Here is a 72,089-nt window from a genome sequence, read left to right on the forward strand (position 1 = left end):
ATATCTGAACGTTTGTGACAAAAAAGACAACATCTGTTCGTCCGTATGTACGTAATTTAGGGTAAAAGCTGTATTTCTGTACTTTCCATACGGAAAAAGTTCGTGTTTTTCATTAACTTCAAATAATTGTAGAATGTTCCAAGCACAAGCTATTTTAATGAATATCTTTTATAAAATAAATCTAAACATGGTCTAAACAGATACGTAATTTATAGCTTTTTACCGCCAAAGGTTTCGTCGGGGGACCGTCTAAAAGTGTACCATTTTTGGTGAAAATATGCATATTTCTTCATATACTAAATAGAGGGGTGGGCCTTGTCAGAGAAGCTATATCTTCATAACTTGATGTCTGATTTTAATAAATGCAAAGAGCAAGCCAGTACCTCGAGGAAACAGGTCAAGTCAGGTTCGAACCCGGTCGGCTAGGGGTCAAAGTCATAGGTCAAAGTTCGGTAATATTCTCAAAATATGAAGTTTTCGCAGCAGTCAAGGCAGTCCTGAAAACAAAATACAATCTTCACTAAGTCCAACAACACCATTGGAACAATTCTCTCGGCTCCCCCGGCCGGGCCAGCTTAGTCTTGGTCTGCACCCTACTGCATATAACAAGTTTGGTAATTTTCTGATACCTGTCCTGAGCTCTGATGGCATCATATTGACTTGTAAGTAGCTTAGACATCTACCAACATATCTATATATGGTATAGGTAGGTACCCAGGATGTAGAGACTCGAACTCACCCCAAACCCAACGGCTATCCGAGGTACTCGTACATGGCATCAATCGATAGCCTGGACTTTATCGAAAACCTTTCCGACGTGGTCAAAATAAGCAGATTTTCAAAGTTCGAACACTGCCTGGTGACCTTCTACAACCTGCCCTGACTCTTCGGGCTACACTAGGTACCTGAACGTGGTCTCAATCTTTAGCTAGGACCTATACTTACACGAGCATGTATAATATATGTACTATGTCATTCTTCGGTGCCATATTTGTTAATTTTCATTGCTTCCACTTTTAAAAAAAAAGAATAGTTTTACTGAGTATCAAAATAATTTGAACTGATCTATGTAAAATGACATCAAGATGTAACGGGTGTTAACTGGCGAATCAAACATACTTTGTTTAAAACCTGATGAATTCAGACGAACCTGAATATGATATGAAGGAATCACGATATTGTAAAAGACATAAGTATGAAACATGACGAGTAAGCAGAGACAAAGTAAAAATTCTATCTCCTAAAACAAACGAGAAGATTAAAAACAACTTTCGGTAGAGAGACTAACGGTTTACCATTTGACATATTCTTTTGATAATTAAACTCATTTTTATAAAGGAACCTGATGATTTATTGGTGAATTGTTCTTTTTTCCACTTTTCATATATGGATGAGAAACTGACATGGTTACTCCCACGTTATTTACTTGTCGTGTACGTATTACTCATTTCAAGAATTCACGAGCAAATAATAACTTGTTTTATATAAATTGCTTTCACATTTCAAATGTATAGCTAATGATAGAAGATTGAACCGCCTGTTTATTTCATTTTTTTAAAAAACAGAATGATATGCTAACATTTGTGACAGCTTATAAGCAAACATATTTGTCCTCAAATACTAGCTACAGTGCATCGTTTGACCTATATCATCTGCTTAAAATGTTTTAATGAACGTATCGGCAGATCTTTCGAACTCCCACCTCCTTCCTACCCCAATATCCTGTATCATACCTTGGAGAAGTAAGATTTGGGCTTTCTCTTGGTTGTTTTGCCATAACCAACACTTTTAAACATTTAATGGTAATTATTTAGATTTCATACGCAATTCAAAACGTTTAGACAACCTTGACGTCCGATAAAGAAAATTTACATCTTCGAAAAAATGTTATGACAAAAACGTAAGCAAATCTCGTGTCCCGAGTTTTTTCTGTGCAAAAGTATTGTACTTACATTTTTGCATTTGAAATTCAGTTTCATATCTCCAAAGTTAACCTAAAATATATAACAGGTTATAACAATAATAAAACTAAAATATAAAAACACAAAAATGTTTTAGGATATAAATAATATTTGTTAATTTACATACAGGCAATACCTCAAAACCTATCGGTGTAAAACATTTTTTTTTATTTCATGTAAAATAGATGAATATCCGTATATCAAGTGGAAGATAGCTTCTCTCGTGCGGTGAAAAAGGTCAATGAGACTGTTTGTTTATTTTTTAAAGCAGTAAACAAAACCGTCATAATGAAAGATACCTATTTTCTTGTCATGGTGAAATTTGTCAAAAGAAATCTGCCTAATTAATATAAAACTTCGATTTTAGTCCAGTCATAAACATAGAAATGAAATTGTCTTCCATACCTGCTTTAAACATGCTGAAGAATCGATGAAAGGAAAGTCGGTGCCGCTTGTCAAATTTATGCTCCTATTTAGGTATATAAACGTTTTTGATCCAGATGAATTTGTGAAGAAATAGTCTGCCTTAATTCTAACTGGTTCGATACTTCCCGTTTTACAGGTAAAATTAGCTACCAGGGAACCTATTTTTAAAAGTGAAAACATATAATACATCAGATTTTCATAATGCCCGTTTCGTGACAAACACGTTAAATGGCGTTTTACATACAAAGGCAGCTACTTCGAGCGCTTAATTCATCCTCTACCAGTACAGAATTGAAAGATCGAAATATCTGGCCAGAGCGACAGAGGGACAGAGGGAGAGAGAGAGAGACCTTTTAGACACAGACATGCCCGGCTAACTGATTTTTTTTATTTCAGCGACCAACACCATCCGCAATATTAGTTATCGGTGTATACTAATCATACTTCCCATTCATGGGTTCTCAGACATTGTAAGTATCATAAAAGGTCATTCTTATCTGCACTTATAAAATATATTCAGTATTTTCTACACATACTCTCATTGATTGTACTTAGTGGCACTGCATTCGTTTCATTCCCTTCTTACCTATTTTAGTGTGTAATTCATATGACTATTCTTTGACAACATATTTTTTCCTTTCTTTTTTTTTGTGTTTTTCCTTTTTTCTTTTTTTCTCTTTTATTTATTTTTTCTCTCCTTATGTCTTATCACAAAGTGTAATAGTCTTGCAGTGTTCACATTTTCTATCATGGATTTTTATGTTTTCGTTAGTCTATTTCTGTTATAACTATTTCATGCAGACATAAAAACAATATTATTCTTAAAAAGTTTTTAAATGTAATCCAACGCTTTTCCGTACTTTCCTCACAAAAGAGTTTTTAGGGTTTTGGTGCTAGGATTACATATAATATTTATTCCTAAATCGCTTGTACATAATTTTATCTTCTAATATTGCCTAGATTTCAAAACAGTTTTCATTGTACTTCATACTGTTTATGCAACTAAGGATTAATTTGTTCACTGTGTCTTTCACTTCACTGTCTATGTTACATAAAGATTTTGTTTAGGTACATCTATTCTGAAAAACTATGAAAGCTATAGCTTTGAAACTTTGCACGCTTGTTTATCATCAGTACGTGACTGTGTAGGTCAAGACCAATAACTCTGATATGTATTTATCAGAATTATGGCTCTTTTCGTACTTTAGTTTTTGGGTTAAAATTTTTGATCGGATCCATCTTTTCTCAAAAGCTGTAAGAGCTACGGCTTTGAATCTTTGCACATTTGTTTTTCATCGTGTAGGTCAGGAACCATAACTCTGATATGAATGTTTTCAGAATTATTGCTCTTTTTGTACTTAGAAAATATGAGTTTCTTGGTTAAAATATGTGTTCAGGTCCGCCTTTTCTCAAAAACTATAAAAGTTACAGCTTTGAAACTTTGCACATTTGTTTATCATCATAAGATACAGGCCAAGAACCATAACTCTAACCTGCACTTTGTCAGAATTATGGCCCTTTTGTACTAATTCTGAACTGGTTTTCTTTTTCTTACATACTGTCCAGCACTTGCAGACGAGCGATGGCACCCGTAGGCGGTGCTCTTGTTATATTATTATGATAGACTGGCTATAGCCAAATATGTTATCCTCTTTAAATAAAGTTATAATCATTATCAATATTATTATTAACTTAGCGTAGCTCTTTGAGAAAAGACAGTCTGGGTCTTTAACGTGACTGGTCAGTAGGACCTATACACGCAAAGCCGTTTTTCCTGGGAAGTACCAGTACTGGCAAGAATACAAATAAGAATATTTCAAAAATTTCCAGTGCCTGGACTGGGATTCAAACTCCGTACTTCTGTATTGACAGTCAAGCGTGTACTACTAGACAATCGAGTCACCTTTTATATATGTAATACAGTTTCCGTTTTGGCGTTTGTAATTCCAAGTAAAAGTAAAAGCCATTTATACGGTAATATTCTCAACTTAGTTGTTACATTTGTCACTTAGGTGTCAAAAATTGACATATTCCAATGGAAATTTGCCAAAATGTTAAACGATCATTTCTTTTCGGAAAAAAAACCGTAGCAATGATAGCCGTGATAACCATAATACCAAAAGTCACTTAATAACTGCATCTAACCTATGGTCGTTTGTTTGGCTAGTAGTACCACCCGCAATATAAAACACATTTTGCGACCAAAAAACAAAACAAACAATAACACGGTATAGACTTGGAAAATATTAAGTAAAGTAGTATGTAATGACACTGGCATGAAATATCAACCTACCATGTGGTAAGAAGTAATGGTGAAAGAGAAAAAACTGTGAAAACATGCTACTGTGGAAAAAAGACCAAATGCTGCAAACTTACCAACACTCTGGTCCTCATTTATTGGAACTGAAATTTAAAACGCAAAATGTTTTATGTGCTGATTTACGGCATAAAAAGTAAAGATAACAATGAGACTGGTGAATCGAGGTTTTGAACGTTTAATTTAACTCGGATAAGAAACCGACACGAGCGAAACGCCATGTTTTCGTTCACATTGATTTCTTTCTTACGAATAACTTTATTTCAACGCCTCTTCTCTGTAAACTAGGGCATTTACACGAAAAATACAATTATAAGATATCTGAAATCCAGGACATATAGCTTACTTTTACTGTTAAAACATCTAAATATATAAGGTGTAACAAAAGAGACTGTGCTAGTTGAAGAAAAATTAACGCATCCTCACACTGTTGTCCTTCTGCTAGAAGATTTTTGTTTTGTTTTTAATTGGCTTAACGTTGCACTGACACAAATTTCCAGCTTTGATGCTGGAGGAAGACCCCATGTGCCCCTCCGTGCATTATTTCACCACGAGCGGGCACCTGGGTAGAACCACCCACCTGTACGGCTTCCTCATATGATCATATGAAGAATTCAACGCCCGAATAAGGCTCGAAACCACATCCGTATGGGGCAAGTTATTCAAAATCCTTGACCTTAACCACTCGGCCACGCAGGCCCCTTTACAAGAAGATGTAATACTTACTAGGCCCCTGGCTATAGCATCGACATACTAACACTAACAGTAATATCACTTGTTTCTTCATCCTGTTCAAAAGAATTATGTCACATATTTATTCTTTAATAACGGAAAGCACGATGTTTATTTATATTCTTTGTGAAAAAAATCTATGTTGTCATTTTTATGTGTTTTAGAACATGTAAACGTCAGTTTAATATTCTTTGAGTAATGTAATTTATTTAACTACATAGTTTGGGACCTCATAGGCGAGATACCCCTAGCGAGTGATTTGAATAAATTTCACAATCTGGCTGAATAAACCGTATAAACTAAATACCCTTTTTATTCAATCAGAAATAAATAAAATGGCATACTTTAATGTCACTCACCTGTCTAAAATAACTTTATGAAAATCACATAATCGGACAAAATGTATCACTTAATTTCCTTTTAGATACTTTTTGTAGATGCTCTGTTTAAAACGATGATTTTTGGAGAATTGAAGAATGTCAACTTTTGATAATAGCGAAAAGTTGTGTCGGTGTTATCTGTTAAAGTAGATAAGCTGTCAATCCTTTATGCACATCACAGCCAAAGTCCCATCACTCGCCCAATGTGAAGTGCATTGATAACGCATTATTAATCAGCATTATATCTAAATCAAATTCAAAATATCAAAGTATTTTTGTATGTATCACGTCGTGTTGATAACATGATATGCTGACGCGGATCATTGGTCCACAGGTATCAAGCCTATTTAGAAAATGTCTAAAGGAAATATAAATGATAAAAAATATCTTATATCTCGCTTCAAATTCACGAAAATATCGAATATCTTTGACACATTAATTTAGCTTTATTTATGAAAAAACTAATTCTCAACTAAACTAGAATGCATGACATTCTCCAGGGACATGTTGAAGGTTGTTTTTTTTTTAATTTCAGAACAGCTTTAAGTCGGACTACTTTATCAAAACACCACTGCATCAAGTCACAAGTGCTCCAATTCGAACCTAAAAATATCATAGTAATGCGCACGTGCACAAGTCCTGCGTAGTGTTATATTCGCTTTTACAGGTACATGCCTCCTGATAAACATCACCATATCGTCTTTTATCAAAAAAATCTCATAAATTTGATGTTTTATCAATAAGATAAAGTGCGACCAGTTTTTATGCATGCATGTAGCGGTAACCTTTTATCAAATTTAAAGTAAACAAGAGTATTTTTCAAAATGTAAACTCCCTTTAACTCACTGATTGTTTTAATGATCCGTTTTATAAATATGTTCCTGTTTTAAATTGTGAACTTTTTGGCGCATGGAACTTCGAGACGCTATCAGTTCGTCATTTCCGACTGAATATTTTTCCGTATCCGATGGGAGTTGAACATGCTGTATTTGAGACAGGAAAGTCGTAGGTATATATAATAAATATAAAGATTTATTACATATGCATTAAAGGATTCGGGTGCAAATATATATACTTTTATCTTTTGACTAATGAAATTTACTTGTGATGGACTGATTAAATATCATTAACTTAGTAACATCGATATCAATGTTGTCGTATAATATATTTTACCAGTGAAGCTAAACTTTAATGAAGGAAACTGAAACGACAACGTGACAACATAGTGTGTTATAGAACTTTCAACCTTTACCTCTCTTCCATTGTGAAGAGTTTTTTTTTTTATTATTTAATACGTTGATAAATTCAAAACCAAAGTTGCAAGGTGTATTTGTATTTACAATCAAAGCAAAATTTGATTAGGTGCTGCAACCCACATCGTACGCAAATTTTGAATAGCGCAAATTTTAAGCGGGATGTGTAGATATAGAGGATATTTGTTTGTTTCAGCGTAAGACTGAAATATCTTTCACGAGTAAACACCAATGCAATATTTTCACAAGTAGCAAATGATAAGATATGTTGTTTTTGAGAGAAAGATATTTTGATCTTGCATGTAAAACAAACAAAAAATCTTTTTACTTCATACTTTGTACTATGTTTTGACTAAATTTACCCAATTTTAGAGTTTCTTACCAGTAAAAATATACCTGATATTTTTCATTGTGAAAACATCAAATATATTTCGCTCTAATTTTTCAATAATTCACTGAAAAATATGTAATAAATAAATTTCTTTACAGTTATTGCGTAGAATGCAAACAACTTTAATTTAAGGTATCGTAGAAACTTTAATTATCTATTATTTATTTCATTTCTGCATAATTGATTGAAATTAATTTTTACTCTTTATGGAAAGAATTCTATCATGATAAAACTCTCCTACAATATTACATATATTAGTGTTATTATTATCCTTATTATTACAATTATCAGTAATAGCAGCAATAGTAACAGTAATAACATCATTAGCGGTAGTAGTATTTTAGTATCATTATTATTTTATTTTCAACAAAACTTTTAGCAACTCAACCCATTAGCATTACACACAGTTTTCTATACATGAGTTATAAACTTTTAACATAATTATTTAACTTTATTCATAACAGTGGAAATAAAACCCGCTTTTCTATAGATTTCAACATAATTCAAATAAACGCATTATTTTTCATTAAAGCAACCATGGATCATTATCTTCCTTCTCACCTTATGACGTCATAACTGATGATATCCAATCTTTCGACCAATAGCATTTCCATGCATACTGATAAATGACCAGTGTTCTGCAAATATTGACCATACGTTCCGGATATCAGTCAAGAACCTGTCCCCAATGCTGTTTGTTTAAAGCGTTCTATGCTGCCAACGTCACGAGGCACCGAGGTAACTGTGGTCCTAAAACCAATATAAGCATATTGAAATGCTTTGACATAATATTTACACAGGAATCCAAAAGGAACACAGACCATATATGTAAACAAATGCATTTGTTCCTAAATCCTAAAGGAAAGACATTCGCTGTAAATTAGAGTGAAGATGATTAATGATGATACAAGAAACGAATCAACTTGTCATCAACCCGTTATTTAACATATGAAAACAGTGGCTTGCTTGCTTACTGAACGTGCTGCATTTTTATCTTTGTTTTCCTTCAAATTGTTTGTGAACTTTTAGGACAGTTTTGTTTGAAGATTTGAAGTTGTGGGGCATTCGAACATCTATATAAATGTCGACGGAAAATAAGAGTGTGTTATTAAACAATAGAACAGCAATATGTTCGACGTTGGGAAATAATAGCTCCAGTTATCACGATTTTCATAGTAACGAAGAGACAACAACTTTGGATCCTGCCATTTTACAGGGCATTTGTAAACTCACTTTGTGTACCGTCGACGACAACAGTAAGGATCCATTGTATGTGATTTGTGAACGGTTTTTCGGTGATCTCGTGAAGGAGATTGAGAGAGATCGACTATACTCTCAAACCATTCCAACGGCGAGTAAAGTGTTGCTGTCAATTTTGACATCTCTCATGATATGCTTATCTCTGTGTGGAAATTCACTTGTAGTGATGACATTTGCTTTTAACAAGTACATGCGATCTGTGACAAACGTATTCATATTATCACTGGCTATAAGTGATTTAATGGTGACATTTACATGTATTCCTATGAATATGGGCTTTATTCTAAAGCCGACGCACTGGTTATTTGGTCGTTTTGGTTGTAAATTAATGCCGTGTATAACCCAATTGTCGGTAGCTTGTAGTTCACTGACACTATGTTGTATAGCTTTTGACAGATATTACGCAATAGTTCATCCTTTGAAACTAAAGTTTTTGCAGACGACAAAACGTGCTACCATTTTACAAGTGGTTGTCTGGTGTGTGTCTGCGGCTTCGACAATTCCGTATGCCTTCTTCTATGACACTCTTCAGGTATCAGCCTGCAAAGAAATAGACGAAGAAGACAAAATAGTTTGTGTTCAGCAGCATCACCAAATAACGAAAAAGGTGTTCGATATATGGGTGTCCATGTTTGTCCTGTTTTATGGGCCCTTCCTGTTTATGTCCATATTGTATGGCATTATTTGTTACAAACTGTGGGCTCAAAGACCTGTTGGTGCAATGTCACAGAGAACTTACGATGTGAGACTCAAATTAAAGCGCAAAGCAATTAAAATGCTGATTACCGTAGTCTTCATCTTTATTATATGTTGGAGCCCGCTGTTACTATTTAATGTTATTGCAAATGCAAACCACGTGCCCACAAATGTTAATAGTCTTAACTGGCGTTCATTTCTACAATGTTTAGCTTTAAGCAGCACATGCTGGAACCCACTCGTATATGCATTTATGAATGAAAAGTTCAGAAAAGCTTTCCGAACACTTTTGACCTGCAGAAAAGCTCAGATTCAACCAGTTCTTGAACACAGAATGTCGACAGAAAGTCGCAAGACAACCACGCAGTTGGAAATGCCTGTATTACCCGTAGGAAGCAGACAGACGTCCGAAACGAAGGCCTGAGCACGACCTTCAAAAATGAAAAAGCTATCATCCAGCTGTAATTATGATTGAATATATTCAGTCACAGTATGAATATGCTTTATTGATCGCTTCTGTGTGATTGATTTTGCAAAAACCTGGGTGCGCCGCAATATCATGATGAAAGAAGCGAAATAATCACTTTCATTCGTAACTCAAGAACTCGACAAAGAGTGTCTGCACTTCTATGAATATTCAGGGAATTTTAAGTTAACGCTGACTATGAACAATTGATAAAAACGATAAGTCAAAGATAATCATATGGCTTTTGTTTGCTTATAGAAAACTAAACCCTTGAATAAAACATTTCAACCATATGTACACTTTTATCGCATAAAATAGGACAGAATTCAGACGAACAACGCCTTTGTCGGATTAAGAGCATTAATTTGAACTTGCAGTCGGTTATAGGAAGCTTAAAAAGCGGTGCGTGGAAAACATACATTATTCGTGATAATAACCTTTCATATTTTCTGAATAGATTTTACAAATTTGGAAAAAAATGGAACAAATGAAAAGGATAAATTAGATCATTTCTGTACATCTTTGAAGAGATATTTGATCAGAATTAGTACAGCATTAACCCGAGCAGCGGGTTTCTCATAAGCAGCAAAATGTATACGACAACTGAAAATCTATTTAAAGAACTACAAAGAGCTATTTGTGTAGGGACTATCAAATGTTCAAAGCCGGACTCGAATCAGTACTGTGCCAAGATGTATCCGGATTTGTTTAAGGAATTAACACAAGGAAATGATAAAATGATAGCGGTTTCTCTGGAGTCTAAAGTATTATTGTCAATATTGTACGGGCTTATAACCTTCATGTCACTCGTTGGCAACTCCTTGGTCATTGTTACATTCGCATTCGACAAGAACATGAGATCGGTTACAAATGTCTTCATTTTGTCCTTAGCGGTTGCAGACCTCATGGTTACATTAACTTGCGTGCCAATTAATCTTGGTTCCGCGTTCGACACTTACTGGATATTTGGACCGTTTGCCTGTAAGCTTGTACCGTTCTTCATGACATTCTCCGTGGCATGCAGTTCACTCACATTATGTTCTATAGCGCTTGACAGATACGTTGCAATTGTTCATCCGTATAAGCTGAAATTTTTACAGAACCCTAAACCAGCTGCTATATTTCTTGTCGGGATTTGGGCTTTGTCGTTCATATGCAGCGTACCAAATGCTGTGTTTTATACAGTGAAGAAAGTTGAAAAGAAATGTGAAGACAATTCAACTGAAGAAAACTATGTTTGCGTTTGGCCAGAAAATAAATACAAACTACCATTAGAACTATGGTTAACATTAGTCGTTCTTTTTATAATTCCGCTACTGATAATGTCAACTACTTATGGGCTGATTGGGTACCAGTTATGGATCAGAAAACCTGTTGGCATGCGAAGGAACTCCCTCCGGAATGCTGATATGAAGAAAAGTGTCATAAAAATGCTGGTTATTGTAATGCTTGCGTTTATCATATGCTGGAGCCCAATCATGGTTTTAAACTCTGTGGAGAAAACAATACAATCAGTTAAATCGAAATCAAACCAGAAAACAGTCCTTTATCTCAAATTTTACTTTCAATGTCTCAGCATGGCTAGCTGCTGCATCAATCCCGTAATATATACATTTATGAACAGAAAATTTCGGATGAATTTTATGACGTACCTTTGCTGTAGAAAGAATCGTGTGTCGGATGTGAATATTGTCAGTAAGGTCTCACGAGATGTCATTTTGAAAAATATTAAAGAACGCAATGACAATGCAGTGATTATAGTTCCGCGCACTTAATTTAAGACTATGAATATCATTATCAGAGTGGCATTGGTATATTATTTAGAAGAATCTATATCAAAATGTTATACACAGGTGAGCTATTTGTGGAATCTTTGTAGACTGTACTTCATTGATGATAATTTTACAATTTCGAAGCAGATTTATCAGATATACTAAATAGTACTTGATTTATAAGTTAATGTTTTGGTTTTTTTTAAAGCGAACATAAACAAGGTTTGAAACATATTTTGCTACGAACTTTGCAATACTTTAATGCGTCTGAACTTGAGTTAGATCTGCATGATATTTTTATGGTTTTGAAAAGCACCACTGTTATTTTTACTATGTGTTTTTGAGGTCATGTTAAATGGAAGCACCTTTGAAAATATATAGAAGTGGTATTGTTATCTAAGAAAATATGTTAATGATATGTTAACAGTTCATTTGAATTTGTTCTTGTAATTTGAAAAATTTATTCTTATTGTATACATGTTGGGGTATTTCAGTATATTAGATGCACAAGCTTCAGAGTCACGTTCATTCGCTGTTAAAACACAACATTGAATATATGCGATCCATGATATAGCTTTAACAATGCATTTGTTTTGTTTAAGGCAATCACATTAATGTATACCATCAGGACACTGGCACGGATTTGTTTTGATCCAGGAAAATTGACACAAACATGGATGAAAAAAAAAATGTTTATTTCGAGTCAGAAACTCATAAATCAATTAAGTTTGAAAGGAGCTGACTATTGCCGTTCGCGCGCTTTCGTCAGTTAATGAAATTGATTGAAATTGTTCTTTTAATTTACATGTCATTCAATATCATAGAGAATTTGCAGCAACCAGTACTGTGAATCCTTTACAGTTAGTATTAGATAAAACTAAGACTTTCTGCATGTCAAATATCCTCCATTTACAAAACTACAGTGGTTTTGAACTGTCTAGTCGCTTCCAACTTTTACCCTTGTAGCGGTTAGGTTTATACGTGTACATGTTGTTAATCAAAACCAATTTCACAACACTGTCAAAGGACTATTCATATGTTGCGTATTAAACCGAAATATAATTTGCAATAGTATTGTTTTCATACAGATCATGTTTCAATATCTTAAGAGCATGCGATAATGCAATACCTGTTAAGTGGGTTCGTTGACCTGCATGTATAAAATAGTTGACCGGTAATGAAAAACGGTCAGCTACGTATTTAGTGCATGTTTTTTATTTTCTGTATTTTACGGTTTTTACGGAAAGTCATTTGCGCTTTCAAGTATATTTACGTCCGAAGAATGTCGAATTGAATAAACGTACGGAAAATGACGACTATGATACGAGTCCGCCACCATAAGAGAACATGATAAATCTTTTTCAGGCATGCAGCGCCAGATACTTTCAGTCTTGATAAAATGTATGTGTGATATGATATACAACCAAAACACCTGAATATGAATTTACGAATTTCAAAAACAAATGTATTGAAATTAAGTTCATTTACTGACCCAGTTTTAGACGATTTTAAAGTTATCAAATCGTTTCAGTATAAAGAAGTGGGTAGTCTTTGAATCCAGATGTGCGTTGGACATTCTCTCCAAAAATTGAAATCTAAGACATTTTATCAATTGTAAAGAGATATTTGACTGACATACTCCAAGTACCCGTATAGACGATTTAGATAGAATCCAAACAACATTATGTTATTTATCAGAAACAATGTAAAATTTCACATCTTGGTTACAGGAGAGCAGTTTGAAATGTTGGCCCCGTCCGATGTTTAATATTTTGTGTACCCCTTTTCGAAGAAAATTAAAATTATCATTTAAGATCTTAGTTATTAAAAATGAATTCTAAGAGACATCAATTTATACGTGCATTTAGCTTGAAAAAGCAGATGCGTAGATTTCACTGCATCGCACCATAAGTTTTGCGTCATTGTTTTGGAGGCAGATTTGAACAAAGTGAAACAATTCGACATTAGGTGACTTTTAGCCACTTTTCTCCTCAAGCATTATGAATGACAAACACTTTACTTTACAAGCTTTGCACCATTCAGGTCGATTTACATTAAACCGTGCATACATTGTATTTAGATACACAAAGAAGTGTTTGGCTTTTGTCGGAAATCAGGAAAACATGTCGATTCTTTTAAGATATTAAGAGAGGGTAGGTCTTTAACGCCTATTTATTCCAGATGTGACCATAAAAGTCTAGATGAATACTGTAATTTTCAAGCACACACTACTGCCATATTACAGAGTAAAGCACACGTGCTGATACTTTCAACTTATAAATTACAAATGGAAATCTTTGAGTGTACGGGATGTGCTTAAAATTTACGAAAATCTCTCGCCATCCCCAGCTGTAAGCTCCATAATGTTTTACGATCATGCATTAAACACATTTCACGTATCTTTAAAAAATGAAACTGTTGCAGACACAGAACTGTTTTTCTACCTGTTCTTTTGTAATATAAGTGATTTTATTGATCAGCTGATAAAAGAAGTAGTCGGCATTTATACTGCAGAGTAACACGCATTTTATGTGTAGTGCACATTAGAGTTCTTGTTCTAACGGCGTTGGGCAAATGTATTTGTGTCTAAATTAAGTTCTCTAGTGTCAATTATAATCTTACTTCTTACAGTACATTTCTCTTACTGAGTAAACACCTCGAAGGCAACCACGCAAAAGATTGCATTTCATTTCATTTATTGGCAAATCGGCACTACGAATGCCTTTGACCATTTGTAATAGCTGTTCCAAATATGGTCAAAATACACTGATATGAAATAAAGAATCAATTAGACATACAAATAAAGCGGAACTTATCATCCATAATAAAACAAAGTACCCTAAACTAAGAGGCGGTTAGAACTTTAAGGGTTTGTTTCCGTATTTCAATATCTTCACTTACATATTTAGCATTTTAAATCACTCTTTTCTTATTAATGTAGGGCATAGTATTAATGATTTTTTGTATAGACGACCAGTCTGTTTTTACAAAATATTTCTGTCTATTGCTTGAATACTTGTTAAAAGGCTATGCGATGCAGTTCTAAAACTGATGTATTGTTTTCTCAGTAAATTGTTTTCTAATATATTCAAATATTTTTCATAATAGAATTCTACTTTAAATTTTCTATAATATTCCAATTTTGATACATTTTAAATCGACGCTTTTCCAGTTTTGTACATACTGATCGCGTAACTGTTGTTTAAACATATCATAATAGTTACAATTAGAATCAAAATTCAACAAGACATCACTAAAGCCTTAACTGTCCAACAAAGATTTAATTTCATGAGACCATGCATTAACATATTGACTATTGCATTGTATACATAGGTTATCCAATATTTTAAGGCTCTATCTTTCCTGATAACACACACTAGACAACGACCAAGTTCTCTAAAGACAACCAAGTTCGGGGTTTGATTACGCACACCCGAGAGAAATTTACACAATCTTAAATGTATTTTAACCGTAAATTCCCAGTCTATCAGACGCATACAACAGACTAGGTGCAACCGTCGTATCAAAAAGTGATAATTTCGTTCTAACATCTAGATTAATCCTACTGAACAGAGACAGCCAAATGATATGCCCTTAAGGCTTGGTTGGAGAGAGTCTTTACAGCGTTTTTCATATTACCAGTGTCTGTAAAGTTGACACCATAATTTTTTTATTTTTCACCATTAACATTCCCTTTAAAATGCATGATTTTGTTTTCGTTTTTCAAAAATGCAGACTTTGGTATTTTTAACATTAATTTTGAGGCCCCATTTAATAGAATATTGATAAATATTTACATTCGCCCTATTCTTTTCCATTGGAAATCAGGAAAGGCGCCAAAGTTACGTCACCGCTGCTTAGTATTACAGTATTATGTAGTCAAAGAGAACGTTCCTTAGATGATGTCGCAGTTGTTCCATCTGGTGAACAGAATGCCCGGGAAGCTGATTTTAATGTTAAATGCAACAAAATGTTTGCAATTTATTATATAACATTTTTTACCAATGAAAAGTAAGTATAATGTAAATATAAGAAATGAATTAATTTTTAAGTGTTTCAAAGCTAATGTCAGAATCTGTGTTACACTCTTCTGTTTCACCATTAAGCTACCTATACACAGTGTTCAATAAGTGCAGTGCTAACATTTATTCCAGGTTGTTATCTGTGAGGTTTAATTGCTTGTTTTCATCTTAAATGTGAATATCAGTATTTAAATCACACACTTCTTATCATTTTTTTATTCCTCATAAAATCATGTAATCAGGGTGTATTTACACGAAGCAAACGTGCATTAATATAAAAATTCACTCGAATGCTGATAATGTACGTTTTATTTATGTTTTTATTTACGCACAATGTTCCGCACGACGTGTAAAGAAAGTGTTATATGGAATATGCAGTTTTCGTTTGATTACGTAACGTCCCTGTGAGAGTTCGGTATTTTCCGGCCGTGTGTCTGTTTGAGCTACAGTAAAGGGCCAAAGAATACCTGTAAGATGCTGAGGTTACGTAATCTTGCAGAACTGAAGGTCCAGTACCTTTAAAGCCACGTCAGCATTCATACATAACATGCATAATGGTTTTTTATGTCTTGATGAATTTGTTTTTATATAAACAAAATATATTCTTTTGATAAATAAAACAAATTTTAGCTTGGTTCATTTTTTGACGCCTAGTTACCAGTTAAGGTCTGACGATATGATTTTCAGTTTATGCTAGACATTTTATCTGGTTGGTGTATAAGAAATCACATCAATGAAAACAAAAGTAATAATGTCCATTTTAGAAAAAAGCTATCTGTAATGTGCACACCATTTGACTTTAGGTATGATATAAGTTATCCGTTTAACGAATAAGTATGTCTGCCTTAGTTTAGTTTTGGACGAGGTTATAAATTGCAATGTAACAGCAAAATATGTTGCCCAGTCAGTCAGCTGGTAGGTGTGGTAAACCTGGGTTTTGGCAACAAAATTAATATTTTGCTTTTTGTGAATATTTTTATGATTTTACTGTTTTACACTGTTTTGAGGACAGTGACTATCGAAGCATCTTATTACGCAACTTCAGCGTAAGTTTCAAGTTATTCGGGCTGGTATTGATAATATTTATTGCATATTTTTACAAGCCCGGAACACAGTTGCTGTAAAAACAAATGCATGCCCCTAAATGCATATTTTTATTTTACCATGATATTTCTATTTACAGTATGTTGTAAATATATGTTTTAACATTTTTGTTAAGTTTGAGGACATGACATTTTGTAGTTTTAGAGAAATCTGGAAGAATGTCCGTTTGTTTACATTTTTGCTACTCAATTTCATATGTGATTGGAGCTTGCTAATGAAAACGATTTATTAAAAATATTTAGAGATATTGTTCAGGACTGAAACTTTATTGTTATTGTTTTAGTTATATTGGTTTTTGTAAATTTTTAGATGCCTTGTTCTCTTGTAATCCTTTAAAAATGGCCCTTAGAAGTGAACACCTAATTTTGGCAGCCATATTGGATATTTTTTGGGAGAATTTGTGTGTCAGTTCTTTGACACTTAATTTAGATACTTTTAAATCATTATCTATAATTTGAAATATACTGATATCGTGAAATTTTTTCTCTAGTTTATGTTTATGTAATTTGTTTTATGTTGACATTTGTTCTATTTCTTGCATTTGATGAGATAGGTTTTGCATATTTGCAAAAACTGTCATTGACCAATCAGATTGCAGCATTTTTGGTGCTTCATAATAAATATGTGCTTATCATTTATTTCTTTGCTTTTCTAGTTTACATTTTGGACTTAAGACTTCTTGGATTGGAAATTATATGGAAATTAAAAGTCAATTTTAGGAATTTTTCATTCGTATTGGAGAATAAATTAGAATTTTGGAGTTTAATTTATTTGCTTAAAAATATACTGAACTTTATGTGCATTTTATTTGGAACAGTTATGGAGTTTATCAGTAGACAATAGTTTAGATCTTTGCAGTTGTGAATGTGTGTTTAAGAGTGGAGTTTAGATTTAATAGATTTATAAAACTGTACTAATTTTGTGTCTTCATTTAATTTTACATATGTGTTGATTTTTCTTTTTTATAATTAAAGTGGTGTAAAAACTAATTATTAAATGAACTCTGAAATAACACAGAAAGTGGTTTAAGAAGGAATCCTGGCTTTTCCTTGAAATAATCAAGCCAGTGGTGCCAGTCATCCTGAACATTTTACCCCAAAACCTGGGCAATTAGATACTTGCGAGGAACCACAATTTAGGTCCTTTAGGTTGAACATTTTACTCCAGGGACTGGGGTTTACGACATAGGGTCATGTGCCTTTTAATTGCAAAATTCCACTATACTGATGTAATGCCATTTCAGGTGTACACTAAACTCTATAATTCTGTGGTGTGGCCAGTGACTGGATATAGAGCCTCAAAATGGGATAACAAATCTTTTCAGCATTGAGCCTGTCCATAATCGCGCAATGCGATTTTTCATGCGACAGGTAAAACTACACCTAATACAGAAGAAATAGGAGATTTGGGTTGGATCCACCTTTTAGGCTTCAAATAAAAAAATGTTATATCTCAGTGGATGTTGACTAATTTGATTATTGTAAGCAGTTATCTGGTAGAGGTTGTAAATGTTGCAATACAAAGTAATAAGTATTTTGAACGAGTATAATTGTACCCGTTTTATTGACCCTTGCACTCCGTTATCGAAAACATTTGAATTGATTATTTGACAAAATCATGTATAAGGAAGTTTGAACAGTGCTGGACTGAGAACATAAATGCTGTACAGGGTAATACTGGCAGACCAAACTGAGAACTTACAAGAATTGGTACGTAACAATATGTTGCTATAATTTTACCTGTTGAGTTTAGATGCTGTGTAGCGTCAGTTCGTTTAGAAACCGGCAGACACGAATGTACTGTAGAAAGTATCTCAATATAAGGAATGACTTGTTCAGCAAAGCTAGCTTAAAAGATAGTAACTTTATCATTTTTCCCGAAAATGGAAAATTAGGTTTTATTTTGTCCGCGGCAAAATTCTGCTTTCAAATTTATAATGGACGTTGGGAAAGGCTGTACTTAGTTTTGTGATTTTAAACCTCCTATGTGAATCTGGGAAGTGTTTTAAAACTGTGAATAGCGTCTTGTATATTGGTTTTAAAACGTAAAGTTATTTTAGATGTAAAACATGCAAATGGAGTTGAGCATTTTATTTCAAGGAGCGAATGTCTTTATAAAACATATTAACTTATCTACAATAAATGGTCATTTTATCATAAACTGGCAGACCAGGCTGGCGGCGAGTGTAATTTGATAACAAGAGGGCCATGATGACCCTAATCACTCACCTGAGTTTAAATGCTTGCTTGAACAAATTTCTTTGCTAAAGCTTCAAAAACAAAAACAAAACTAGGTAAGAAGGTCATGGTAAAGATGCTTCAAGATAAGTACTGAAATCTGTTAAAAAATTATCAGATCTCTTTGCTGTAGCTTCAAAAACAAGAAAGTAGGTCAGTAGGTCAGTAGGTCAGGGCTAAGAACATTAAAGATGAGTATTGAAATCTTTATCGAAAGTTACTGACGTGGTCCAAATTTCTATGCTGTTATGATCGGTGTGCAAAACTGAACATGTCATCCAAATTTCAAGGCTGTATCTTAAAAAACAGGAAAGTAGGTCAGTAGGTCAAGGTCACAGTCAAGTGACCCCTAATTACTTGGGGTCATCAGGTAATTATAACAATCTAGGAATATGATCAGATAATTTTTGAAGTATTTTTTCCTATATAACTCATATACAAGTGACCCCCGGGGCGGGGCCTCTTTTCACCCCAGGGGCATAATTTGAACAATCTTGTTAGAGAACCACTAGGCAATGCTACATACCAAATATCAAAGGCTTAAGCCTTGAACTTTCAGACAAGAAGATTATTTTTTCCTATATAAGTCTATGTAAAACTTGGGGCCCCCAGGGCAGGGCCTCTTTTCATCCCAGGGGCATAATTTGAACAATTATGGTAGAGGACCATTTAATAGCGCAGTGCAACATACCAAATATCAAAAGCCTAGGCCTTGCAGTTTCAGGCAAGAAGTAATTTTTAAAGTCTTTTCCTATGTAAGTCTATGTAAAACTTGGGACCCCCTGGGTGGGTCTCTTTTCATCTCAGGGGCATAATTTGAATAATCTTGGTAAAGGACCACTAGGCAATGCAGCATACCAAATAGCAAAAGCCTGTGGATATCACATTTATTTTTGCAAGTTACTAAAGAAATCTGAAACATCTTTTTGGATTATCTTTCTATATGGACAGATAACTGGATACTCTGTATAGTTAAAACCTATAGTTCGGTATAGAAGAACATACGTATGCTTCCTATAAACGAATCGGCTCATAGGAATAAATGTGTCTTGTTGACGTCACTAACATCTAAAGGTTCTTTAGCTTATCGCGATGCTGATAATTATATCGTGACTAATAACAGTGTCAAAGACTTAGACACTATAATGGTGTAAGAGTATCAGAATATATAGTTTATCTATTCAAGAACCGTGTTATACACAGTCTGTTAATTAAACATAAACAAATAGTTTATATATATGTATTCTAGCATTATAACATATACAATCAATTAACCAAACCAAACCAATTCTTATAACGACAAGATTACTTTCCACGAACACAGAGAATAGATATATTGAAATCACGAATGCGTATTTGTCCTCTACCAAATGTGTTCCACTTATGTACCTAGTGAGCTAAGACGTGTGTGTAGCATGGTCTAGTTGTCTCTGTCTATAGCAAAAGGTATGCTTGTCGTATTTTTAGGAGCTTGATAATTTGTAGTTTTTAACTTCCATTAAAGTATTGTACGTTAAAAAATATCACGTAATTACCGTAATTACTTGAAGTTTAATCTACGTTAATTTTTCAATATTTTCAATGTTGAGCAACGCATTTTACAACTCAAACGTCTGTTGTTATAAAAAATATGCATTTGTAGCAATTTTAAGGAGGCAGTTTGATCTTTATCAAACATTACTCGGCTAAGATCTGAAACAATTTCTTTGCTTTTGATTGTGATTATATCGTTCATCACGCAATAAAATCTACTCGGAAATTATACTTACTGGTATGTACAGATTCAATAAGCTAATGTTTCTGATTTTACATTACTTTTATTAAAGGGCAAGTTAATGGAATTGCCTGCGCTCAAAAGTTCGTGAAAATAAATAGTTTTCTTATGTCACTCGTTAAAGACCAAAGGCGCTTTGTAACATTCTCCAAGACAATCTAATATTTTAATGAGCAAAGCCGAAAATCTTGTTGTACCTTTTTTGCAGCGTTACATCAGCCAAGTAACCCTATAGATATATTTGATAAAAAAACGGATTTTATTACTACATCCCTTTCAAAATGAACACAAGGAGAAAACCTATTTGTCCCGCGATATTTTCCATTTCTTACCTTGCTGTGAGAAAAAAAAGATTTTTGGAACTAGAAGGAGTTATTTCTTTAGTCTTATAGTAAAGTTATTTTATTAATCAGAATGAAACCTCGGCGTTTTACATCTGTTGGGAACCAACCAGCAACTTTAATTCTCATTGGGAAATGACCAAACTGGTAAAGTGTTTATATTTTTTTCTGGTATGTGGAGCGAACATGTGCGATAAGCAGTGAACATAATTGTAAGTACCTGTTTTTGTTTTTCGGCTTTACTTAGAAATCACCTTTGCTGATAAAACTTGACAATTGTCTGTTTTAAGCACAATGCCTAGATCTTGACAGTGGGTCAAGGAAGTTCTGACTCCGTTTTAGCAGTAGGGGCCAGACATGTATGGTTCCAATATACAAGGTCGTGATAATATTTTTGTTCAAACTTGAATATATGATATTTTGTGTTGCTTGTTACTGCTCGAGTTTACATAATGTTTATGTTTGTGTTTCGTTTTCCTATCAACTGCTGAAGGGAAGGACAGTCTCTAATGTTAGAACTTGTTGTCCCACCCTTTTGCCGTTCGATTACATCCGTTGATATTGTTATTGTAATAACTTCATATTAATTGAAAAATGATATAATTCCAAAACATGATTTGTCGCTGTATTGAATATTTGAGTTCAGATGCGCAGGAATATCACGAGAGAGCTGTCCGAGTAATATAATGATATGCGTCTGAATGACACCGATCTTATTAAAGAAGAAATCACTGTTCCAGATGTATTTTTCCGGCCGCGGGCTGGTATTGATTTACTTGTCCCCTAGTCAACTCGTCCCCCAGTCAGCTCGTCCCAATTTTGGTCATTTCGTGTATCCCTTGACATTTTTTTTTAGTTTTATTTTTTGTTAAAGTTTTCTAGATTATGATTAATATAATTATGATATAAACTACTAGACTGTGTTCTGTAAAATATGTTCTATATAAAAAACATGAACAGAACTTATACATATTCGGTATCTCGTTGCATACATACAATTTAAAATATAATAATTTCTTGGTCACAAGACAAACTCATAAAATCAAGGATAAATATTAAATCTCAAGTAGAGAAAAAAAAACACCAATTAAAAATACAACAAAAGACATATAGCATATTGAAGTCATATTTTGTGTTTGGAGAATAGACAAGTTTACGTTATTGTTGTATCAATACATGCACGGTTGTGCATATTATACAGGTTATACAGTACCAGATAACCCTGAAAAACCTTTCACGATTAATTTATACATAAATTAAGAACAACAATAAAGTCAATTGTAGGATGCTTAAAATGTCACCATAAGTTTGCTGTTTTATAGTGACTTGTGTACATGGTAACAGAACTTTGTATTTACACACAAATTGGCACTGAGCCCCTTTTGGCTATAAGACACTTTTTTTGTTTATGCATTATAACTAAAATACATATTAACCTATCGATCAAAATACGTGTCTGACAATGAACTGCATAATTGAAAGCGACCAATGTACCCGCCATATACAGAGGTGCCAAGCCGCCAGGAGAGGGTCGCATTTAGTCCGTCTTCATGGCAGCACAACCTGTGTGTTGCACAGTGAGCAACACATGCATGCCCCCTACCCCACGGCGGTATTCATTATTATATTTTAAATTGTATGTATGTAACGAGATATTGTATATGTATAAGCTACTGAAATAAAATTATGTTCTGTTCTGTTCATAAAAACATGACAATTTTACTTTAAAAACTACATTTTGTTTTGCTTTATAAATACCCGATCGTATATAAAAGTACAGAGTGCATGCACGTTTCGTAGCTTAAAGTGTGCATTGACTAATGCGGCCGTGTATCTTTTTAAAGATACTTTTTGTTCAATTCTAACACGATATTAAGGCTCTGTGCATTTTGACGACATCCATCAAATACTTGGCTGTTTTGTATGGGGTTTCTTTTCCGGCTCGCCGCTATATAAAGTAATGATTGTGACGTACAAACAGTGAGTTTGTTGCGTAATAATACACTGTTTCGATCTTCTTTGTATAGGCAAACAAATAGGGTCGTGTTAGAATGAGTAATAAAATACTACAGTACAGTTAAATCAAATGTTGATAGAAAGACAGATTGAAACATGAGTCGGTCTTTGAAAAAAAGGACAACTCCGGTCAAGTAGCAATCGATGTTCTGTTAAAAACTATTTTAAAAGTGTTTTTCCTAAATAAGTTTATGAACATTTGTTTACAGTACTGTTAATGAAGGAGAAACAATAATATAACTCAGTATGACAGGAATCTATTGTGTTTCAATACTGAAGCATTTGTGATATTGGCGGATAACTCGAAACCTGATTTAGAAAAAAATGTAACATCCTTGAATGCGAATAAGGTTTACACCAGAAGATTTTTTAGCAGAGCACTCATTGATACTGGTAAAAATCTCTGGGAGTCTTTGGTTATATAGTCTGTGATATTAATGAAAGACCTCTTCATAAATAACATCAGAAATAGATAAATAACATTCATTATTTCCATTTGAACATGTCTGCGCTTTATTAAATTTGTATTCACTGAATTTCTTTAGGTGTAAACCCAGTCATGTGACATCAATTTTATCAAAAAGTATTAATCAAAGATGCTACCACTGAATATTAAAGTTAATGCTCATATTCATATTTTTCCATATTATTATATTCGGATAAGAGCACTTAATCTTGATTATCAAAACAATCAATTTCTATGTACGATAACAAGAGAGCTTTTTGTCAAATTTCAAGAATGCTCATAACTTGAAATATTATTTTGAAACTTGAGGCACGGATGGAAAACAACAAACTAAAGGTCGAACTCCTTGTTATTTTTTAGAAGTATTTATTATATTAATTTGTTGATAAAAATAACAAATTCCCAAGCACAGTGACTTTTTACTTCCTTCAAGACATCAACAGTTCAGTTGTGTTTACCGGACTGACGTGACGAGTAACGTGAAGTCACACCATGATCACACCATACATATATCAGTGAGAATACATTACAATTTTCTGGCCAGACTTCTGGCAAAACTTGAAAAGAAAGGAGTATCGTTCACAATATATCCTGCTAAAACGTGCCTATATACTTTAATGATACTGACAATGGTTAAGCAAAACATGGTAAAGTTATCGAAAGTAAAGCTAAACGTGTGATACAACATGACAAAGATTTATAGTTTCACAGCTATTATCAGATGAACAATTCAGTAAGAATTATAACAATACATTATTATGGTAAAATGTTTAAAATGCATTGTTCTAAATAAGTAACAAAATTCATCAGGTTATAATAGTAACATGTTTCACTTATACATAATAGTATACACTTCGAAAAGTCGGCGAGTGTTCAATCGAAAGATGCAATCAATTAAAGAAATAGGTTATAAGAAGAGCACGTTTTAAGACAGAAGCATTAGTTGGCGCATACATAATCAATATATTATATTATAACAAAATAAAAATATGACATATTTACAGATGGACTGGAACATGAAGTAACTACAGCATCAGTAACAGTTCTCTCAAAATTACGTCACAATCACGTACGTATGTACAAAATGAAAACAAACAGTGTGCAGAGAATATATTCTAATGATGAAGGAAACCAAAGAGAAATCAGTTGTTTTATACACTGTAGGGTACATCTATGTCACTCCTAATATGGTGTATCTCTCTAAAGAATTAACCTTGAAAAGATATGTGAAGTATACGTCGTGTTATCTAATAAAGAGTAAAATTGTTCTTGACGAGTAGTCAGATCACACGGCAATATGATGACCACACTACATATACTTTAATTAATCCAATAATGATAGTTCGGCATAGCCATACGAAATGTGTTTACGAGATTATTTTCTACATGTAAATAAGACTAACAACACAATAGGCTATTAAACAACGTTGGCACAATAAGCATACAATATTTCCGTCTTAAAGAAGCGGACACTGTTGGTTCATAGGATGGCACTTGAATAATTCGATGTATAATTTTATTTTAAATCCAGTGCAATATCCTTTCTCGCAGTAATCCAAGCAATACGTGCTTCTCTAATCTCCAGGTTGTTGCACGGCCATTTCAAAGACAAAAGAACTTTTCTTTTCAGCACTCCACCATTGTCGGACCATGTTCCGCGACAGGAGCTACGGCATTTGGGTTAGCATTGTTCGTCGCCTAAGAAAATATTAAAGAGCTATGCTTTTTCTGTATCCAAATTTAACCTTAAATTAGCTTTTTAGTATAACAATAACCATAAATAATTATAAATTTTAATTAATATTATTTAATATAGCTTTATGTGAGTTTCCTCATTTGTTAATGAACTACAGACATATTTATATATTATGATTTTTGTTATTACTTCGGAAGTAATCTATTAGTATTCTTAAAACAAGGGACATCACTCAGATATTTTTTCTTTGCGATTAAATTAGTCTGCGATACAACGAGTCCTATTAAATGGAGGTAATTTGTAGATAGTCTTATAACGATGCATAGCTCATTACACCTAAGTCCGAGTTTTATATTATTTTGCTTGGTAGGGTTCTTCTTATAGTCAATGACATAATGTACTTTAAGAAATCAACAAGTGCATTGTAAAAAAACAATGAGACTGGTGGGAAACACTTTTGCAAAATTTCAATCTACCAGGTGCGCTCAGATTCTTAAATGCATTTAATAAAATAGAGTCCTAATTTCAGATAGTCGGTTAGATTTCAGATAATCCAATAGGAAACAATAAAATCATTACATAATTACCGGGTCTTCATGCTTGTCCGAGATATCGGATTCTTTCGAAGACTGTACCTTCTCCTCTTCTCGTTTTACAAGCATGTCTCTCAAGCCAGAACAGGGCAGGTTTTTGTAGAATGCTTGTCGAAACTGCTTGTTAGTTGCCACGTATATGACCGGGTTGAAGATTACCTCTGATTTGGCGGCAGCCGCTGGTATCTCCGCTAACCAGATTGGTACCGATTCAGGGTTGCCAAACGTTTGCCAGAACGAAACGAGAGCATACGGGAACCAGCATGCCCAGAAACAAACTGAAGTATGCAAAGGGAGAACATTAGGCATTTATGAAAATATTTCATCTTTAAGTTATGTTCAGTTTGTTGGGGAAATAGATTTTAGTTTTGCGTGCTGTGTTGGCAAATAAAACAAGTTTTGGTTCAGATGCGTAGTAATCTAATCACGAAGACCGAACACGTTCGAATTATACCAGGAAGAGATACTAAGGTGGAATCCTCTTTTAGGCGGAATAGCCAAAAATAGGTCATTTTGCGAAACGTCTTTTAATCGACAAGACAAAACACGGTAACATCCTTCTTTGTTTATATAAAAGAAAATCTTAAAAGTGTTTGAATATTAAATATAAGAAGATCTCTTGAAATAAAGAACCCAACATCACAAACTGTTGTCAGACTCTGGCTGATGAGTTTTATCTTTAATCACATGTTTAGCGTTGCGGGAGTAAAATAATGCCATTTCATAATTTTGGTATTACAGTAGTGACGTTAACGTTTTAAAAAATGATATATCTCATTTAGTGATTTGTCGTTTTTCAATTTGGGCAGTACCATTAACTGTTAAAAGGGTGCATACCAAAAACATACTTACTGAATGGCGAACAGTGCAGGTCATGATCAGACTGCACGGATGTGCAGGCTGATACACTGGTCCTAAAGGCCGGATCAATCATGTCCAGTGTGATAAGGGTTAATGTAAATATGTTAAAGTTGTTTTGTATGTACCACTGTTTCCGAAATTCTCAAACAATGCAAAATATTACTTATATACAAACTATAAATATGGGTATGCTTATTGAACTATATTTCAAATGCTGCTGAAATATCTTACCACACATAATGATGCAGCTCTTCAACATCTTTCTTTCTAATTTAAGGTTCTTTCTTGCTACTCGACTTTTCATATCCCAAACCATTGTTTTGTTCACGTTAGCAACCTGTGAATGCATGATTTAGTGATGATGACATTCTCACTGTTTTAGTTGTTTTCAAGTTTTTATCTTGTTTTAATGGTATTGAAAGGTAACTCCAATATCCAAACAGACATTAAACTGATATCAAATGGGAGATAAACTGATATCCAAACAAGATAAAGGCGATATAAAAATAGATATAATTCTGACATAAAATGAGATATAAAACTTCTATTTGAACACGCATGATAAAGCCTAAATAAAATTTCACAGTACTTACCTATAAACCAATAATTTAATTTTCATGTTTTTGAACTTGTGTCAGATTGTTTTATCATATTTACCAAAAACACAAGCATATGAGTGATTTCAACATTGGGGGAAGAAAAAGGTGCCAAACCTTCCCATATTTACCTCGAAAATGTTTGAACAATGAAAAAAATAAGTTCTTATCAGTGTCAGTAGACATTACCGGTACATTAATATTCTTTCAAAAATAGACTTTATTTACTGTTGTTCTGTGAACTGTAAGTTTTTGGCCAAAAGTTTGGGGTCTAAAGCATATGCTTCTCCCACGCTATACTATCCCCATCCCAGCCCCCTGACTGTACGTTCAGTAGGTCTAGTTTGGCCGATATTTTTGGGTGTCTTCTTAACATCTGCATGATGATATTTTATAAATGCACGGACAATTGATAACTTTAATATCATATAAACCTTTTGTGCTCTCCTTGGAGTTTCTCTTTTGAAAGAAGTCGGGGCCTGTTCTGTTAAAGCTTCAAGAACTTCTCAGGATGGGTTTGATTTCGGTTTTGGCCTTTCAATTTCGTAAAAGACTGCATTAATTCACACCATGAGCTTCACTTGCTAGATAAATTTGTTGCGAGCTTGTTTTTAAACCTTCAGACAGTAACTGTATTTTGGGTGACATTTTATGTTAATACATGTGTTAGAAATACCAATAAAAGTACTTACCGTCATAAAAACTTTAAAGTAGGAGTATATCGTTACCAAGAGAGGTATGAAAAAGTCAAAAATAAATATTAGCATTATATACGACTTGCTGCTGTCCTCGTAATGCAGGCCGCAAAAACTTCCCGACGCTTCAAGTCCGTACGCTGACCATCCTGCAAATGGCATCAAAGCCCAGAATAACCCACCGCCAAAACATGCCGCTACACATAGCGCCGCCACTCGTTTAGTAATCATCGAAGATTTCAGTGGCTTTGCTATCACAATGTAACGGTCAACGGCGATGGCCATCATGAGATAAACTTGTGAACAACCGATAAAATAGACAATAAATCCTTCCCATGTGCACATAAAATCGCCAGCAAACCATCCGCCATTTAGAGCCGACGTAAAAGCCAAAGGGTTGCCAAAGATAACCATGGAAAAATCTCCAATAGCTAACCCTAAGATAAAAACATTTGTCGGTGATAGTAACTGCTTCGATTTATAAAACGTGAAAAGCACTAACGAATTTTCTATAAAACCTAATATTCCAACAAACATTAAGAACAATCCAACTATCTGATGTCCCCATTTAGGATAATTGAGCCTCTGAATTTCTAAATCAGACATTCCTACGTCTGTACTAGAAGAATTAGCCAAGTAGGATATATTAGAAAACATTTTCAAAGATGAAAAAAATCGAGATACGAATAGTTTATTTTTTGTTTGTATTTTCTTTCTATCAACGAACTGAAGCAAGAATGGTAAAAAACTGTGGAGGCATTTTTATATCGGTAAACGGTCAATGCATTTGTTTTCGATTGGTTGAACAAAAACGCGGTACATTTTCTGACAAAGTACAAGTACAGATTTAATTTACAAATGGGAGGATTTCATCGTGTTATCAGGTGATGGCTTCATTAGTGAATAAGAATGTATTGATCTTTAATCAATCTCTCTCTGATCTCTATATTATGATCTAGATTGTGTATGTGCATGTTTATTTAATGATTCGTGCACTTGTAATTCAGATGCATCTGTTTCAGCCAAAAAACTAAAAGTAAGAAGAGCTGTCATAGAAGAAAGTGCGCTCGACTATTTTGGTTAGTTATGGACAGTGAAATAGGGCACTGCGGAGGAAGCTGGAGCTATCACTGAAGTGTTTAAAGACTCCAATGCGTATGACTACATGTATGTTTGACAATAGTCTAAGTCTGAGTCAAATGTATTTAGTAATAACAGAGATAGGTTTAAAGTGAATAAAACATCACAGAGTTACAGAAAAAAAAAAGCATCAAACGTATAACCCGAAATTCTAAGTTAAAAGGGGGCATAATATGTGAAAACAAATGATTCAGTAGTTATGGACCGTGTGTCATATGATTTGGAACAATCAAGTTTGAATCAAATCCATTTATAAACAACAGAAATGTGGTGAAAATGCTTAAAAAACTGAAATTCTGCGGTCATAGTGCATGAAATATTGGTGCAAGAGAGATTATGCTTGTGTATAAATGATGTTTGTGCAATGATATGGAACAAATATTATTTTTTTTTGTTGTTGAATAAAATCCCTTCTGTAATAAAAAAATAAATTGAAAATGCATCAAAAATAACCTGAAATTCTAAGTACAATAGGGTAAAATTCATGAAAACTTGGGGTCAGAGTTATGACCTTGTGTCATATGATGTGAGAAATGATGTGGAACAACTGTTTGAATCCAATCCATTTAGTAACAACAGAGTTAAAGTAAAAGTGCACCAAAACTTTAACCTGAAATTCTAAGTGAAAAGGGGAACAATTCATGAAATGTTGGTGCAAGAGTTATGTTTCTTGTGTCATATGATGTGGGTGATGTTGAAGAATATGTATTTTAATTTGAAGCAAATACATCAAGTAATAATAGAGATAAAGTAAAAGTGCATCAAAACTTTAACCAAGGTGTGAACGCGGAAGGTCGCCGACACCGGGAGGAGTAGGATACCTCTCAATACATTTAATATAGTCATGACCCTGTTTGATTCATAATGTACATCTTAAGTTGTATTTTACAATTTACGTATACTGTACAAAACGGCTTACCCACCCTTTGTCATTAAGCAAGTAACTTTAAAAGTACTGAAATAAGAGTAGAATATTGTTGGAAACATTTCAAATAAATCAAACTGTGCAATTAAAAATATTCATTTTCCATTTTAACTAATGTGTAAAAAGTCAGAAAATACAATAAAACGTCCAAGTTCACAAAACGCAAAAAAAAATGTTAAAAAGGAGGGAAATGACATTACAAACAGAATAAAGTCGTTTGTTATCTTATTGAAATAGTGCATTCGATAATTGTGTGTCATATAACCATTCCCCAGCGAAAAAATCAAAATCTACACCTTTGTACTTTTGAATGGTATCCACTCGTTTTCTAAAAACATAAATATTATGTGTATATCTTTTACTTTTAAAAATGGGATGTGATAGTAAAAGGAAATGTTATATCTTCGTGTGATTTGCTATTTTTAAAAGTGTGATATGTTATTAACAGAATGTTAATCTAAATGTATGACTCATTTCAAAATAGTGCTTAAGTAATTAATAACAGATTGGCAAAATAGCAAATGGCGTTTTACCTTTTTTGTTCTCGAACAATTTTTCAGTAAGCTAAACGACGGTGTCTACCTGCCTCGCTGAAATATCATGTTGTAGACACAGGACGTGATATCACATGCAGTCACATTATACTGACACCAGGCTAACCAGTCATAGTACTGACAAGCGAGGAAACTGCTAATTCTTTTTTTTTAACTTGGCCCAACTCTTTTGCATTTTTTACTTAGAATATGACTTTTCTCCTAACGTATTTACGATAAAATATGGCTAAACAAACTAGACTGTTGCAAATGTGGGACTTATTTCGAAACTCCAGCTTAAAGTGGAAAAAAGATAGATAACACAACATAACAGCAACTCAGATACGTTATTACTTTTATTATACACTAGTTAATATGATTATTATTATCATTTTCTTATTATACACTTAACATACAAAGTCTTTAAAAACGTGATATTGGTTATAACAACATGTTTATACAATCTTGTCCAATATTTTCATAGAAAGGTTCTAATTGAAAAATGATATATCCAAAACAGTGATTTGCCCCTGAATAAAATCATTGTTTGGAGTTCAGATGCGGAGGAGTTAGTTTTGCAACGGCGCAACCAGAGCGATATTATAATATGTATCTAAACGACAATCAAGAACAGATCATTGAGCTATTCATGAATATTATTTGAGCCGCGCCATGAGAAAACCAGTATAGTGGCTTGGCGACCAGCATGGATCCAGACCAGCCTGCGCATCCGCGCAGTCTGGTCAGGATCCATGCTGTTCGCTTTCAAAGCCTATTGCAATTAGAGAAACTGTTAGCGAACAGCATGGATCCTGACCAGACTACGCGGATGCGCAGGCTGGTCTGGATCCATGCTGGTCGCCAAGACACTATGTTGGTTTTCTCATGGCACGGCTTATTTATTAGCACTCTGCTTTTAGCCTATTGGAACTGAATAAATAAAACTTAAAAAAAACACACACACAAAAACTATGACGTAATAATTGTGACGTACAAGTGAACTGTGGCATGATAACACACAATTTTCTGTTTTCTTTGTTTAATAGTATAAAAGGGTCGTGTTAGAAGTTTTCTTAAAATATAGATCGGTACTAATCAAATAATGCCTTTATCAAAAGACCTTGAAAGGTAGATCTAGTAATAAGATTTTTTTTAATCTTCAAAATATTTTGATTTAACAGTCAAAAAGTTATTTTGGTAAGACATATTCCAGTGCGCATTTCAGCCACTATGGCCTGTTTTTGTTTAAACTGTAATATTAACTATTTCTTTGTAGGTGAATTCTTACAAATTGTTAGGATATATATTTTTATTTTATGCTAATCTGTGAAATAGTTATACTAGAATATATCAGTGCAATACAATTGATTTTTCCACTGTTTTAAAGCAGTGGACATATTAAATGTATTCTTCATTGGTTCGGAACTACATTCGAATGCAAAAAGATATGAATTATGAATAATCGGAAATTCTTTGCAAAATGAACTTCATAAGGATATAATTGTATACAAATACCAAAACAAACAAAGATGTAGATCTAAATTCTACCATAATAAGATATGAAAGAAATCTGGAAACTATATGACAATTTTTTAACATAGTTTATCGCGACGTCACGACATTAAGACGCCATAACTCAATGCACGTCACTGTGCGGATGAAATGGGTATAATGTGAACTCGTAAACATCATACTTTACATTTTCACTTGAAGCTATGCCACCCGTAAAAATATTCATTATGGTGTTCACTCGATGAAATATATTTCGATCTTACATTGAAACTATCAAATATTTTCTATTTATTAGAATGAATGCAAAAATTCCCTCGTAAAATACGGTGAGTATTTTTGAGTCGGCTAAACGCTTCAGCGTTTGACGAGTCCTTGCTATCGCCCGATTTCTCATTCTCATTAAATGGCCCCACAACACAGCGAACTGATGTAGTTCCATTAGATTGTCTCTAATTTCAAAGAGTTCATTGATCGTATGAAGTTCAGTTATGTCAATCCCATTTGCTATGACCAGTATACGATGTAATCTGTCAAATTTATTAAGTGTAATTGTGCAATACTCGAATAAAGCCACGTATTTTCTTCCGCGGTAACTCATTAAGCATAAACACGCATAACGATTCTGCGGGATTTGGTAATACATTTGCGCATATGATTATAAAGACTAATTTTAGGCCATTTTGTCACAAAATAGCAAATATTATGTTCACAAATTCAAATAAAAACTGCATATTAACTTATTAGACAAATTATCCATTTGTTACCCTGTCCGTTTCAAAAAATAGTCTTTAAAATCATTGCGCAAATAACAAATTTATTGCGCTATGCTTTTCATGAATTGCGCGGGCTTACCAAGCTTGCGTAACATCCAGCGAAAGACAACATATAGTTCCAGAAGATACTGCTAGTATTTTATTGAGTCGGGTACCTCTGCAAGCATTGGAATGTCTCTTATTAAAGAGTTTACCACATCGATGAAATTAAATTATGAGAGCTTCGTTTTAAATGATCCAAATAAGATATGTGCAGTACGTTAATTCTTCCGCGAGACTTCGCGGATGAATCCTAATTACATTCTGGACACTTGTCGGCGAACACACGTGACCTGTTAATAACAACGCTTCTACGACTTTGAAAATATGGACTTCGGTTTACTGAGAAAAAAAAATACTACGGAGATCGGCCAGATCAAAATGATGCAAAATCGCGAGTGGCGAAAATGCAAACGTGTACATACAACTTCGGATAATTTGCATACGATTCAGGTCGCAAAAAAATGAAACCGTCACCCATTCTGCGTTTCATGATGACACTTGGGTTGAATTTTGCAGTCAGTAAGCGGATAAATTATCGGGAGAAGAAGCTCTAACTGGTTTGTTTAATAACTACTAATTTTAAAAAATGATTTTATTTCTTTTTAGCTCATCTGATTTTTTTGAAAAAAAATGATGAGTTATTGTCATCACTTGAGCGGTTGTCGGCGTCGGCGTCGGCGTCGGCGTCGGCGTTGCCTGGTTAAGTTTTATGTTTAGGTCAGCTTTTCTCCTAAACTATCAAAGCTATTGCTTTGAAACTTGGAATACTTGTTCACCATCATAAGCTGACCCTGTATAGCAAGAAACATAATTCCATCTTGCTTTTTGCAAGATTTATGGCCCCTTTTTGTACTTAGAAAATATCAGATTTCTTGGTTAAGTTTTATGTTTAGGTCAACTTTTCTCCTAAACTATCAAAGCTATTGCTTTGAAACTTGGAATACTTGTTCACCATCATAAGCAGACCCTGTACATCAAGAAACATAACTCCATCTTGCTTTTTGCAAGAATTATTGCCCCTTTTGGACTTAGAAAATCAGTTTTCTTGGTTAAGTTTTATGTTTAGGTCAGCTTTTATCCTAAACTATCAAAGCTATTCCTTTAAAACTTGCAACACTTGTTCACCATCATAAGCTGACCCTGTACAGCAAGAAACATAACTCCATCCTGCTTTTTGCAAGATTTATGGCCCCTTTTGGACTTAGAAAATATCAGATTTCTTGGTTAAGTTTTATGTTTAGGTCAACTTTTTCTCTTAAACTATCAAAGCTATTGCTTTAAAACTTGCAACTCTTGTTCACCATCATAAGCTGACCCTGTACAGCAAGCAACATAACTCCATCCTGCTTTTTGCAATAATTATTGTCCTTTCTGGACTTAGAAAAATCATTTTCTTGGTTGAATATTATTTTTAAGTCAACTTTTCTCATAAACTATCAAAGCTATTACTTTAAAACTTGCAACAGTTTTTCACCATCATAAGTGGACACTGTACATCAAGAAACATAACTCTATCCTGCTTTTTGCAAGAGTGATGGCCCTTTTTAGACTTAGAAAATCATGGGTAGGACAATATTTATATTATACAAAAAAATCAGATGAGCGTCAGCACCCGCAAGGCGGTGCTCTTGATTTTTTCGAGAAATAAACAAATCGGCGAAGCATTAAATTGTATGTTCTTGTTGTTTTTGAAATCGAAAGTAGATTGTCTATGCTAGACTGCTTTGACGGAACGAAACGTTTTTTTTTATAAAAGGATTTAAATGAGAGGTAATTTTCCGTAAACTTCAATATCAGATACTGCCAATTGCTGCTAAACTGTCTTCGTATCATCACAATTTGTAAAACATACTGTTGAAACTGGAGATTTTGGCGTATTTAGAAAAGTGTAATCGTATCCGGATATAATATTTTAGGTAAATATCGAGCTGTGTAATGAAATTTTAACATTCAAGTAACAGAAATGATTCTAGAATTTATTTTTATAACACATACATAGAATCTACATCAGACTTATATTCTAGTTAGGCATGATCTGAAAGTACAAATATGAAGTGACAGTCATTCATACTTTAGATATTGTAATACTAAAAAGAATCTAGGTAATATTTAGAAGTTGAAACATAAAATTTTCAGTTAGAAATTGCACCAAAGGCTGTATCAAGGGTCTACATTTTCAAAAATTTCTTGTGGTGATACCCTAAACACTACTTGCAAAAGTGGATATCCTCCCACACCTTCCCCCATATTGCCACTAAACAGTTTGGTACATTTGCCCTTTTACCACCTGCCACAATACCCATTTCAAAATCTGACTGCAATTCAAAGCGGGAAGGCACACCCCTCTCCACACCCACCCTGCTACCGGCCACGTAAAAATGGCTCAAACATTTTTTCAGCCCAGTCTGGGCCTGTCTGTCTACATGAATCAAAATGGATAATTGAAAGTGCATGGACTTGGGGATTACTGACATGGTTTTGAAGGGGTTAACAGGTCTGGAATAGAATAAATGATGGTTTTAACTAAAAAAGAACTGCATTTATTAATATCGGTTATCTTTTCCAAAATTGGTAGCTAGTCCGAGTAACTTTCCTTAGTTTCTAATGCGCAATTTTCCTGTCAGTGTAAACATTCATGACACTATATATTGACACTCAGCAACATTTACATATCTCTAAACGCAAAAGTAAGTATACATTAAATTCACATCACTTATGATATGATTGAACAATACCTAATGTATGACACGGTTATCGCTAGGCCCGTTATCTGTAAAATATCTGAACAGTTATTTCGTCCATCTGTTACAAATTGTATGTGGCAATCCGCGCTGTAAAATTCCAATCTATAAATTGTCATATTCAAATTTTATCATGTGCGAATATATACCAGCCGATAATTGCCTGTTCTGGTAATGCTGGAGGCAAATGGAAAAATATATATAGTCATGGGCAGTATCTTTGTGTCAGCTGTCAAATTATAGTTTGTACTTTGAACATTTTTATTTTTGCGAACCACTCTTCAATTTTAGAGAAATATATTGGGTTTAAATACTTGTATAATGTCAATCAAAGTTTTACTAGGCATCGATTGAATGTCCATTTCATCTATTGTTACAAAATCTCTGTTCAGTTGGGGGAAAAACTAAAAACAAACTGAAACTGGTAGCCTTAATTACTATACCGTTACCTAAGGAGAAATTTGGCTACTGAATGAGCATTATCGCCACTGTCCGTCCGTCCGTCCGTCCGTCACACTTCTTACCCGGAGGATAACTCAAAAAGTATTGAAGATAACAAGTTGTAACTTCATACAATGATAACAATAACTCTAGTTTGTCCCATGTTTAATTATCTCCCTTTTTAAAAAACCTTGTCCGGGGCATAACTCGAATACTTTAAAAGGTAATGACTTCATACTTTAAATATTGATAGAAGTCAGTGGGAGCGAGCGCAGTAAACAATAAACCATAACTCTAGGTGGTCCCACTTTTGAATTATCTCCCTTTTGAAAACCTTGTCTGAGGTATAAATCGAATACTATAAAAGGTATTGACTTCATACTTTACAAATTGATAGAGGTCAGTGAGAGGGAGTGCTTTGACAAGGAACCATAAATAAAGTTGGTCCCGTTTTTTTAATTAACTTCCTGTTTTGAAAACCTTGTCCGGTGTATAACTTGAATACTATGTAAGATTTTCACATCATACTTTACATGTTGATAGAGGTCAGTAAGAGGTAGTGCAGTGAAAAGGAACCATAACGCTTTGTGGTCCCATTTTTGGATTATCTCCCTTAATTGAAAACATTGTCCGGGGCATAACTTGAATATTATGTAAGGTATTGACTTCATACTTTAAGAATTCATAGTGGTCGGTGAGAGGGAGTGCAGTGACAAGGAACTATAACTCTAGATGATCCCATGTTTTAATTATCTCACTTTTTTGACGCTTCTTGTCCGGAGGATAACTCTAAAAGTATTGAAGATACCAAGTTGTACCTTTATACAATGATAGAGCTCATTAAATGGTGGTGCAGTGACAAGGAACCATAAATCTAGGTGGTACCATTTTTTAATTATCTCCCTTTTTTGAAAACCTTGGGGGCATAACTTGAATACTATGTAAGTTATTGACTTCGTACTTAAAATATTAATAGAGGTCGGTGAGAAAGAATGCAGTGACTAGTAACCATAAGTAGGTGGTCCCATTTTTTAATTATCTCCCTTTTTCGAAAACCTTTTCCGGGGCATAACTCGAATACTAGGTAAGGTATTGACTTCAGACTTTACATATTCATAAAGATCAGTGAGAGGGAATACAGTGTTAAAGAATCACAACTCTTGATGGCAACATTTCTCCTTAACACAACCACCGTGACTGAAAAGCCCCTTATACGACAGCAATTTCGGGGTGCATCCATCCTTGTTTCGTTATTTCATAGGTCAGAATTTAACACAGAATAATATATTTTTAAAAAATTATTATACCATTAAATTCAACCTAATTAAGAATCTTAAAATTATATAGAGTGAGACTTCAGAAAAACCCTCAGGTTACGGATTTTGCGGATCAAACAGCAATTATATTGTCTTTACATTTATTGATTTTTATCCTAAGTAAATGCAACAGTCGAGTTTATTTATTTTTTTTAATTTCAAATCTTGTCAAAGAACCATTTTAACAAATCAGTAATAGAAATTTCACTAATAAAGTTGTTGAAATGCAATATTCTAAATATATGCCAAGTTAATTCCGTTCAACTTGCTTGTAAATGCATAGTATACTCATCGTTCAAACGAAAAACAGTAGAAAGAGGAGGCCAATTAATGACACGGGTTTGTAATTATGTACAAAGATAAACACACTTTTCCAAAATAGAAGCATAATTACAATGCTTTAACACGTAAAGCTATGACACGACACTATGCTGCCAATACTGGAGGTATGTGTATATTTCATTTTAAAGGCAGGTTGAGTTGTGCACTATATTTATCTAATGATTATTCATCATTACAAAAAGAAAAGCGTTCGTTTGATTATTTTCAACATGTAAATATAGCACACAGTACAACATGTAAGACAACGTTGCGAGCAAACACAAAGGATACCATCTAAAACAAATTGTCACTCTGCGGCCCATTGGATGGCACTTAAATAATTCAATGTATATTTGATTTACGTCCTGCAACATCCTTTACCAAAGTAATTACCACTGATTCCAAATAGTACGTGCTTTCAACACGTGCACGGATCTCCATGACGTCACCCAATCATTTCAATGACATTAATACTTAAAGTTTGATGCATCCTGTTTCCTCTTAGCACTCCACCTTTGTCGGAGCAGTTTCAGAGGCCGGGGCCACAGCATTTGGGTTTGCGTTGTTAGTCGCCTAGAAATAACATTGAAGATATAGTAAAATATGCCTAATAATATAGCATGGTTGATTTTAGAATTATTGAAAATTATTGTTATTATTAAAAGTATTGTAAAAATTCAAATAATCCTTTTTTCAAAAGACAAAAGGACCAAAACTGAATACCTCATTAGCCAAATCTAACTGACGCGAAACTGTTGCCTTTCAGAAAGTGATGTTCATGACCCCAGAAAATAGACATTTGTAAGTGTAATTATTATAATATGTAATTTTATTGATTCGAACTGTTAATCAACATTATAGATTAATGTTCGCCTTAGAAAAGTATGTAAAATAAAAACTTTTTTATATGTAAGCGTCGTGTTATATACCTGTTTCTGTTTAAAAAACGTTTGAACTTCTTCCGAGTGGAATAATAACTTTTGTCAAAGACTTCTGCAATATTTGAATAAGTACGATTCCATTGAAATGCATATTAACCCTTAGCCTGCTGTTGGCAAGTGATTCTGCCTTTGCGGCCAGTGTAGACCAAGATCAGCCTGCACATCATGCAGTCTGATCATGGTCTGCACTGTTCGCTATTCAGTCTGTATCATTTTGGTAAGCACCCTTTTAACATTAATGGTACTGTCCAAATTGAAAATGGACCAGTTCATTATAGAAATTTAGCAGGGTAAGGGTTAAGTATTATCAATAAAATTAACTGTCAAGCCGGTAGGACATGAGAAAGTGAAAAAGGAAAATGAAATCATAACATAATTACCGCGTCTTCATGTTTGTCCGAGATATCGGATTCTTTCGAAGATTGTTCCTTAACCTCTTCTTTCTTCACCAGCATGTCTCTCAAACCTGTACAGGGTAGGTTTTTGTAGAATGCATGTCGGAACTGCTTGTTAGTTGCCACGTATATGATTGGGTTGAAGATTACTTCTGATTTGGCGGCAGCTGCTGGTATCGCTGCTAACCAGATTGGTATCGATGGATTGACAAACGTTTGCCAGAATGAGACAACAGCGTATGGGAACCAGCATGCATTAAAGCAAGCTGAAGAATGAAAAAGAATAAAAGTATTCCTGAAAACTGAAGCATTTACTAGTATGTCACTGAAACATTTATATTCATAAAATAGCGTATTTCAATCATCGTAATGTCATACTATTTTGATGTGTAATGATAAACATTAAAATGATTTATCACATGTTCTCAAAAAGTGGATTATTGAATTGACATAAAGAAACAGATTCCCAGCATCTTTTAGTCCGAGAGGCGATAGTACACGTTTTCGGAGACAACCGGTCTGCCAATATAAAGTTGTATATTCGTTTTTCCATAAATATGCATTTTTATCGGTATTTCACTCATATTAAGTTTAATTCAAACATATTTTATTGCATATATTAATTATGTATATATATGTTTACATACAAACACACATCTACAATATTGATACATGCACCGTCATGCGTACGTGTAGGATTTTAAATTATTCTTGCAGTTTATTTAAACATTTTTTGCACTTCCAAATCGTATTAATGTGTTTTAACAAACCGCTCTAAAAGTTATAAGACTCTATAACATAATTGTGCGTATAGACTTATACTTCTCGCAAAGAACTATAATTGGTAACATAATTATAAAGTCTTACCACACATGATGACGCAACTTTTCAACATTTTTCTTTCCAGTTTGAGATTCTTTCTCGCCACACGACTCTTCATATCCCAGACCATTGTCTTGTTCACACTGGCAACCTTTGAAGCACATTGTACAATATAAGTATTGCCAATAACATACGGTAAAAATATTCAAGATTTCAATCTAGATCCCAACTATTTTTAAATTCAAGGTCTAAGGAGAAAACAGGAGTAATCTCTTACAATGATACTGTTTTAAACTCGCTCTCGCTGTCCTTTCAGAACAGAAATGAATCGTATAAAACTGGACCCGGAAAAAAACAGTAAAAACAAACAAAAAAAAAAAAAAAAAAACAAGAACAAGCTTCATTTTCAAAGAACACAGGTGCCTATCAGCACTTTTAAAGTGTACGTATATTTAGGACACGATGTAATATGTTAATTCATTACAGTTGCTTTAAACAACTATACTGGGTTTATAAAAAAAGAGCGTTAAATCGGAAGGATTCACATATTCAATGTCCAAAACGGTAAAGATATAAAGGCAGACGGATGTTTATTTTAGTTGATAATAATGAACGGAAAAAAACTCTTTTTCAATTTTCGTTAAAAACTAAATATTAATGATTGGTTAAAGTCTATGTAGTTTTTTGTTAAACCTCTTAGATATAAATCGTTTCGAAAATTTTACTACATATGAGCCATGCCATGGGAAAACCAACATAGTGGCTTTGCGACCAGCATGGATCTAGACCAGCCTGCGCATCCGCGCAGTCTGGTCAGGATCCATGCTGTTCGCTAACGGTTTCTCTAATTGCAATAGGCTTTAAAAGCGAACATCATGGATCCTGACCAGACTGCGCGGATGGATGCTGGTCGCAAACGCACTATGTTGGTTTTCTCATGGCACGGCTCATATATTTACGCATGACCTACGACAAATGTCCGAAGATCCTTCGTATGTAGATACCAAGGAGTTGCTGATTTTAATTTTACTGTCATACTTTCTTTTCTTTTCCCTTCTCCTTTTTTAATTACAAGATCAGTAGCAGGTCGCGATTGGTCGTCATCTAGCTTCCAATAGTAAATACTCAATGCGTTGAAATAAAAAGTATTGATAAAACTTGATTAACAATTCAGAACAATTCAAAAGTTTACAAAGCATGTCCGTTGCCACGGTGACACCAGGGTATTTCGACAGTTCGCACGGGATTAAGTGAAGATAGATTATAGTGAAAACATTAATATATATCACGGCATTCAAAGGTTTCTTGTGGGTCCCCTCCTCGTACAGCAAATGAATCTGACAGGCACTAAATGATTCTTCCGAGATCTCGTCAGGACGGTGAAACTCTGTTTCGGCAAAAATTGGATACTTCTACTTTAAAAATAAAGCAAAATGTATTATTTGTTCTAGGTTCTTCAGGTGATTTTGAGCAAATTCTTAGACCAAGTATTCTTTTTTAAATGTTGAAGCCTGACAAAGAGTAGTGAAAATATTTTCTCACATCTTTACAACATGAAATAATGCATTAGATGGAAACATTTTCATGAATTCACTTTCATTTCAAGTTGTTCCTTTTTGCACAAAAGTCGCTAAAATAATCTAAAGTAAATTAGGAGCTTCGGACACATTTAAAACTTACTTATGCATGTACAGAGAGGACGTTTTTGTTTTGTTTATTTCTCGGGGGCAATTATGGCGATCATATCATTACTCAAAATGGGGACAGGCCCTTCATGATAGCGCGTTGCGCGAGTGAAAATCTGAAAATTGTCACACTTCTGGATAAGAAATATTCAATATAAATATCATTTTCCTTCATTTTATGCCTATTGATGAGAAACAAGCACAGATAAAACGAAATTCATATCATTTCATCATTTCACAGGGTGAGTAAAGCAAATTGTATTTCACTGATAACATTCATGTAACCGACCCCGTTATGACAGCTTTAAGTATTCGAATAAGTTATCGCACGGAATTCGTCGAGCGTTATTCCGGGATCACTACCTAAATAAACATACGCAGTGTACGTATTTTACAAATATATATATGGATAATATTTTATTGATGTAAAACTGTTACTTACCGTCATATAAACTTTAAAATAGCAGTATATCATTAAGATCATGGGTATTAAAAAGTCAAAAAGGAACATGAATATAATATATGTCTTGCTGCTGTCATCGTAATGCAGGCCGCAAAAACATCCAGACGCTTCCAGTCCGTAACTTGACCAGCCCAACAATGGCGTGACAGCCCAAAATAACCCACCGCCAAAACATGCCACTACACATAGCGCCGCCACTCGTTTAGTAATCATCGAAGATTTCAATGGCTTTGCTATCACAATGTAACGGTCAATGGCGATGGCCATCATGAGATACAGTTGAGCACTCCCTATGAAATATACAGTAAATCCTTCCCATGTGCACATAAAATCGCCAGCAAACCATCCGCCATTTAAAGCTGACGTAAAAGCCAAAGGATTTCCAAAGATAACCATGGAGAAATCTCCAATGGCGAGCCCTAAGATGAAAATATTCGTAGGTGAACGCAACTGTTTTGATTTATAAAATGTTAAAAGCACTAGAGAGTTTTCAAAAAATCCGAAAATTCCAATAAACATTAAGTATAGTCCAACTAACTGATGTCCCCATTTGGGATAAGTGAGCATTCGAATTTCTAAATCAGACATTTGTCTTTCCGTTACAGTAGAATTAACAAAATTTGATGTATTGGAAAACATTTTGAAATATCTTAGAAAACAAATATGAAAAGATTCTTTCTTTTTTTTAACTTCTTCTCAACAAACTATGGTGAGTGGCAAAACTCTTAAAGTTTTATGCCTTATATCGTCGGAGGCTGGAGCATTTCTTTTCGATTGGCCAGACAAATGCTATAAATAATCTAAAATTGTACAGGGGAACCTCTTTAATATGAACCCCTCTGCTCCGAAATCCTTTAAACAGAGCGGATTATCTGGTCCCGATATTCATTATATATTAGAAAAAATCTCTTGTAATCCGAAACACCTCTGCTTCGAAAACCGAGCGAGATTTTTATATCAAATTACTTTAAAATTTACCCCTCTAATCCAAACCATAGTCATGATTTTCAATGATTTTGAATCAACCTTGCTCATTTTTTGTGACACTTCTGAGTCAGTTTACAATGTTGATCATTACTCTTTAAGAAAGTGTCAACAAACAAAAGCCACAACCACAACTCTTGCAAGTTGCAACCACAAGTCATGTCAGACCTTTGCTTTGTAGATTCAGGCAATTAGCACAGGTGTTGAAGATGCAAGTAGTTTGATTGAACAAAGATCTAAAAGAAAAGACATAATTGCGATAAATACCGCCAGTGTGACAGTTCCTTGTTTATACCTTCCTTACATATTTTTGTGTTGTTTATTCATTTAAAGTAGGTAACTGATTTTCTGTAAGTGGTACTAAATTAAAATAACCGGACAAGCGAAATATTCTGCGAATGTTTAAGATATATATTGAAAAGTTAAGTAAACATGAAAATTGACATCACACTTATCAAATCTACATGTTGCTTAACTGGTCCGAAAACACAACTAATACCATCTTGGTCCAAGCATTTTCGGATAAGAGAGGTTCCACTGTATATGCAAAGTTAATTTACAAATGTTACGTAATTCGATTATCGCAGACAAAAGCTAAGTCTGTCTTTGATCTAGTCTGAAGACAATTTTTTATATATATATAAATCAATAGCACTTTCTTATATTATCAGTAACACAATCCATTGCGTGCTAGAATTTTGCAAAAGCAATTAAATTAAAATATTTTAAAGACAGTGCCGATATTCATTGTCTATTATACTAAACAGTCGGGAACGTTTTAAGTTCAAGCCAGTTTCAGTTGCACTGAAAATGTCTGAATGGAAAAGATTTTAAAAAGGTGCTACGAAAGTCAGTGCGGGCGGTCAATCAGAACAAAAGAACGACAACAATCCTGACATTGGGAGGAAAACTTCCGGAGATCTTTCTCAAAAATTTGATATATCGAATAGTAACAATGGAATACAGCAGGTCAGTCCGCAATCACCTACTGTGGACAAGAAGAACAATCCACCAGGATATCACAATAGTCCGCCATTTATGTTTCCCACCCCACTCAATTTCTTAATTGATAACTGCGGATTGACCTATGAATTGGGAATCATTGACAAATAAGTACCTTATATGAGAGGATTTCCAACTGATTTCCATGGACGCTCAATGTTTGACCGAACGCCTACAACTGGATTTCCCATATTTCAACCAATGCGTCCAAATTAAGAAATTATTACTTCTACCTCACCAACCCGCCCAAACCCAACATTAAAACAAAATCAAACGATGGCGAATTGTTCTCCCAAACAACAACACGTGCATTAGGATCCATCTAAATAATCAAACCTCGAGCATACGGGACATCCAACAAACAAATGTGTCTAGGATCTGTCCCGAGAATGCACCTCATAACGGAACATCATTAACAATTAGTCGAAATAGATAAAAATAAATAGTTCGATACTTCTTACTTCCCAGACAATAATCTGTTGGTAAATTTTAATCCATAAATAAGACAACCTTCTTCAAATAATTAAAAGTAATGTTAATAGACTGAACCCCATTTCAAAGGAATTGTCTCAGATCCATCTCAATAACTGTGACATAAATTTGCAAAATAAAAGCATCAAATGAGCAGTTACACGATAAAATCCAAGATTTGCAGTGGAGCTCCATGAAAAAAAAATTGTTGTTTTTCGGTATTGACGAAAATCATAACAGAAAAAAATACTTTGAGAGAATCAAACTCCAACATAGTATTACTTCCCCTTATCGGTACAGTCACGTAAAACATTGGGCCGAATTTCAGCAAAGTGATGTTTCACTTTTCTTTTTTTTTTTAATTTTGTTGTACAAAGTTTGTATCTCAGTAGTTAAATATTACATATCTTGCTTGTGGCACAAAACTAAGAAATGATGCAGTTATACTAAATTACTTCTTTTTCTGGTGTTGTAACGCGCACCTGCCAAAACTGTAAACAGAAGTTATTGGACAGTATTTTGAGTACAGTCAGAGAATTTGACAAATCGCATACTGCAAAATATAGATACACTGAATAATTTCATTATGTTCTTAAAGGTTGTGACATAAAGGTCAATTTGCCTGTAGATTATTGCGAGCATTTGATTCACCAAGCGTTGCCAAGCGTGTCGCCATTTTAGGATGATATGGTTTTACCATCGTCACGTGATTTGCTTTGAGGCAGGGATGTTTGTCTGTCAATATTCCTGCGCTGAGGTATTTAGAGAATTTTTAACTGAATATATGGAAAATGACACAACCGTAAACAAATAAACAAAAGTAAATGTTGACCTATTAAAAATTTGAAGAGGTTTTCAGATTTGGAGGTTCTAAAGGGCGTACATATATTCATAGTGAAAACTGGCTAAATTTTCAAACAATAGAGACAGAGAAATCTTTTGCAAAGCACGTATTAGTTTAGATATAAAGAAAGGTAGCAAGTATATTAACCAAACTGTACCCGCCCAAAACGGAAGAGAGACGGCGATAGTTATACCCCATATATCGCAAACTAAAGAATAACCCCAACAATACTTAGTTCTGATAAGTTGTACGTTGGAAAAGACATTTACAGTTTTAAACTCTGGTGTGTTTGAACCGTATCCGAATAAGGGAAAATCAAACCCTGCAAGAGACGACTACCATCAGCTGGAATCTCTTGTAGTCGCACGGTATCTAATAGTAAAAAGTTTAAATCCGAAAAGCCTACCAATCCTAATCCCAAAACCAGCTTGATTTCTCTACAGCAAATAGATTTACGCATGTCCGTGAAATTCGCACTGACAACATAACAATAAGTTCGTGAGATCACTGCATTCACCGTTGGATGAAATTGAACTTAAACGTCTGCGATCGAAGCTGTTCACAAGGTTATCAGTGGTAATGAGGACGGGCCCTATTTTGATCACTCCCAGCCGCAATCCAAGGACTACACTAAGATAAACTTTACTGGCGAGTTGCACGAGGAGCCCAAGGATGTAACAGTAAACGGACAATAGGGAGAATTTCTCACTGATTAACCTGTGTTGAATCATACTGAAAATACGTGTCATTCTAATAATATGACATTTCTTTCATAACATGCATTAGGCATTATTAAGTCATAGAGGCATTACTCTTGCGCCGTCGATGTATAAAGTTTACTGTAATATTTTAAATAAAAGTATTACTAAATTTTGTCGCAAAGAAAATGCCTTCATGATGAACAAAATGGTCTTGTTAAAAATCGAAGTACAATAGATAATGTATATACAATTACAAATATTGTTGAAGCAAGGAAATTAAAGAAATAAAGTGCGTTTATAGCCTTCATTGACCTCAAAAAGGCATATGATAATATCCCCAGTGCTAAATTATAGACAACTGGTCTAAACAGCAAAAATCTTAATTATGTTATCTAACTGCAGAAAGATGTTCAATGCTGTGTAAGATTAAATCCTTGGTATGAAGTAAATTTCGGCTAGAAGCAAGGCCACTGTCGCCAATACTTTTTAATTTGTAATATTAATGACTAAGTTACTGCTTTAAAAGAAACAGATATTGGAGTAGCTATAAATGACAAGTTGATAAGTATCCTATTGTTTGCAGATGATGTTGTAATTCTGATTGAAACTCCAGAAGATTTACAAAAGCTACTAGATACTTTAAATATTTGATGTATAAAGAATAGTATGACTTTCAATTATGATAAATCAAATAAAAGTATAATTCATTTTAGAACACCTAGTTGCATACAAACGAGTATTGTCTTTTAAGTTGGAAACATGTCCGTTGCATATTTTATATAGTTACAGATACCTTGGTGTTTTACTAAACGAATTTCTAGATTTTGTAGAAATAACACTAGAATGTTGCCATGTCAGCTAGTAGAGCACTTTGAATGTTAAACTGTTGGTCAACATTTTCAAAACTATCGATTCAATGGTTTTACATGTTGTATGTTATTTACCCCATCTTGGGTAATAAATCTTACTCTTGTATAAATACAGTCAAAACAGAGTCATGATTTCTGAGAGTGAGGAAGTACACAACAAATGCAGCTTTACCTGGGAATATGGGCTGGAAGCCAGTATTTGGTAAACAATTGGGTGCAGTTACCAGATAGTATTGTAGGTTTCGAAGATGCAGGATTCGAGATTAAATAAAAAAGTTTTTAGCATGGTAAAATCATTATCAAATGTTAGATGTAAAAACAGAATGTTTCGCATTTGTCAAATTTTTAGTAATATTTGAATTGTTGATTTAGATAAATTACAGGGTTCTACTAAAACTTTTATCGATATGTTAGAAAATAAGGTATTTAATGATTGAAAATGAAAAATGGAAACAATCAGTTACACGGGACGATTCATTAAGAAGAAAAGGTTGTAATAAATTAAGAACTTACAGACTTCTAAAGACTAATCTTGAAACTGAATTTTATGTTAAAGAGTCACTAACACTTCTATTGTGCTATGGAAAAATCCAGATGTGATGTAGCATGAAAATTTAGACGTAAATGATCGAATTTGTTTTGATTTTTTTAACTGTATTGAAGATGAAAACCATGTTTTCTTAAATTATCCATTATAGTTGTCTGTAAGGGGAATTGTAAAAACATATCAGAAGGAATTCAAATGCGTTTGATAATTTACCTGATGAGAAGAAAATGCGTTTATTATTCACTGACATATATAGTTAAGTATAAAGCCAGAGCCTGTTTTAATAAAATTTTAAAACACAGAAAAATTTTTATTGTGTTGTTAATTATGTCAATAATATTTTACATTGTCAGTTGTATTTTATAAAAGTAGTATGAAGGGACATGGAATCAATCTACAAATGTATATCAAATCTGATTTGACACAACTTACATACTGTAAAATATTTATTAACAATACTTTAGACAAATATTCTCTGTTTCATATCTTAAAGCATCTTTAACTTAATCTAGTCACAGATGAATTAACAGTTTTCACATTCTTTTTATGTAAGGAAACCTTTCGAAGGTTTACTTATTTATAATAATTTTTAATAGTTTTATGTCAATGACTAAATCACTTTACTTAAGACATGTAATAGGTCCTAGAATACGTAAATGTATAAAACTCATGTATAGATCAAGTTATTCTTATATTTTTGTATAGAAAGGCATACGCATTTTATAATAATATAAGACATAAATAAACTATTTGACTTGACTTGTATGTGATCTATTGTCAAAACAAAATGTACCAGATTTAAAAATAAATCACATTTTTACAATAAAACCCGAAATGATGAATGAAATACATCTTGTGTATGATATTCAATTTGAAATCGTACATAGGTCTGCATCTGTTCTGTTTATTTTATTCATTTATTCATTTTGCACATTTATGCTGCGTTTTCACATTTTGGCGAACACGTGTAGTAAAATAACGATTGAAATACATTTTCACATTAGCCAACCAGAATGGTTTTGTAATCTAGAACGGAACTTCACCAGGGAAGTTTAAGCAAGTTTTTTTGTGTAATGTTGAAATAACTATAAACTACGCATTGTTTTTCTAAGATAAGATGTATTGAAGAAATGTGACCGGTACACAATGGAAGATAAATTACCACTTGTAACATTGAAGAAATGTGACCGTTACACAATGGAAGATAAATTACCACTTGTTTGATATCCATAGTACACATTTACCGAACTGCGTGTTTTAGGTATGAAATGCGCGATTGAAACGGGTTAGTATATTTTCCCCTTCATGACCATAGTTCTTATAGAATACCTAGGGGTAGGGTATAACATGTACAGAGGCATTTTCTTTCTGGTCTGGCGCCATATGCAGTGACCAATCTCACCGCATCTTAATTTTGTTACTTTTGAACAGACACAAAACTAAACAAATGGAACAAACTAAGAAACTCGGGAAGTATTTCTGACGGAACAATTAACGATCTTTGCTCTATGTACATAACCTAACGATCTTTGCTCTATGTACATAATTATCCTAACGATCTTTGCTCTATGTACAAATCCTACGGACTACTGCATTTCAACACCAACGAGCAAAATTCTATGAAACTCACGGGGAGAAAAAATCCCGAACGAGTAATACAATTAAACACCTCTCTCTTGACGACCTTGAACAAAACTGCGAGTGCTGCTAAGTGAACAAGATTTAACGTTGGTAAGTAAAGGTCACAGATGCTGTTTACTAAGAAATATTAAGTCCAATCTGCTGATCGAGTTGAATAGACACTGGAAAAAAAGATTCAACACATTTTTCTGTGAGAATTTATTTTATCCTTCAGAAAATGTGACCGTACAACCACATGTGAACCTAAATTTGTGAACACTAAAATGGCATAGGTCTGAAATTATGTTAACACATCTGAGTTTGACAATGTATACATTTTTATATAAAATGAGCCGTGCCATGGGAAAACCAACATAGTGGGTGTGCGACCAGCATGGATCCAGACCAGCCTGCGCATCCGCGCTGTCTGGTCAGGATCCATGCTGTTCGCTAACAGTTTCTCCAATTCCAATAGGCTTTAAAAGCGAACTGCATGGAGCCTGACCAGACTGCGCGGATGCACAGGCTGGTCTGGATCCATGCTGGTCGCACAACCACTATGTTGGTTTACCCATGGCACGGCTCAAATAACAACAGTATATGAAATCGATGCCTTATATCAACAACAGTATTTAACTATTCACTCGGAGATACCTTTGAAATAATTGTGTTAAATTTTTTATTAAAGATAAGAAACTACAACTTATAATGTAACCATTAAGGCTTGAAGCTTGGGGTAACTCTAATAGCCAAAAGCTTAATTGCGTTTTACCCTATGTCCTGGTCCAGATGTTTGAAAAGATCTATTTCAAATATGCTAAGGGCATATAACTCGTTGTTGTTGCACATGTAAGGGCATAAAATTGCCCTGAAAGCCGATGATCAAACATCTGTGGTACTGTTTCCTCAATGAGGGAAAAATATTGTATCTTTTGGCGATTATCCCTAGCTGTAGTTAAATCTGTAAGGAGATCCTTTGGAAGCATAGAATGCAACCAAGCAAAATAATAGCAGACCTGGTTTTACGTAGTCTGTTCAAGGGAAGTAATGGAAAGGTCAACACTCCTAGCTCATGTCCAGTAGCATCGGCTTAAGAGAAACTCTATTACACAGGTATTTAATGGACTCCATGATCCCAAAAGGCCAGAGAATATAACAACACCGAAACAAATATGGAAAGACGTTTTACAGCCATCACACAACATTTTTAAGGATTACTGGTGTGAAAAGTAATTATTTCTGCAAGAAGATCCTTTGGAAGCATAGAATGCAACCAAGCAAAGTAATAGCAGACTCGGTTTGATTTAGCCTGTTCATGAGATTTCTGCTCATGTAATCCTTGTTCATAAACTGAAGGAGGGTAAGATAAGCAGTGACCTATATCGCTTCATAGTCATAGGCACAGTGAACAGTTTTGTTTTCTTTGTTCAAAGATATTAAAGACATTTCAAAAACTTAAAATTCTAAAAACTAAAAATGTAATGGAAATTCTTAACAGCGAAGTAGAAACACACCATTAAGGTATTAAGGTACCTTAATAATTTCTTATCGTGTTATCAAATCATAGTAGTAGGAGCAGCACCCCACCACCTCCTCCCCCGGCTTAGAGAGTAGTAGGGGGCAGTATATGTTTTGACCCCTCTTTCGTTCAGCTTTTGGCCCAAAAATGATTGTTCACAGAAAAAACGTAAATATAGGTAAAATACTATTTGAGAGAGCATCAAGATGTCGACTATATACAATAACTTTTGTCAATTGTAAGAACGACTTTTTAGTAAGCTATAAATTTTCTGGAAAAATATGGATAGCTTTTGGCTAGTCCTTGTCGTCTCCCCCGCCCAACTTAGATTGCTCCTACGCCAGTGCAAATGAAAACTTTCATAACTAGTTCTATTTTCAGCCTATTGAATAGTATTATAAACAATTAAAAAGTTAAAACAATCATAAATTAATACATAGATCAATATGATAGATGGTCAAATATGTTTTTACACTTAATCAACATGGGTTAGTATTGTTGCAAACAATTCTTTCCCTACCCTTTTCCCTAATCACTGCGATTGTTTTTTATGTAATTTGAAGCTTAAAGTGGGGAACAGGTTGGGGGATATTTATAACACACCGAACCCCTGTGACTTTACCCTTCACACTCTTTCAAAAACCTTTCCTAGGGATTAAATCTACACCTCACACTGTACAAAAAAACGGTGAAAATACTGATAATATGTTTCAGTGCATTCATATGTCACTCATACAAAACACATTCATACTTATACCTCTACAATTACTGGAAGCGCACGAACACCGTAACATTATCCAAAACACCAATGTGTCTTTGTGTACTTTGGAGTGCCAGTAAATGATTTGGATGTTTTCCGACTTGGGGCACAGCCATTTCAGAAATACCATCGAATGGCAAAAGGAATGATACACCATGAGTTGCATTGCAGACGTCGCACCATGAGTTAATGTTCTTGCTCTCGACAGTACAGGGAACACGAATACTCCGCGACACAGATACGCACAATTTAATATCAGCGTGAGAAGATAAAATAGCACAAAATGACAACAAAAGCTATAACGTTCTCGTTATCCATCACTTACACTGCCTTGCAGACACATTCTTATGCATTCAGGTTAATATTGTAAATTATTAGAAGCAAGTTAGATTATAATCTCAGCTAACAAGTTATTCACCACTTTAATCAATAAGGCTAGGATATAGATTACGTTAGTTACAGTAATATAGCTCCACATGATCACTTAGCCTAGTTATTCTTAACTGAACGTTAAAAAAACGTCCTGTAATTTACTTTGCTCATTAATCTAATCAAACTACATTTTCCAGACGATGTCTTATTGTATCTAAACGATTTGCCTTCATTAGCAATCTACCTCAGTTGGTCCAGTTTTCGATGCTACAATCTGAGTGGTTGTTAAGGTAGCGACTGTGTCAGGTGCTGGTGCTACTTTGTTCAATGATCCCATGTTGAATGATGGAACAGCAGAACTTACAGTTGCAAGTTCGTCCATGTGACTAGTCGTGGCACAATCTTTGGTTTGTGATACACCAGGGGCTTTCGGTACGGCAGTTGGCAAACTCGTTGCGTTGGCCTGCAAAAAAGCATTTGTTAGGACTCCTTTTAGTACCTTTTATAAACTTTCCCGCTGTAAATTAAATTTGTTTTTTATTATAAAAACTTTATTCCAAAATGTTAAGTTGGGCCTCTGCTATCATGACATTAAACATATCGAAGATTCATAGCTACTTTTTGAGAAACTAAATCGGTAACAGCGTTGTTCGCGAATTTCAGCTTTATTTTACAAAGCTCTGGTGTAAACTATATATCATTCTGAAAGACTCCGAGGACGGTGGTAGGATTCATTTGAATATTTAAAAAAAGCTCAACTGTTGCCAATTTTATAACCAGAATTGTATTTTCCAACTGTAAACATCAGACCAATTCACAATTTCGAAGAGAAAAATCTTTAGAAATTATGGAATTTTGCTTTTGTGCCAACTAAGATCACAATCCTGGCGAAATAAAGTTACAATTGAATCTTTCTAATTTCTATGATATTTATATAAATATCCTGCTTTTTAAATAAATTCAAAATTAATGAAGACATTTTTGAAAATTAACATGTTTGGGTTCTTCTTTATGTAGTCCTCTAGGCTATTTTTAGAATAAAAACTTCTCGCTTGCCAATTTCGAGGTGAAACTTGGAAGTACCCAATCAGGCGCTTGTGTTTTGCAAATAGTTTACAAGTTCAGCGTCACATGTACATCCAAACATACTAGGCTACGAGTACAGTACCTGCGTTTGAGAACCATCATTTTTGGCAGTTTTATCATCAAAGTCTGACTCCTTTGAGGAAGGTTCTCGTACATCCTCTCTTTTGATAAGCTTTTCTCTCCATTCCACACATGGCAGACTGGCATAGAACGCCTTGCGGAACTGTTTGTTCGTCGCCACATAGATAATTGGGTTCCATACGACCTGGGATTTGGCGGCAGCGGCGGGAATTTCGGTCAGCACCAGTGGTATGGTGTCCGGATCACCAAACGATTGCCAAAATGACATGACCGCGTACGGAGACCAACATACCCAATAAACACCTAAAGAACAAAATAATTGTTACCTATGTAGTTCACCATATAAGATTAAAGACTAAGTATACTTTAAAATATCAGTTTCACTCAATTACTTGAAGAGCAGTATGTCCAGCAGCATCGTATGTTCTTTAAAGTGCACGATTGATTTCAAACGGAATTTACGAAACAGTAAAAAAAACGCATTTTAATTAAGGAATTTAGTCCTACATAACGTTTTATGCTTAGCGTTGTTCATATATAATGATATGCATAGATGTGTGTTTTCAAATTTCAGTTGTATAAACATAAACATCTGGACACAATCGAGTAGTATTTGAAACACGTGCAGAGTTGCAGCAAACTGCATAGAGAACAGGAAGTTAAAGAAAAACACTAAACGTGCGTGTTAATATACATACAGAACTAGCTAAAATCTCAACAAAAATGTTTTTCTTTACTTGCTTGCCCAGCGCTTTTGTACTTGACTCGGTGGAAATTAAGACATTCTTACAAAATTGAGAAGAAAAACACAAAAGCTCTTTCAATTCTTATTATTTGTAATGACAGATAATAAGGATATGCTTAAGATGTAAAATGATAGGCATCGTCACGTTAATCACCAGCTTTTTGTACCTATTTACAAGAATATAATGGACTGTACTGTAACAGCCCCAATTATGCTGCGATTTCTGACAATAGTTGATTGATCGTTATGAATTGCTTTTGTAAAAAAATAATAATGATCATATGGATAAATAAATTAGTGCTTTTCGGGAGCACCGAAGCGCTGATGTATTGTTAAATCTGATTTTAGTTTTCGCATGGGGATTGTGACTTCTACCTTAATTATAAAGACATTTTTGCAGAGAAAGCAAAAAGAATTTAGTTTGAAAACCAGTCCAATTAACATACATATAAAACTATAACTACATGTATATATTGAAATCATTTCTTTTGTCCGGCTAGAAGTCCATTTTCTCTCAAGCGCAAAATCTAGGTTCCATCGATATACAGTATATTTGGTTTTGTTTTAAACTTATAAACCTTTTAAGCGTTTTATTTTTGTGAGTATCTGCGTGTAAATGCTTTTTTGATTAGAAAATCATGGTTACTAGTACGTTTATTCAGTGTTTTTTTTTGTTTTTGTTTTTTTTTTTTTTTTGTTATTGTTTTAAAATCCATTTACATATTTAAACGATTGCTGTAATTGCCATTGGACATATTCTAATATTTTATCATTTCATGTCCCCCTTTTCTTAGTGATACCTAGGATCATAATTTGTCGTTCCGTGGAACACCATGTATGTCTTAGCTGTAACACAAAAAGTTGAGGAAAATTAGAAATCTCTGTCGTTTAAGCCTACTGATTTTGACTTTTAATGCTAACGAACTTGAACTTAAATCTGAGAACATTATCAGTTTAAATTAACAATTAATCGATTTCGTCATGTTAAACTACCACTTATAATTTGTAAACCAATGTCCTCAAAAAGACGAATGATGGTGATCATTGACAACATTTGTAAAAAACAGAGTTTTACCTTTTCCGCGTTGAAAATTATAGATACAGGAAAAAAGTCCTCATTTCGTGTCGCTGCTAATATATATATGTATCTTCAGAAATTTTGCAACCTGATAAACTTAAAAATAACTCGTACATGGAGTCAATTCATAGTCCTAGAGTTTGTAACTTTAATGAAAAAAGTCTTTCACAGATGTTCAAAAGAATTACAGAATTATTAAAAACGTTTTTGTAACAACACTCTTATTTCTGACAAAACTCACAATTCATTCTGTGATATCATCAAATGAGCCGCACCAAGAGAAAACCAACATAGTGCATTTGTGTCCGGTCAAGGTCAATGCTGTTCGCTTTCAAAGCCTATCCGTTAGCGAAAAGCATGCATCCTGAACAGACTGCGCGGACGTGCAGGCTGGTCTGGATCCATGCTAGTCGCAAATGCACTATGTTGGTTTTCTCATGGTGCGGCTCAAGTGTATTTTGCGGTACCTTAAACCATTGTGTATCTAATGACTGAACATTTATTATACTTTACGATATCATTAAACGCATTTTGTGATATCAAAATATCAATTAATAGTGAATAAAAAACGGCACCCTATACCAAGCATACACAAAGAAAATGTAACTCTATTTACAACTTTCAGTCAACATATTTTAAAGGAGCTGACTTATTCTAGGACAAGGGTAGAGAGGGAATTTCTCCTAGATTGCTAAAATGATGCATGTAATTAATATTAGCCCCCAAGTCAATAAAATGGACATTTAAACTCAGCAGTGGGGCTATAAATTACAACAGTGGTCAAATCTGGACAATGTGTGAAATGATAAGACATGTAAAACCACAACATTGTGATACCATACAGTATAAAATGGCATAGCTCATGAATTTGAAAAAACTCTGTTCAAGCATCAGTAAAGTCATTAAAAAAATGAAACAAAAACTTGTGAATTAAAATATATTTAACATGTAAACTAAAAAATTTGAAGTAGACAGTCATACAGAAAAGTACTTGTAGCTTAAAACTTTTTATATAGATTCAAGTGTAACTCAGATACTAAATCAATCATTTTTAAGCTCTGAAATTACGAAAAACGGAAACATGTAACTGTAATTACTTAAACAAGTCATTTTTGTTATAAGTGTGCACAGTTAATAAACTGATTTAACATTAGAACACATAAAAGGAAGTGTCTAAGTCTACGGATCCAGACCTCAACACAATCCTGTTTTGGGTTTTCTAGGGGTACGGACCTCCATTTTTTTTTAGAGATTCGGGGTTACTTACATAGATTTTGTTGAAAATAAAATAACAAATAAGAATTAACCAGTGTTCAATTCAAACTTGGATCTAAATGGTTTACAGATACCAGCGTTCACCTGATTTTTTACCTTCTCTTTCAAAAGCTAAATAACAAAGGAACTCCAAATTAATACACTGTTCCATGCTGATTATAAACTGTTGATAACAGATTAATGTCAAAAAAGGGCTAAACTGGGCTAAAGTCCTTGTCCTAGTTATGAAGTCTTGCCTACCTAATTATGTAGACTATGATGGTAAACAAGTGGTCAAAGTTTCAAAGCCATATGACAAACAGTTTAGGCAAAATATGGACTATTATAAAACAAATAAACTGATTTCCAAGTCCAAAAAATGCCATAACTCAGCCAAAATAGTTGACAGAGTTATGTACTCTTGCCTACAGATTGAAATCATGATGATATTAAATAAGTGTTCAAACTTTCAAAGCCACGTGTCAAATAGTTTTGACAAAACGCTGACTTGTCCGAAAAACTGAACCGATTTCCAAGTTCAAAAAGGGCCATAATACAGCCAAAATAGTTGTCAGATTTATGTACTCTTGCGTACAGATGGAAATCATGATGATAAGCAAAAGTTCAATGTTTAAATAAGTGTTCAAACTTTCAAAGCCACGTGTCAAATAATTTTGACAAAACATGGACTTGTACAAAAACTGAACCAATTTCCAAGTCAAAAAAGGGCCAAAATTCAGCCAAAATATTTGTCAGAGTTATGTACTCTTGTCTACAGATAGAGGTTGCTATGATAAACAGGTGATAAAAGTTTCAAAGCCATATGTCAAACACGTTACACAAAATATGAACTGGTACGAAAAACTTAATCAAGAATTTCAAGTAAAAAGGGGACATAATTCAGCCAAAGTCCTTGATGGAGCTATGTACTCGTGCCTATATCTGGACATGGTGATGGTAAACAAGTGTTGAAAGTTTCAAAGCTTTATCTCAAAAGACTTTGTCAAAATAGGGACTGTTTTGAACAACTTAACCAAGGTGTGACGCCGACGCCAACGCCGACGCTGAGGTGAGTAGGATAGGTCTACTTATTCTTCGAATAGTCGAGCTAATAGGCATAATAATATGCACCTATGTATTTGTTATTTAGGAGGAGATAGTAATAATAGACAAGGAACTGATTGTTTAATAATCCATTAACCGCCATTAAGTAAAAGAAACTGTTTGTGAAACCGTCCCTTGTATCTCGTAACGGCTACCAAATGTATGGGAAACATAAATACCATACGGGTTAATTATCATTAAAAATAAGTTTTCACTACATATTTAACATTATTTTGTTTAATCTTTATATTTTTTCTGCCAGTTCTAATCCTCGTGACTTATTTGGTGATTTATTTGGTGTTTCTCGGTTATTTACGTTTTGAAAGATAGGGTGAATATTGTTATCTGTAAACCATTAAAGTTTAAGGTGAATACTGATGAAGTCTTATTTGTTATTTCATTTTCAACAAAATTTGAAATGTAAATAATCCTTAATCTCTAAAAAACAGAGGTTCCTACCCTTAGAAAACCCCTTACAGGCTTGTCTAAAGGTACGGAGCATAGGTATTATGAATTATTGTCAGGTAGAGTCAACAAAAAGTAATATTCTGTATTAGTAATTCAAAAGACCTTTAAATATTGTACATAATGTTAAAATATAAATAGAATATTAAAGTACTTATGTTATTTTTTCACTAAATGTGCATGCAGTTTTATAGAAAAAAGGGGAACTATATATGTGTACATTAGCATATTTAATTTTGAAAAGAGGCAGTGCAAAACTATATCACTATTATACACTGGCCATGCATTCTCTTTCCAGGGTTTTAGTCTGCAGCATTGACGATTTAAACAACGGAAAGGTTACAAGATGCGCCAAGATGCACCATTTTACATTTAGAAATTAACTAAGAATGTAAAATTTTTCCAGGGGAGCATGCCCCCTAAACCCTAGAACAATGGCTTACATTTCCATTTTGGCCATGCTACACTGACACATGTTTACTTTCTCTGAGGTACAGTAGTTGCCCCCGACCAACACTTCATTAGGAAAAAATTTAACGTCATGATATACACCAAAAAATGCACCACTTTGTATCTATAGTGTAAGAATTCTACAGGGAGCAAGCTCCCAAACCCTCCTAGGACAGTGTCTTACACTTCCATTTTGGCCTAGCTACGCCCATTAATTATGAATTTCGTCAGATAGCACCATATTTTGCATTTAGAATGTAAAAACTTTCCGGGGGAGCATGACTGCCCCTCTCCCCAACCAAACACCCTAGAACAGAGGCTGACACTTCCATTTTGGCCCTGCTACGCACTTGACACTGGTGTACTTTCTATAAGGTACAGTAGTTCCCCTGGGTCTACACTTTATGAAAAAGTTTAAAGGTCCAGTTACACACACAAAAAAAATGCACCGCTTTGCCTCTATGATTTTTCCCGAACCCTATAGGACAGTGGCTTACACTTCCATTTTGGCCTAGTTAAACCCCAGAATTATGAATTTTGCAAAAATAGGGAGCATGCCCCAGAACTCACAGGACAGTGGCATACACTTCCATTTTAGCCTAGCAACGCCCCTGAATTATGAACTTCACCAAAACATATTACGTCTTATCTAGAATGTATTTTTTCAGGGGTAACATCGCCCCATCCCCCTTAGAACAGTGACTCATATTTCCATTATGGCCCAGCTACGCCTTTGACACTGGTGTACTTTCTAAATTGTACAATAGCTCCCCCGGGTCTACACTTCATTTTGAAAATGAAAAACATAAAAGTCCAGATATAAACCAAAAAGCACCATTTTACATCTATAATATGACAAATTTATGTGGAAGCATGCCATACCCTCCTTGGACAGTTGCCTACAATTCCATTTTAGCCTAACTACGCCCCTGAATTATAAATTTCAAGCTTTAGGTCTTGTGATTCAAAGTTGCATTCATATTATAGTATTATGAAATATTGCCATTTACAATGTATAGATCTATTATAGTTTATCACAAGTTACAGTATAAAATGATTACATGCAATGTTTATTCATAATTTCATTATGTAAAACAGTTTCAATAAAGATTTTCAATAAAACACTTCTCAAAATAGAACAACTATTGGGTTATCACATTCATTCTTGTTGTGAGACACAAACTTTAACATTGACTAAAGTTTTACAATCATTGAACATGTTCTAAAATTCTCAAACCACCATTAGAACAGATTCAAAGCTTATCAGTGCCATTAATTCACATTACCTGATTCTTAATGGGACATCATGCTGACAAGACAACAAGCCTGAAAGTTCCAAATCAAAATTGATTCTCCAGCTACCCCTTGTCCTATAACTGTTCTGTGGAAGTGATTTTACTTGCTACGCATGAAGAAGTTATAAACTTACCGCGGACAGGGCAGCAACCCACAAGGAAGTAGCATTCATTGTTACATTTAAGGAAGTGATTTTAATTACCGCACATAAGAAAAGAAAGTACTTTTGCTTAAATAATGATATCACAAAATCGGATTATTTTATAATATCTTTAATTCTATCTAATAATACCTTGAATTCGTTGTTTTTTGTTGTGTCTTTTTGTTTTTGTTTTTTTTATGTCAAAAGCATTTACGGATATCACAAAACAGAATGAAAGATATTATTAAGCTGAATTAAGAATATCATAAGGTAAAACTGATTTAAATATATAAAAAAAATGAATTATTGTTGTCTATAAATCATTTTGTGGTATCCTTAAATACATTTTAAGATATCCAAAAATTACTTATGATATCATAGAATTAACTTGTGATAGCCATTAATGAATGAATGACATTACAAAATCAACTTGTGATATCACAACATGAATTTAAGATGTTACAAAATAGTGAAGACCCATACCAAGCACACAAGTAAGAACCTTGTTTACCACTTTCAATCAACATACATATAAGGAAGAAACGTCACTTATTACAGATAGGAAAAAAGCAGTACCTTTAACATATAAGGGAGAAACTTTATTTACACATACCTCGCACGCTTGAGGAAACAACAGTTTATTTACCACACCAGGAAGAGAAGCCAGTACCTGCCACGTGTATATGCAACTTTACTTACTACACGTAGGGATTACAACATAAGGATGTACCTTAATATACTATAACTTACTATACAAAGGGAAAGAGCTGTACTTCCAATGCATTAAAAATATATTTGAGCCGCGCCATGAGAAAACCAACATAGTGGCTTTGCGACCAGCATGGATCCAGACCAGCCTGCGCATCCGCGCAGTCTGGCCAGGATCCATGCTGTTCGCTAACGGTTTCTCTAATTGCAATAGGCTTTGAAAACAACATAAGGAAGCAACTTTACTTTCCACACATGTGATAACAACTATGTCTTACGCTCACGTGCATAAGTAAGCAATTTCAACAATAATAAAGTAATTCTGCTTCAAAAATATAAATTATGCAATTTTACTAACCGCACATTAGGAAGCAACTTTTAAGCATTTTCCTCTCTATTTTAAGGTTTCTCCGGGCCACACGGCTTTTCATGTCCCATACCGTATTTTTGTTTACATTACGAATCTGTAATAAAACAAAACTGTAAAACGTGTGCATAAAAGGATTAAAGCCCTGACATTTATGGGATTTGTTCTACACCATCCTGACCCTTTAACGTGGCATTTTTTGAATAACCCCCATTGAAGCGAAACTTGAAAAATTTAAAAAGACACATAACCATATATTCTTGCCATAAGATATTCAGAAACGCAAATGATCAACTTGAAGATATTTTTTCAAACACTTACTCAAGGATAAATTACATATTTACAACAATATTTCCCAGTATGTTGGTAAAAAGCTACGTCGGTAAACAACCTTACACAGCTATGATATATCGGTTAACCTTCCAGACTTGATTTAATTTGAGTACTCACCGTCATGTATATTTGGTAGTAGCAATATATCATAGTACCAAAGGGCAGGAAGAAACAAAAGATTGATATTGTCACAACATAAGATGTAGTGCTTAAACTTTTGTCCTCCCATAGAAGACCACAGTAAATTCCTGCAGCCTCTAGACCGTAAGAGCTCCAGCCGAAAAACGGAAATATAGACCAAAGCACTCCAAATGCAAAGCAAGCCACCACGCCAAGAACGGCAACTCTTTTTGTAATCATGGCGGATTTCAACGGCTTGGCAATGACTACATATCTGTCCATACTAATGGCTGTTAACAAGTACATCTCAGTGAGTCCAAACGTATACACTACAAAGCCTTCCCAGTAACAGAAAAATCTGCCGGCAAACCACGATCCGTTTAGTCCCGACGTCGTTGCCAATGGGTTTCCTAGAGCTGCCATGGAAAGATCACTAATGGCTAATCCAATTATAAATATATTCGTTGGCGACCGTAGTTGTTTACTCTTATAAAAAGTAAATAAAACCATAATGTTTTCAAAAAATCCAAATATTCCCACGAAGAGCAAAAATGTGCCAAAAATCTGATGACCCCATTTTGGGAAGTTCAGACGTTTAATTTCCAACACAGACAATTTTGCGGGAGGTCCGTCAGATGTATTGAAAAATTCTGATTCGTTTAGATACATTTTCAGATTATCACAATCATGCAACTGCAAATATACGAGCTGTATAGATCTAAGTACTGCTCCTATGAGAGATGTCACATTGTCAAGTTTCTTTATATATCTATACAATGGTTCATTCAGTATTGTTGATGAAACTCTCAGAGGATTGGTCAATCAGAAGCGACCAACTTTCTTGTATTCCCTGTCCGGCACGATGACATTAATATCATAATGGGCAATGAGATTATTCTTTTACAACCTTACAGCAGACGTATCCTCCGTGAGATTTTCAAAGATAATTACTGTGACGCAAAATATCTTTTACCTGTTTATTTTTCCTCTCACTTTTTACAGGGAACGCTAATGGAACGCACTATGAAACATAGGAAGCGTTTATGACAGACATTAGGTTTTAGACAGAAAAATCTCATTGATGTTTTTTAAGGTGTAAACAACAACTTCGTTGCTAATGACTATCGCGAATAAGGTCAACAGTGGTCAGCAAAGTATAACAGCATAGTTGTGGCTTTCGTAGTGAAATCAACACCAGCATTGAAAGGCACATATTAATTACATCCGTTATAGTAACACCCGGGGATGAAAAAGATATTTATTTATTATAAATTATAACGAACAACCACACTGGACGACGATCCAGCAAAGGAGTAATTACGCAAAAAAATGCAATCGAATTTATTCAGTGAATTCAACAAGGTAACAAATAAAGTAAAAGAAATTGATGTAAGATAGAAAGAATTTTGCTGTGCTTCACAATTTTATCATACTCATAATAGACTTTTTGTTTGACAATATTGTTACACTTAGCACGACAATTTTGTTCTATTTTTCTGGTCCTTTAGGATTTTGAAGTCCATTCAATGGCGCTGTGTAATGGAGCTCCACTTAAGCCAGTGCTACGGGATGTGAGGGGAGTTGCATATTTAATTACCACTCTCATGTACAGACTCAACTAAACCAAATCTGTTGCTTTCATTGGTTGCGTGCTATGCTTCCACACGATCTTATAGATTCTAAAACTAAATGAAAAAGGACAAACAGTCTTATGATTTTTGACCACCGTTTGTTTGTGTTTGTGGTAGCATTTTATTTAACGAAATCTTAACGTAAAAATCAAGATAGTGGTGCGTATATCTCTTTATTCGCACTTACTTATCTACATTTAATAGAGGTTTAAATATATATAGAGAGTAAAACCTGAATTCTTTCTAAGGAATAGTTCAATTAGATGCTAGGGGCGACTTTAGATAAACTCAGATAGGGTAAACGTTTACCTGAAAACGTAATAAAGATAACAGGAAACTCTGCTATACATCTATTCAGTATTAATGTGAATTATCTTTTTGTACAAAGAACTAATTTCATTTTCTGGAACTGCTCAATAGAGAAGGAAATGGATAGGTAAAAATTCCGCTAAGCTAATATATTCTTGCCATATGACACTTGTCTGTTATTTTTTCAGTCCATAATTTTATCGCAATTTCGCTTCATAAATGCTATATTTATATTAACAAACATATACTATAATAGACTTATGGAGAAAGAATCATCAGGTTCACTATTAAAGGAACAATCTACAACTTAAATATCGGAACATAAAGTAAACAAAAAGTATCTTTAAAAAATGATACACGACCGCATTAGGCCTAAAAAAATCCGCGGAGCGCGTTCAGTCAGAGAGTCTCTTCAATTAGGAAAGAATAATTTTAACGTCAGAGGTTATTTCTAAGGTAACGGAGTTTGATTGGCCTTGTAATTACAACAGCTTTCTCGGTCAGTTGCTCAGTCAAGTGTGACTTACCAATTCAAAGTGTTTTTTCTAGAAGGAACGAGTAATGGAATGAATTTTTCTATATTTGTGATGGACTTTTGTAAAACTCAATCAGGATAGCTTAGTTCACATAACGGCAATACATTCATCTAAAACTTGTGAGTTTCGAGAAAAAAAAATCAAAATTGTATCATGGGCCATGATTTTACAAAGGGGAAAAATGCATGTTTGGCCACAAAATCAACACAATAAAATATATTTTAGAAAATCTAAAATAGCACAATATCCCCCGGGAGATCTTTAAAACGAAGTATAATCTATATCTGTATCTTGCAAAAAAAAATGTGATTTACAAAAGAAACCCTGTCACTGTCGGATCAAAAACAGAGTATTGTTACTGGAGCTAACCCAAACATGTAAGTTTATCGTTAAAGGTCGACATTAAAGCCAACCGCACACTTACCCAGGGCAGCTCAATACACAATATTTTCGATATTATAATAATAGATATGTAATGTAATCAATATACAGATATATTATATTTCTATGCTCTGGTTGCACATACCTATAGACATTTTCAAACTCCAACACAGTGTTACTTTCCCTTACCGTGTTACCGTACAGTAGTTGTTTGATAATATTCCTGCGCGGAGGTTAAAACATTATAATTTGTTTCGTTTTCTTTACGTAGCTGTACTTCTCGAACTTAAGAGTGCTTACCTTGTACTTCCCTAATCAATTTTGTTGAATACCCATTTAGTGGAAATCTAAGCTTAAGATCTTTCCGTGGTCAATTGATAAAGTGAACAAAACAGCTTACACGCTGCTTTTTTATTTTGCCAATGTACTTTTTAGGTTGAAACCTATTATAACCGTATTCTGGATACTGCAAGAGTTTTCACTGAAGCAGATTAATCCGCCGTTCTATTTCCGCACTACTTTATTGATTATTTACGAGTATACCGACCGCTTATTTCTCTACATAATTTCTATGTTAAAGTATTCATAATTTTAACATGTCCAAAACATTGCGGAATGATACTACTTTCACTTGGGTAATGATTACATTTTACTTGGACTTTATCATAGACTCCCTGTGTAAAATCTCAAACTTGTAATTAACATAAAGGTATTAAATCGATATAATATTTCAATGAAACTTTGTTGTTTGTAGCATCATCTGGGGCATGTGCAGTGAAAAATCTTAATTTGATTTCTAAAATAGTGTGATGTTTATTTCTAAAGTCACTATATGTTCATTGTAAATTATATATTACGTTATACCCAAGTGGAAACTGGCAGGTACTCGAAAATGCAGCTCTCTGATTGGTCAGTTAGAACCCCTAATGTACTGTGATGTCATGATAAACGGTTATGAATGCACATGATAAAAAAATATATTTAAAAAGCTCAGATCGCAAGCTTTCTAATGATGTATACCTTAAGAAAATCGAAAGAGAAACTATGACACACTGGCAGTTTAAAAATATCATTTTCTATAGATTTTTAGCGTACCGTTTATATCTTTCAATCTGTTAACTATTAAATGTTAATTTGAGTAAAAAAAGACATGGATTTAATATTTATAGTATCTATATTCTCTTTGAGAATATTTCTGTTTTTCATGAAACAGGTCTATTGGTATCATTATAGTAAATTTTTATTAAGCCGATATAAGGTTGCCTTACCCAGCTCGTCAGTGTGTTTCAAGACACTGGATGGTTTTAGTCAGAGCAGAATTTCTAGTATAAAATGTGACATGGATGCAAAAGGTTTGAATGTTATACTGTTTCATGGAAGTGGCTTGAACTGTTACATGCGGGTTTCCACCTTTCTGTGCTGTCAGCGCTTTGATTGGAATTTAGCATACGCTCAGATTGATATGTTGTTGATGATAACACGATAAAATTTCAACAAAACAAAACTATACAGTCATATCAATTTAAGGACACGCCACTACACAATATAGGTATTGAATTTTTATTACCAATATAATACGGTTATTACAATAGTAGCTTGATCTGGGATGCTGTATTCGGCTCGAGTGGATTTTGCCAGGTCAGATCTCACGAGGCACGCAAGCGCCGGGTGTGATCCGCCCTTAAAATCCACGAGAGCCGAAAACAAATTCCTAGATACGGTACTGTTGTGGTGACCCTTTTATCATATATGTCCATCTTTTTGTTTGTTGTTTTATTATCGAACGAAATTTAAAATGTTTTTCGATGTTAAAATAGAAATGAGTGAAGTGTTGTGTGCGTTATTTATAGACCAGTGTCAGATCGTGAATATTAAATGAAAGTAGTGCGGCAACATACAATACAAAGGGTACAATACAGATTTTTTTCTGTCTGTTTATATTTACTTGTGAAATACAAGCTGTATTTTCGGCACAATTTATACAGGTATATAATAAATGTGCATACTAGATAAATCCTCAATATATATGTGTAAGTTACGGGTCTGTTTTGATTAATTACAATATTGTGAATGGCTCTTATTAGTGTCAGTTGATTGAAACAATATGAATTCTTATAGGATTTGGATAGAGAAAACGACAGTAAGTGAACAGACAGTTCTTTTACTGTTTTAATTTACGAGTTGTAAACAAGAGTATAGAAGAGCCTTTTCAAGAAAGTCGAACTGGAAGGTAGAAAAAAAACTTTTAATTAGGTCATAAGTCATTTACCACCTGTCAAATTTTGTCATTGGTTTTCACGATCTGTCAAAATTAGTTTTATCTCTCAATTCTTCATATGCACTGGTTTTGCAAGTATCTTTGTAGTGCTTTGCAGTGTGTAACATTACAAAAACATTTATAACAATAGTTGTGCTAGAAGTTGTTTTGTTGAGCTCATTGAAGTCAAACAATTATTTCTATTGTTTTAGTTAATAGTTGGTAATGAGGGCACCAAAACTCATTCTTAAGACATAATAATGGTTTCTTACCGATGGATGAAGAAAAATATTAGTGTGACTCTAAACGTTGTTCTTTTTGTTGTTGTTGTTTTTGTTAACAACTGATTTTTTTTATTATTTGTCATTCACCTAACTGTATGATTAATCTAAATATGCAATGTCCGTAAACTTTAAGGTATTCGCGAAAATGCAAATGACGTACCATCTCACGGATGGTAAACGCGCAATCCAATTCCCACTGGGAATACGCTAAAAATGGGTTGCGCGACTTCCGGTGCTGGTGTTGCGCATCAATATATACAAAATCGAGGTAGGTGGGTTTTTGTTTTTGAAAATAATTACACATTTACGAGTGCTTTCGAAAAAAAGCAAAATGCTATTCGACACAAAAATGAATAAGGATCATATGTGTGAAATACCAACTTATTAATTTAAGAATCAGCTCTGTTATCACGAAAACTCTGATGGCTCGAGCTGTCAAAAAAGCATGGAATCATGAAAAATGCAAATTTTCTAACTCTTGTGCCTTCTTTCTTGAAATGTGACGCTTCGAATGATCAAACACGTGTAAAACAGTCATGAATATTACATACACTTGAATGAAATGTTGCTTTTGGGGGAAAGATTGGCAAAAAAATAATCGGGAATGTGGTTGCGCCCCGGGAATGGAGTTGCGCGTATACATTATACACATTATGATGTATATGAGCAACTCCATTCCCGGTGCGCAACCCCATTCCCGACGATTATTTTGCCAATTATATCCCCGTAAGCAGGATTTGAAACAAATAATTTTGATATTCGTTACTTTATAACAGTTGAGTTATCATAAAAAGCATCAGATGTCCTCAGATTAGGCATATGAGGTCAGAAACTGCCATTTTTGTTGATTTCATACTTTTTTCACGTTTCGTGTCGCCAGAGTTTTTGTGATAATAGAGCCGAATCATAAATTACAGACCAGATAGTTTACACATATGATGTATTATCATATCTGTGTCGAATAGCATTTTGCTTTTTTCGAGAAAATTTATTCTTGTCTCATACTAAGCAAAATCATAACTTCACATACCTCAATTTCGTCTTTTTTTACGCGCAACACCAGCACCGGACGTTGCGCAACCCATTTTAAGCGTATTCCCGGCGGGAATTGGATTGCGCGTTTACCACCCGTGATCTGTTGACACGGTCAATGATTATGACACATTACACGGGTGGTAAACGCGCAATCCAATTCCCACTGGGAATACGCTAAAAATGGGTTGCGCGACTTCCGGTGCTGGTGTTGCGCACCGATATATACAAAATCAAGGTAGGTGGGTTTTTGTTTTTGTAAATAATGACACATTTATGAGTGCTTTCGAAAAAAGCAAAATGCTATTCGACACAAAAATGAATAAAGATCATATGTGTGAAATACCAACTTATTAAATTAAGAATAGGCCCTGTTATCACGAAAACTCTGCTGGCTTGAGCTGTCAAAAAAGCATGGAATCATGAAAAAATGCAAATTTTCTAACTCTTGTGCCTTCTTTCTGGAAATGTGACGCTTCTAATGATCAAACGCGTGTAAAAACAGTCATGAATATTACATAATAATTGAATGAAATGATACTTTGGGGAAAGATGCCCAAACTAATTCGGAATGGTGTCGCCCGGGAATGGAGTTGCTGGTATAATTATAACATTATGATGTATACGACAGCTCATTCCGGTGCGCAACCCTTTCCGTTATTTTGTCAATTAGTCCCTAAGCAGGATTGAAGCATATTGAATGTACTTTTACAGTTGTATCATAAAGTCGAGTCCTCATAGCATAGTCAAACTCTTTGTGTTTCATACTTTTCACGCTTCGTGTCGCCTGAGTTTTTGTGATAATAAGCCGAATCATAAATTCAAACAGTATTTACACATATGATGTATTCATATTGTGTCGAATAGCATTTTGCTTTTTTCGAGAAAATTTATTCTTGTCTCATACTAAGCAGAATCATAACTTCACATACCTCAATTTCGTCTTTTTTTACGCGCAACACCAGCACCGGACGTTGCGCAACCCATTTCAAGCGTATTCCCGGCGGGAATTGGATTGCGCGTTTACCACCCGTGCATTAACTTATATGTCTGACCTAGTAACATATTTACGGTCATTATAATTCTACACAGAAGCGCGTGCAAATAGACATTTACGGATTACGTCTACGTGGACTGTGGACACCTAAGGCGATAGATTTTTTCAAGGGGACCGTCTCAACATAGTTTAATTATATTATGCGCGATATGAAAAAGAGTTTATAACGGCAATAGGGTTTGAGTTATTATATCATCACTATGCGGTAGGTGATATAAAATCTGGATGTGCCTGTTTTTAGCTCGACTTTTTGAAGAAAAAATAGAGCTATTGCATTCGCTCCGGCGTCGGCGTCGGCGTCTCCGTTGGTTAAAATTTTTGATAAAGTCAAATATCTCTATTACTGTCAAAAGCTATTGACTTGAAACTTAAAATACTTATTTACTATCAAAGTCTACACAAGGAAGAACAATCCCCATAACTCTGATTGAATTTTTACAGAATTATACCCCTTTCTAATTTAGCATTTTTGGTTATAGTTTTTGATAAAGTCAAATATCTCTGTTACTATCAAAGCTATTGACTTGAAACTTATAATAGTTATTTACTATCGAAGTCTACACCAGGAAAAATAATCCCCATAACTCTGATTGAATTTTGATAGAATTATGCCCCTTTTTACTTAGAATTTATGGTTAAAGTTTTTGATAAAGTCAAATATCTCTGTTACTATCAAAGTTATTGACTTGAAACTTAAAATAATTATTTACTATCGAAGTCCACATCAGGAAAAACAATCTGCGTTGCTCTGATTTGAATTTTGTTAGAATTATGCCCCTTTTTAACTTAGAATTTTTGGTTAATTTTTTAGATAAAGTCAAATATCTCTGTTACTACCAAAGCTATTGACCTGAAACTTAAAATACTTATTTACTATCAAAGTCTACACCGGGAGAAACAATCCCTATAACTCTGATTTGAATTTTGACAGAGTTATGCCCCCTTTTAAATTAGAATTTTTGGTTAAAGTTTTTGATAAAGTCAAATGTCTCTGTTACTATCAAAGCTATTGACTTTAAACTTAAAATAGTTATTTACTATCGAAGTCTACACCGGGAAAACAATCCTCATAACTGTGATTTGAATTTTGACAGAGTTAAGTACCTTTTTAACTTAGAATTTTTTTGTAAAAGTTTTTGATACCTTCTTTTTATTTAACGACACACCGACACATGATAGGTCATATGGCGACTTTCCAGCTTTAATGGTGGAGGAAGACCCAAGGTGCCCCTGCGTGCATTATTTCATCACGAGCAGGCACCTGGGTAGAACCACCGACCTTCCGTAAGTCAGCTGGATGGCTTCCTCACATGAAGAATTCAACGCCCCGAGTGAGGCTCGAACCCACATCGATGAGGGGCAAGTGATTTAAGTCAGCAACCTTAACCACTCGGCCACGGAGGCCCCCAAAGGTTTTGATAAAGTCAAATATCAGAGGATGGGAGCAAAATTTAATGAACTTTACTGTTGAAGTTCTCAGGAAAATGACAACAAAGGGAAGAAATTCCCCGAAAAACTCTTAGTCCACTAAAATTATTAACAGGTACAGATGTGTCAAAATACACCTTAACTTTGCAGGTACCATCCATGTTGTACCAAAGAAAAGTGGTCTCGGTTTTTACCTACGGCTAATAATAAAAAAGTTACAAAATAACCTATTTCTAGTAACATAAAAGGGAAGTAATTCAATTAAAAATATTGTAAGTGAACAAAAAAAAAAAAAAAGAATCTGCCAAATAAAAACAAGAGCACCGCAATGCAAAGCAACATAAACACAAAACAAAGTCATGTGACCTTTAACCTCTAAGTGTGACCTTTACCTTGAAGCGAGCTATGTGCTCTGCACGTCGTCTCAATGTGGTGAACATTTGTGACAAGTTTTTTTTAAATCCTTCAAGCAGTTTAAGAGTTACACATCGCACTCGAAACAAAGTTATATGACCTTTGACCCTTAAGACGTACACACAGACAGACAGACGGTCAGACGAACACCAAAATACGTTCCTTCGGGCGTATAATAACAACAAAGGAATGGAGACGCAAGATATTACGTTTTCTACAGTTTTCACAATGTTTTACCTGCTGACCTACATTTTGATCCCAGCTAACCCAGTTAAGATTTATTTTCATTTCGGACGACGACGACGATGGAATACGGATACATTGCGAACAGATAAGCTCACCTTTTCAACTTTGTCGCAGATGCGCAGCTTATAATATTGAAGAACCTTTCGGGAAAGTGTTATGACGCTAGATCAAATACTTTTTGCGATATGCATAACAAAACACCTCTCTGGCGAACAGACAGACGGACAGACAAATTCAAATCTTATCCTGTGCGGTAACATAATAAGCCAGACCTTACCATCATTATTGGAATGTTTTCCTACCACACATAAATTAAAATTATCATGTTGAGACGGTCCTCTTGAAAAATCGATCGTCTTAGGTGTTCACAGTCCACGTAGACTTAATTCGTAAATGTCTAATATCCTAACTAATCAAAAACTTAGATACTGAGTGAGGTAATAAAATTTTCTAATTATAGACTAGGTTACGATGAATAGATTCTGAACAAGATGAAACTTAAACGCCGATTCCTTCACTTTTTAAATAAAAGTTGTCCTCTACTGATCACGTGTTTTTATTATTATTATTATTATTGAAATGTGAATCTCATGTTTATGTTACATTATGTACATACTGAGAATTTAATAATAAACTTGTTTTGTTCAGTATATATTAATACACTGGACTCAGATAAGATATTATTGCTACTACTCCAGTATTGCTATCTGTTTTAGAATATTGTTAAATATCAGTCTATTTATTTGGCAATATATATTAACAAGAGCTGTCACAGGAGACAGCGCGCTCGACTATTTCGATGCTGGATAGTGAAACTGGGCACATCTGAGGAAACTGGACACACAAAGCTGTCACTGGAGTGTTTAATGACTCCAACTGTGGATGAAGATATTGCACAATAGCCTGAGTCTGTGTCAAAAATATCAACTTAAAGTTATAAGAGAGGTAAAGATAAAATGTATCAAAACACTATATAAGTATATCCTAAGCAAAAAGGGGCATAATTCATTAAATATTGGTGCCAGAGTTATGCAGCATGTGTCGTATAGTGTGGGTGATGATGTTGAACAACTGTTTTAAGTTTGAATCAAATCCATTCAGTAATAACAGAGACAGGGTGAAATTGCATCAAAACTTTAACCTAAAATTCTAAGTAAAAAGGGGGAATTATTAATGAAAAATTGATGCCAGAGTTATGCACCTTGCATCATATGGTGTGGGTGATGATGTTGAACAACCATTTTAAGTTTGAATCAAATCCATTCAGTAATATCACAGACAGAATGAAAGTGCATCAAAACTTTAACCTAACATTCTAAGTAAAAAGGGGAAATCATTCATGAAAAATTGGTCCCAGAGTTATGCACCTTGTGTCATATGATAAGGGTAATGATATTGAACAATTGTTAAAGTTTGAATCAGATCCATTCAGTAATAACAGAGATAGAGTGAAAGTGCATAAAACTTTAACCTGAAATTCTAAGTAAAAAG

General features: G+C 34.2%; 5 protein-coding genes and 1 long non-coding RNA gene across 6 annotated transcripts; 2 read left to right on the plus strand and 4 right to left on the minus strand.

Annotated features, from left to right (window-relative positions):
* Positions 1-2,371: 2,371 nt before the first annotated feature.
* Positions 2,372-5,942, minus strand: LOC123564557 (uncharacterized). The gene is made up of 4 exons (XR_008367181.1): positions 5,796-5,942; positions 5,431-5,492; positions 4,764-4,790; positions 2,372-2,545 (listed from the first exon to the last, which is right to left on the minus strand). It is a non-coding gene; the product is annotated as an uncharacterized LOC123564557 (long non-coding RNA).
* Positions 5,943-8,541: 2,599 nt separating this feature from the next.
* On the plus strand, positions 8,542-9,840 carry LOC123562361 (QRFP-like peptide receptor). Its single transcript, XM_045355001.2, has one exon. It carries the CDS (start codon positions 8,542-8,544, stop codon positions 9,838-9,840), a length of 1,299 nt encoding a protein of 432 aa, XP_045210936.2.
* Positions 9,841-10,477: 637 nt separating this feature from the next.
* LOC123562362 (cholecystokinin receptor type A-like) lies at positions 10,478-11,657 on the plus strand. The gene has a single exon (XM_045355002.2). It carries the CDS (start codon positions 10,575-10,577, stop codon positions 11,655-11,657), a length of 1,083 nt encoding a protein of 360 aa, XP_045210937.1. The 5' UTR covers positions 10,478-10,574.
* Positions 11,658-24,096: 12,439 nt separating this feature from the next.
* LOC123562898 (visual pigment-like receptor peropsin) lies at positions 24,097-28,773 on the minus strand. Its single transcript, XM_045355484.2, has 4 exons — positions 28,053-28,773; positions 26,996-27,101; positions 25,898-26,181; positions 24,097-25,312 (listed from the first exon to the last, which is right to left on the minus strand). The coding sequence occupies exons 1-4, from the start codon at positions 28,710-28,712 to the stop codon at positions 25,241-25,243; spliced, it is 1,122 nt and encodes a 373-aa protein (XP_045211419.2). The 5' UTR covers positions 28,713-28,773; the 3' UTR covers positions 24,097-25,240.
* An 8,782-nt stretch (positions 28,774-37,555) lies between these two features.
* Positions 37,556-40,459, minus strand: LOC123562899 (pineal opsin-like). Its single transcript, XM_045355485.2, has 3 exons — positions 40,003-40,459; positions 39,121-39,401; positions 37,556-38,372 (listed from the first exon to the last, which is right to left on the minus strand). Exons 1-3 carry the CDS (start codon positions 40,085-40,087, stop codon positions 38,301-38,303), a joined length of 438 nt encoding a protein of 145 aa, XP_045211420.2. The 5' UTR covers positions 40,088-40,459; the 3' UTR covers positions 37,556-38,300.
* Positions 40,460-51,648: 11,189 nt separating this feature from the next.
* On the minus strand, positions 51,649-61,645 carry LOC123564558 (visual pigment-like receptor peropsin). Its single transcript, XM_053537203.1, has 4 exons — positions 61,021-61,645; positions 60,562-60,667; positions 52,963-53,264; positions 51,649-52,257 (listed from the first exon to the last, which is right to left on the minus strand). Exons 1-4 carry the CDS (start codon positions 61,531-61,533, stop codon positions 52,027-52,029), a joined length of 1,152 nt encoding a protein of 383 aa, XP_053393178.1. The 5' UTR covers positions 61,534-61,645; the 3' UTR covers positions 51,649-52,026.
* Positions 61,646-72,089: the final 10,444 nt, after the last annotated feature.

Source organism: Mercenaria mercenaria, chromosome 2 (assembly GCF_021730395.1).
Source record: "Mercenaria mercenaria strain notata chromosome 2, MADL_Memer_1, whole genome shotgun sequence".
In the NCBI taxonomy this organism is placed as follows: Eukaryota; Metazoa; Mollusca; class Bivalvia; order Venerida; family Veneridae; genus Mercenaria; species Mercenaria mercenaria.

Coding starts and splice junctions, on each gene's coding strand:
- LOC123562361 (XM_045355001.2), top strand. CDS start 8,542: ATGTCGACGGAAAATAAGAGTGTGTTATTAAACAATAGAACAGCAATA.
- LOC123562362 (XM_045355002.2), top strand. CDS start 10,575: ATGTATCCGGATTTGTTTAAGGAATTAACACAAGGAAATGATAAAATG.
- LOC123562898 (XM_045355484.2), bottom strand. CDS start 28,712: ATGTTTTCTAATATATCCTACTTGGCTAATTCTTCTAGTACAGACGTA. Junction 27,102..28,052: donor ACTTTAAAGTTTTTATGACG/GTAAGTACTTTT, acceptor ATGCATTCACAG/GTTGCTAACGTGAACAAAAC. Junction 26,182..26,995: donor GAGCTGCATCATTATGTGTG/GTAAGATATTTC, acceptor TGCATACTTCAG/TTTGTTTCTGGGCATGCTGG.
- LOC123562899 (XM_045355485.2), bottom strand. CDS start 40,087: ATGGTCTGGGATATGAAGAGTCGTGTGGCGAGAAAGAATCTCAAACTG. Junction 39,402..40,002: donor AAGTTGCGTCATCATGTGTG/GTAAGACTTTAT, acceptor TTCATTCTTCAG/CTTGCTTTAATGCATGCTGG. Junction 38,373..39,120: donor CGGACAAACATGAAGACGCG/GTAATTATGTTA, acceptor TGTTATTTCTAG/GCGACTAACAACGCAAACCC.
- LOC123564558 (XM_053537203.1), bottom strand. CDS start 61,533: ATGGTTTTATTTACTTTTTATAAGAGTAAACAACTACGGTCGCCAACG. Junction 60,668..61,020: donor ACTACCAAATATACATGACG/GTGAGTACTCAA, acceptor GTTTTATTACAG/ATTCGTAATGTAAACAAAAA. Junction 53,265..60,561: donor AAGTTGCTTCCTAATGTGCG/GTTAGTAAAATT, acceptor TTTGTTCTTTAG/GTGTTTATTGGGTATGTTGG.